This window comes from Carcharhinus amblyrhynchos, chromosome 9, assembly GCF_965287045.1.
Source record: "Carcharhinus amblyrhynchos chromosome 9, sCarAmb.v2.hapA, whole genome shotgun sequence".
Lineage (NCBI taxonomy): Eukaryota > Metazoa > Chordata > Chondrichthyes > Carcharhiniformes > Carcharhinidae > Carcharhinus > Carcharhinus amblyrhynchos.
Genome location: NC_137332.1, coordinates 67,016,571 through 67,088,659, shown reverse-complemented (window position 1 = coordinate 67,088,659; position 72,089 = coordinate 67,016,571). Strand labels below are relative to the sequence as shown.

At 43.2% G+C, this 72,089-nt stretch overlaps 1 protein-coding gene across 1 annotated transcript; it reads left to right on the top strand.

Annotated features, from left to right (window-relative positions):
- Nucleotides 1-13,602: 13,602 nt before the first annotated feature.
- Nucleotides 13,603-47,813, top strand: LOC145348576 (regulator of G-protein signaling 21-like). Its single transcript, XM_080196765.1, has 4 exons — nt 13,603-13,843; nt 34,185-34,295; nt 34,799-34,965; nt 47,628-47,813. Exons 1-4 carry the CDS (start codon nt 13,603-13,605, stop codon nt 47,811-47,813), a joined length of 705 nt encoding a protein of 234 aa, XP_080052891.1.
- Nucleotides 47,814-72,089: the final 24,276 nt, after the last annotated feature.

Genomic DNA, 72,089 nt, shown 5'->3' with positions numbered 1-72,089 from the left:
AATAAATTAGGAGACATTTGGATGCAATTTATATTCATTTAATTTAAAGAGCAACTTGTATTTTTGGTACATCTTAATTGTTCCAAAGCCTTTATAAGCAAAATGTTTTATTGCAGGTGTAATCCTACTGGCAAATGTAATAAGTAACTTGTACACAGAAAGCAATAAGTTAAGGAGTGACCCGATAATCTACTTCCAGGTAGATGGGAATGTTGATAAGATACCATGTTCTCTGCTGGGGGACCTCTTGCTTGAGTAGGCAATCTAATATCACATTTGAAAAACAGTGCCTCTGACAGTGCAGCATTTCTTTAGCACCGCAACGGTGCATCAACCTGGGGAATGGAATTGGCCTTGGATGGAAGGATAATGGGGGCATTTGGGAATTCAGCAGCTTTTTTTTTTACAGCCTATCTGCTTTTCTTTCCACTGTGGGATGCTGTTAATTCACTATTTGCCCACTTCGTCCTAATTCACCGGTCCCAACCCAACCACACACACACACACACACACACACACACACACACATCCCTTAGGAATGTGAGTTTCTGATGAGATTGAAGCTTTGGCAGACTCGAAAGGACACATGCAGTGAACCTAACACAGTACTATACAAGGTGAAACTCACTTGTTGTGAGATGCAGTAGATTACCAACGCTCAAGAGGGCGATGGAGAATTTCTTGTTTCACTTGTCATAGAATCATAGAATCCCGATACTGTAGAAAATGCCATCGGCCCATCTAGTCTACACTGACTCTCTGATAGATTATCATAGCCAGACCCTTTCCCCCATCCTGTCCCCGTAATCCCATACATTTATCAATCCATCTAACCTACAAATCTTGGGATACAAAGGGGCAATTTAGCATAGCCAAGCCACCTAACCTGTACATCTTTAGACTGTGGGACAAAATTGGAGCACCCAGAGGAAACTCACGCAGGCACAGGGAGAACGTGCAAACTCCACACAGACAGTCACCAAAAGCCGGAATTGAACCCAGGTCCCCAGAGCTGTGAGGCAGCAGTGCTAATAACTGTGCTGCAATGTTGATCCAGAATTAATTCTGACGCTGTTCTAAAAATGGTTGCATTTCATGTGAGATGGAATCTGTTTTCTCCTGAGTTCTGCTGAGGTTGAAGGTACCAACATGTTAGGGAAATGTGTAACTATTACAAACAAAGGGAACAAAGAACAAAGAAAATTACAGCACAGGAATAGGCCCTTCGGCCCTCCAAGCCTGCACTGACCGTGCTGCCTTAACCAAAACCCCATACGCTTCCGAGGACCATATCCTTCCATTCCCATTCCATTCGTGTGCTTGTCAAGACGCCCCTTAAAAGTCACTACCGTATCCGCTTCCACTACTTCCCCTGGCAACGGGTTCCAGGCATCCACCACTCTCTGTTTAAAAAAATCTGCCTCGTACATCTTCTTTAAAACTTGCCCCTTCGCACCTTATACCTATGTCCCCTAGTAATTGACTCTTCCAACCTGGGAAAAAGCTTCTGACTATCCACTCTGTCCATAATAATCTTTCATAATCTTGTAGACTTCCATCAGGTTTCCCCTCAACCTCCGTCACTCCAGTGAGAACAAACCAAGTTTCTCCAACCTCTCCTCATAGCTAATGCCCTCCATACAAGGTGACATCCTGGTAAATCTTTTCTGTACCCTCTCCAAAGCCTCCACATCATTCTGGTAGTGTGGCGACCAGAATTGAACCAATATTCCAAGTGCGGCCTCACTAAGGTTCTATAAAGCGTCAACATGACTTGCCAATTTTTAAACTCAATACCCCGGCTGATGAAGGCAAGCAAGCCGTATGCCTTCTTGACTATCTTCATTGCCACTTTCAGTGACCTGTATATCTGTACACCCAGATCCCTTTGCCTAGCAATACTCCTAAGGGTTCTGCCATTTATTGTATATTTCCTATCTGTATTAGACCTTCCAAAATGCACTACCTCACATTTGTCCAGATTAAATTCCATCTGCCATTTCTCCGCCCAAGTCTCCAACTGATCTATATCCTGCTGTATCCTCTAATGTTCCTCATTGCGATCTGCAAATCCACCAAACTTTCTGTCATCCGCAAACTTACTGATCAATCCAGTTATATTTTCCTCCAAATCATTTACATATATATTACAAACAGCAAAGCTCCCAGCACTGATCCCTGAGGAACACCACTTGTCACAGCCCTCCATTCAGAAACACACCCTTCCACTGCTACCCTCTGTTTTCTTTGACTGAGCCAGTTTTGTATCGAACTTGCCAGCTCACCTCTGATCCCACGCAACTTCACCTTCTGCATCAGTCTGCCATGAGGGACCTTGTCAAAGGTCTTACTGAAGTCCATACAGACAACATCCACTACTCTACTCTCATCAATCATCTTCGTCACTTCCTCGAAAAACTCGATCAAGCTCATGAGACACGACCTCCCCTTCACAAAACCACACATAGATTCCTTTCCTTGTCCTTGAGTGGGCCAACCCTCTCCCTGGCTATTCTCTCGCTCTTTATATATGTGTAAGAAGCTTGGAATTTTCCCTAATCCTGCTGGCCAATGCTTTCTCATGACCCCTTTTAGCTCTGCTTACTCGTTGCTTAAGTTTCTTTCTACTTTCCTTATATTCCACACTTGCTTCGTGTGTTCCCAGCCTCCTAGCTTTGACTGATGCTTTCTTTGTCTCTTTGACTAGGCTCACAATACCTCTCGTTATCCAAGGTTCCCAAAACTTGCCACACTTATCCTTCATCCTTACAGAGATGTGCCAGTCCTGAATCCCTATCAACTTACACTTGAAAGTTTCCCTTCGCAAACATGCGAAGTAGGAGAAGTAGGCCATTCGGCCCATTGAGCCTGCTCCACCATTCAGTTTAGATGATGGCTGATCTTTTTGTGTTACAGATTCCCCATTCTCATCTACCCACAATAACCTCTGTTTAACTTGCCGAACAAGCATCTATCTACCTCCGCCTTAAAAATATTCAGTGACCACTTCCTAAGGCAAAGAGTTCCAAAGTCGCACAACCCTCTGAGAGAGAACAAATTCTCGTCATCTCTGTCAGCCAAAAGAGACATGCGATTCTGTTGACATTGCTATATCAGCAGTCTAATCTGCAGAGCTGCTCACCCACAGAGTTGACTAAACTATGACGACAAATAAACACCACAGATGTATAAGAGGAACCAAAATGTGAAATCCACACTTCACAGATGCAAAAGTATGTCAGGATATGTCAATTACTCGCTATGTTTGTCTCAGTGTAGGGAAGGTGCAAATGTATTTTGGCGGAACCCAGTGAAGTTACTTTCAATAGAAGAATCAATTCTTAAAGATGCAATTTGAATATTGACAGCAAATATTATTGTTGTCCAATCATTGATGTAACAGCACAGTGGCTGTAACAGTGATGTAACAGTGGCTGTATTCTTTCATGGTGTTCTGGGTTCATATGTTCCATAGGACGAGAAGGTTGGTGAAACACAGCAATGGCTACTGCCATTTATTTTGCACTGATCCAAACTGCCTCTTTAGAGACCCCTTAAACCGATGAGCTAAAAGGAGTAATTCTTCGACTGAGTGTTACACGGATGCCGGTTAAACACTCTGACGGTTTGGTATGGTGGGGTAAGGGGAGGGCCAATTTGCCTCCTTGACATCCAAAGCCTTCCCACTTTTTATGATGGGCCTATCAATGGGCACTGCTTGCCTGGAAGCAAGCCTAGGGCCCCAATTTGCCTACCTATCAATGTGAAAATTGAAGGTCTTACCCTGGTTATAAGACACCACGTTGAAATTTTCAGGTGCAAAAACTCACCAAAGCTCCTTCAACAACATCACTGAAACCCGTGATCTACACCAGCTGGAAAGACAAGGCAGCAAATGCATCAGAACACCACCATCTGCATGTTCCATCACACCCCCACCCACGTATCCTGCACCCAGCCCCATCCTCTCCCCCAACACCTCACTGTGAGATCCTGATCCTAGCTGTGAAAACACTGCATGGCAGGACAATGACCTTATATATTCCCTCCTCTTCCATCAGTGTCAGCATGTCAAAGAACCAGTTATACAACAGGTTGTAAAATTGACTGATGTTTGCCTACCTGAAGGCAGATTGACAAGAGGTGGCCTAAATAATGGAGAAAATATTCTAAAATGCAACGGAAAATACATACTGCTTATTTAATAACAAATATGTAGGAAGCAGTTACAAATGTTACTTATGTAAGCAATGGAACCACTGTTTAGCCTCACTGGAATATGGACATTGCAATCATACCCTTGGTTTTTGAATAAGGTAAACTCCATTTTGACATGGCGAAGGAAAAATAAACAAAAACCAAAAACTGGAAATGTAGAATGATAACATGAAGAAGGAGCAGCATCTAGGCCAAGGGAAAGTATTTGCATTTCTGCCATCCATCAGACGTAGAGACTAAAATAAGTACAGGTTGGGCAGTAAGGTTGGGCAGAATGGAGAAGAAAAGAAGGAAAGGAAAGAATCGATAGATGTCGACGAAACTTCAATGTTGGCATTTTCAAAAGACAAATGGCAACGACATAAAAGGAAAAAAAGTTGCAAATGCTGAAAACATGTAATAAAAACAGAAACTGTTGGAAACATATTTAATGGCAGCTATTCTGTGACAGTTCTTTTATTGGAAAATTATATTTAATACAATTTAGAGCAGTCAATGGAGCATTACCTGTTTCTTAGTGTAAACAATGAGCAAACTAACCTATTATTTAACATATGAATAGAAGGATAGAATCCTACAGAGCAGAATGAGACCATTCAGTCCATTGTGGCTATGCCAGCTCTTTGAAGCATTATCTGATTAAATCCACTCCCGGTTTTCCCCCCACCCCTGATATTCTTGAAAATGTTCCCTTTACAGGCAATTATTTAATTCCCTCTTGACAGTTTTTGTTAAATCTGCTTCTACCTTTTAGGCAGCCTTTTCCAGGTCATAGCAACTCGTTATGCAGAAACAAAATTCTCCTCCTCTCTCTACCACTCCCCTGTCGGTTCTTTCACCAATTATCTTTCAATGTTCAGTTCAGCTTACCTCCCAGTTATAGCCCATCTTACATTCTGAAGAGGTACAAATTCTGGGAATGAAGTAAGTTCCAGTTGGGACTGCACATTTTCCATAACCGGCTTTGATGCTCATTCGAATACATTGAACCCTCAAACTGGAAAAGGAAAAATTGTGCATTAATGTTCTCCTGACTAATGAATGGTCTTGGGAGTTGTACTGTGTGCTTAACCTACAAGGAGTGGATAAAATAAGTAGCACTCCATCTCTCAAAATTACCATTTCTTACCTTGATGAGCATAAAATTCATAAAATGGCTTAATAATTGAAAGAATATTCTTTGGTCCAGGCTAGACTCACAGGCTACAATTTTACCCATTAATGGGATCTTCCAGTATCTCAATGAACTTTTGAATGGTGAGCTGTATTTTCCAACCCTGCCCCATCCCTACTGCGAAAAGGCTGGAAAACTCTACCACAGAGAATGACGAATTAGTGTAACAGAGGTTGATGGTACCGTTGGACCCCTACCCTGTGTGAGTCAGCACCTCAGAAAAGGCTGGATAGAAGAATTATAATTCAATTTCATCCCTCCTCTCAGCTGTACTTTGTCAATTAAGTATTTACCAGGGGGCCATCTACATACAAAACTATCTGGTTGTCATACACATGATGGAAAAATATCACATTTCTGTCCCAAAATAACTTGACTCATTCTTCAGGTTGTGCAAACATTGTACAAAACTTGCAAAACTTGTTCCCAATTCCATTTGAGGAAATATTCTGATGAGAAAATTTTATTTAAAATTACAAAGAATCCTCAACATAGGAACAAATTGATTTGACCTGTTCCAAACGTCGTTTATACTGCACTTGGGCTCCGTCCTGCCTCATCTATCGACATAACCCTCCATTCCCATCTTGCTCATAAATTTATCTGGCTTCCCCCTCAATGTGTCTATACCATCTACCTCGAGTCCATATCTGATTTTTTGGTAATTGTCTTATATTGATAACATCTGGTTGTGCTTTGCCCCACTGTGTTGATCTGTGAATACTCTTAACAGATCCTTCCATACTGTTAAAGTCTCCTATTAGGTGACAAACTAGGCATTTGTAAATCGAAGTATTGATTGTTCAGTGGAAGGATCTTAAGGCTGTCATTTAACATTTCACTTCTTCTAGAAAGCTTCAAATATGCACAGTTGCAAATATAGCCATTGTTAAGGACAAGGTCAGAAACTCCAATGTATTTTATGAAGTTAGCCTAGACCCCAACTTTTGAATTTGGTTTTGGTATTTTTTCAAATTCATTCATGGGATATGGGTGTCGCTGGCTGGGCCGGGATAATTGCTCAGCCCTAACTGCCTTTGAACTGAATAGATTATTAAGCCATTTCAGAGGGCTTTTATGAGTCAACCACATTGCTGTGGATCTGGAGTTACATGTAGGCCAGACTGTGTAAGGGTGCAGATTTCCCTCCTTATAGGGACATTAGTGAACCAGATGGGTTTTCTGACAATCAGCAATGTTTTCATGTTCATCATTAAATTGTTAATTCCAGCTTTTTATTGAATACAAATTCCACTATCTGCCATGGTGGGATTCAAACACAGGTCGTCAGAGTATTACCCTGGGTCTCTTGATTACTAATCAAGTGACAATGCCACTACATCACCACAGCCGCAAGTAGGGTGAGCATAAGATGTTACACTCCAGGTATGATTCAAGTGACCCACTAGGTAACTTTTATTAAAACAAACTTTATTTAAGAACGATTATAATATAACAAAAAGAAATAACATTACTTTTACCAATTAAAATACTTAGACATGGCAAAATATAATCTTTAACAGCTAGCTACCTCTGTTGTTCCAATTGAAAGCAATCTCTCATAGACATAAATCCCTTTTGTCGAATCAGTTAGCACAGAAACCAAAGATGCTTACATGATGCTAGATTTCCAGCTTTTTAACACTTCTGGAAGGAGACCCAGACAGCAGTTTTCAGAGAAGGATAAATCCTCAAATCAGCAACACTTCAGGGAAGTAAACCTAGTTTCTGGAAGCTCCCAATCTCCACAATTCAGAGAGGGGAAAAGTGAGGCTGTGCTTTCTAAAAGCAGCTTTAAAAAAAAACATGGAATATGGACATCACTGGCCAGTCAGCATTTATTGCCCATCCCTAGTTGTCCAAGGGCAGTTGAGAATCTGAATATTCTGAATTGCTGAATATTCTTTGTGTAAGCCTAGCTCCACCCCATCACATGGCCATACCTGTCAATCATCCTATTCAAGCCCCACTCTTCAAAATCCCAGGGAAAAACCAAGAACAGCAGAGTAGCATAAGTGTAGATTAAGCAATTATGCTGCTGCAGCAACAATAAAGGAAACCAGTTGTAACAGAATGGTTCTGAGTGCATTGAAGCACTACAACAGATCCTGAACAAGAATATGACTCAAATATATTTCTTAAAGGTACAGTGTCATCACACCATGCATGGGATTCTTCCATACAAGCTTGCTGCTTTCTGAGTGCTGACCTAGATTGTGCATTGACTGAGGGCTACATGCTTCATTCTGCAAATGAAGTCACCAATGCACTGTTGAGTATTTCATATTCATTCTGCAGACAAAGTCAATCACCAATGCACTGTTGATCTTTTTCTCTTTCAAACAGCTTACTCTACAATGAATGCAGTTACTGTCATTAAAATACAACACATACTTATGTCTTGGCAGCTCATTTACAATCTTAGTCTGGCACTTGTGAAGGAAATGGTCATGGTACACTGTTTCTGGTACTTATAGATTCATGGAGTCCTTACAGTGCAGAAGAAGGTAATTTGGTCCATTTAAACCAGAGGCCGCATTCTCTTGTGAGTTTGATTCTTCTTCATACACCAAGTTGCACATGAGGCTGGCTTTTCCTGGAACAGGCCACCAGCTTGTTGTCAGAGGCTAAAACTTGAGGGGACACCACAAGCATGACTGACTAGGAGACTCTCACTGGGGGAAGAATTTACAGGTTGTTGAGCTGGATATCAGATCCTGGGGTGGCACTAGAATTCAGAGCTTCTGGCTTAGAGATAGGGAAACTACCCACTGCACAACACAACCTCCCTGCACAGAAGCATAGAATCCCCAAAGTGCAGAAGAGGACATTCTGTCCATCGAGTCTGTGCTGAGTCTCCAACATTGCACCTTGCCCAGACCCTCTCCCCCATCCTGCACACTTACCATGGCCAATCCACCTAATCTACACATCCCTGGACACCAAGGGGCAATGTAGCACGTCCAATCCACCTAACCCGCACACCTTTGGACTGTGGGAGGAAACAGGGGCACCCGGAAGAAACCCACACAGACATGGGGAGAATGTGCAAACAGGCAGACACCCAAGGCTGGAATGGAACCTGGAGTTTATTGCATGAATCACCAAAAGTTGGTTTGCAGTTGCAGCAGGTAATTAAGAAAGCACATGTGAGGCAGCAGTGCTACCCACTCTACCACCATGCCACCTTTGATTCATTTACTTAATATTCCCTTTTTAAATTCAGTCATATAATTTTTAATCTCAACTTCTGGCACCATATCCATCTGATCCACCTCTGCAGTAAATATCAAAGCAAAACGATGATTTAATATTTCTGCTGAAAAGTTACCAATGTGGATGAGCTATTTCTGCCTGCCCATCCCATAATGGACCATTTCCATCACAACACCTTTACAATTTGTAAAATTTGTATTTTCTTATTTCATGGAATTGCTGCAGTGATATTACAGCATCACCGTTATAACATAACCCAGAGGAGCTGTCGAGTGAAGGAGAAGGGCTTTGGGAACATTCGCAACTCTGCAGTTATGTCACTTTGATGTGTCAGATGAAGCAACTGTGGTATTGCCTCACTCAGTTCTCTCACAATCTTTCCTAATTCAAGCACCTTAGCCTGCTGCATTTGCCACTGTATTATTGACAACAAACTTTGAGTGATCGACCATGAATCAATTGCTACTAAAGTTTAAAGTACAAGTTAATATTTCAACTTAAGAAAAGGTGTTTAAAACTAAACTCATGTGAAATGAACCTTAGGAGCAATACAGCTTAGTCAGGCAAACACATAGACAACCTAAGAGGAAGTGCGTGCCTGTCTTTGTGGAAATGAGAATCTGTGGGATGGGAGTTGAAATGCTGGTAAATTCTCAACTAGGCCAGGAGTCAGAAAAGTCAGATCTGTTCTGGTTTTAGGGAAGAAAATAGTTTTTACCACTCAGAATGCACTTCCAGCTGCTGACAGAAAGAGTTTTGAGGTCTTCAGGCTAACCCATTTCCCTGCCACAGAAATAAAGGCCAGCTCATCCACATTGGTAACTTTTCAAATCTGCAGTCTCATCCACTTCCTCCTAGACTGTGCCTTTACCCACTCTTCAAGATTATGCTTGGGTAAACCTTAGGTTCAGGTTTAACCAATCCCAAGCTTGGTTAAGATGCGTGGTAGAGCAAAGTGTGCAGAGGACGCTAAAAGTCTGCAAAGGAATATGGATAGTCTAAGTGAGTGGGCGAGGGTCTGGCAGATGGAGTATAAATGTTGGTAAATGTGAGGTCACCCATTTTACTAGAAATATCAGCAAAATGGACTATTAATTAAATGGTAAAAAATTACAGCATGCAGAGGGACCTAAATGCCCTTGTGCATGAATCACAAAAAGCTGATTTGCAGGTTCAGCAGATAATTAAGAAGCACATGGAATTTTGTCCTTCTTTGCTAGATGGATAGAGCTTAAAAACAGTGAGATTATGTTGCAGCTGTAAAAGGTGCTGGTGAGGCCACACCTGGAGTACTGTGTACAGTTTTGGTCTCCTTACTTGAGAAAGGACGTACTGGCACTGGAGGGGGTGCAGAGGAGATCCATTAGATTGGTTCTGGAGTTGAGAGGGTTGGCTTATGAGGACAGACTGAGAAGACTGCAGCTATATTCATTGGAAATCAGAAGGATAAGGGGAGATCTTATAGAAACATATAAGATTATGAAGGCAATAGATAAGATAAAAGCAGGGAAATTGTTTCCACTGGAAGGTGAAACTAGAACTAGGGGGCATGGCCTCAAAATAAGGGGGAGCAGATTTAAGACTGAGTTGCGGAGGAACTTCTTCACACCAAGGATTGTGAACCTGTGGAATTCCCTGTCCAGTGAAGCAGTTGAGGCTACCTCATTGAATGTGTTTAAGGCAAGGATAGATACATTTTTGAACAGTAAAGGAATTAAGGGTTACGGTGAACAAATGGGTAAGTGGAGCTGAGTCCATGAAAAGATCAGCCATGATCTTATTAAATGGCGGGGCAGGCTCGAGGGGCCAGATGGCCTACTACTGCTCCTTGTTCTTATGTTCATCCCACAGATCTGCAGCCTTAGAAAATGTTACAGCCAGAAAATCTTTGGGCGAGATTTTATGGCCTCTAAAACTGTAAAATCCCGCCCAAGGTCAACAGACCTTCCCATTTTCCACTCCTTGCCCACTCCAAATCCCATGGTGGGCAGGATGGCAAAATCCTGGCCATTAAGTTTCTCAGCTGGCAATGATACCAAGGTAAGTTGCCACATGACAGCCATGAGACTCCCCACAGGAAGGGAAGAAATGTCACAATGTACAGGGCATTTGTACTCCAAAACTAGGCCAATAGCAGCTTTGTCTACAACCTAGAATTAGATTGTAACCTTCCTACCATCTTGACAGAGGAAGTGCTGGTGGCAGAAGAAGGTCTTAAGGAAAGGTATCAAATTCATTTTTGCTGTTAACTCAATAGACTTTTCTAATTGGGAAAAAATGTAAACAAACTATCTTTCTTATCCATATTAAACAAACGATATGCATCATCTCACAAATACTACAACATGAATACTGTACAGCAATTTTGGTCATTTTTATTCTTGGGATATGGACAAGGCCAGTTCCATTCGAGTTATCCTGGAAGGTGACTCTGGCTTTCTTCTTGAAATGAGTAGCTGGATTCATATATATACTATACATACATGTATATATATATAGATATATATTTGTATGTATATATTTTTTGTATATATATATATAAAAAACATATATCTCCTTTCATTTCAAATTCTACTGTGACGTCATTTTCTCTGTAACCTCTTCCAATTCTATAGCTCTCTGATATCTCTATGTTGCTCCAATTCTGGTTTCTAGAGCATCCCTGAATTGTCGCATGTCTTAACCTCTGGGTTTCCCTCCCTGAACCTCTCTGCCTTTCTACCTCTCTTTCCTCCTTAAAGATGAGAAAGACAAGAGGGAGAAAGATCCTTGGAGTCCTCAAAGCCAACTGTGCAGAAGCTGGAAGAGAAATCAATGCAGGTGATTTCCTGGCTACTGGTTCGACTTTTCCAATAAGCCAACAGCTTTGTGATCACTTTATTTGGCAGCAGTGATTTATTTCTAGATTGTTAAACTGAATTTAAACATTCAAACTTCAATTGTGGAATTTAAACACACATTTTCAGGAGCATATATGAGTATAAATACCACACTACCACACCTCCACGTGTACCTGAGATGTGACTCAACCCATCAACAGTGAAACATGCAGCAATGTGCTTGGACACTGCTTCAGGCAAACTGAAGTGGGTGTTTCTACTATTTCAGAACACAGCCAACACAATGGATGTATCTAAATTGAGCATGCAGCATTGTCGTGTGAAGAAAGAAGTGTTTGTACTCTCAGAACCTAAAATAGACCTGAAAGCAGCTGGCTGCCATAAGGAGGGTGTGTCTTTGAGAACCCTGATTCACCCTAAAGCTAAAGTTTCAAAAAAAAACTTTCTCTAATTCCCCTTCCTGTTTCAAGTAAATGAACTAATTTGTGGAGAAACTCATTTGCCCTCATTGTTCCAAAGGTCAATTTGAATCTAAAAAAGGCCAAAGGTCAATTTGGGAAAATTTGGACAAGGCCCAAAAACAGGCCCAGGGTTAACCCATGCATTGTTTGTTATTAAGCAAATAAACTTTTGCTGCCTGCTGAACAATAGGCGTGAGAAGCCCACTGCTAAAGTGGCTACATATCCCCCAGAATTCAAGCTGGTCTGCACTATTTAAATCCAGCCTACGCCTCTTTGAAGAAAGATGTATATTGTCATGAATGTGTCAGCAAGTCCAAAGCATTTCAAAAGGTATTGTGCAAGATGTGAATCCCAATAACAAGATAAGCAATTGTAGACAGACCAGAAGAATACATCATCCTGCAAATCGGAAATACACTGGGGTAGATGATGGCAGCATTCAGAGATAATATACAAATGCTAATGTTAAAACTGTAAGTAGTCTCACAACACCAGATTAAAGTCCATCAAGTTTATTTGAAATCACGAGTTTTCAGAGTGCTGCTCCATCACCTCTTACTGTGCCCACTCCACTTCAATGCGGGCATCTCCACATCAATATTAATAATAACAGAAGACGAGAGATCAGACAGCCAAAAATTCAGTTGGCAGCCATGACACTGTCAAAATCCCAGGAGTTAAAATGGCTCTGAGCACACACACATGAGGAATCAATGGCGTGGCACTCAGCTGCTGCTTCACCCTCTGTCTATTCCATTCCCGTCGGCAGGCAAGGTGTAAAGGGGGCCTTTTGTCACCAAGTTATCTTGAAACACAAGTACCAGTTACTCTGCTGTTCCTTACACAGGTAAAAGACAACTTGTCTGCTAACTCAGTGGAATCCAGTCAGGCATTCAAAAGAATATTCAGGCCAAGTTATTGAGTGTACTTAAGACAGAGATAGGTTCTTGATTGGTAAGGGGATCAAAGGTTACAGGGAAAAGGCAGCATAATGGGGTTGAGAAACATATCAGCCATGATCAAATGGTGAAGCAGACTCGATGGACCAAATGGCCTAATTCTGCTCTTATATCTTATGGTCATATGGTCTATCTTCAAAGGGGAACAATTATATAATTGGCAAGTGTTTCAGGGAAGAAGGGAAGCACTGTCCATTTCGCAGCCTGTGTTAGTTGGCAGACTAGAAGCAAGCATGCAGAGTACTTTGGTGGAGACAGTTGAAAGCCATATCCTCACTGAACCAAGAAGAGACATTCCCCAGAAAAAAACTACTCAATTATATAGAGTGTAGTAACTATAATCTGGCCTTTCCTTATAGATCTATTGGATTGGATGTTGTTTGGGCAAAGGGAATCCCTGAAAGGGTCTGGATACTGCAGATGTACTTTGGATCAGAAGGGTAATTCCAACTTAAACTGTGTGGGTGTGTTTAATAATCTTGTACATAACAGTCTTAGATTATTTTGGTCCAGTTTCTGTATTGTAATAAATGATCTTTAATAAGTCTTATACAATGACTGAGCTGGTTATTGTTTTCAATGGGTATCACACTTGGCCCTTGCACTGTTCCTAGACAAATCTATACACCGCCACAAGCCAGTGTTTCCAATTTGGGACATCCTCACACTTAACATCAGCCGGGTTCATGACAATGTGGGCTGCAGAAGATGCTGTGATTAGCTGGAGAAGAACATGTCGATCTCGAAGAAGAATCAATACAATGCAACAGGACAGAGAGCAGCCCCCAGAGCTCTCTGGCTGTGGAGGCCTCAACAAGAGGTGAACAGAAGGGATGAGACCAGGAGGTCAAACAGACTGAAACTGAGACGGCAATGGGATCAGATAACTTTGCTGCCAATGCCAGAGGCCTGGTACACTCCTGGTTGCAGTGAAGCACAAATCAAGTTCAATGACCCCTCCACAAGTGGTCAAGGTCAGTCAATGCACCTTCGAATCCAGATCCTCCAAAATTAATCATTAGGCTGACATACTTCTCAATTCACCGCCCTCCTCCTTCTCTCACCTAAGAACAATCTCTACCACAACTTATATGTCACTATCGTCTCCAGAAGGCATTTGATAAGGTCACTTCTAAGAGACTGCTAGCTCAAATTGAAGTTCAAGGAATTGAAAGCAAATTATTGACCTGGTTAAGAAATTGACTGAGTGGCAGGAAACAGGGAATAATGAGCATGAATTCTAATTGGCAGGAAGTGATGAATTGTGGTCTCACAAGTGTTGGAGCTTTAAATATTCATTGTATTTCATTAACAACTTAAATGATGCAATGGAAAGTCATGCACCTAAATTAGTGAATAAAACCAAGCAGCATTGTAAACAGTATAGACAAAGGCATAAATTATAAAATGATTTCAATAGTTTAAGTGAATGCGTAAACAGTGGCAAGTAGATTTCAGTGCAGGCAAATGTAAGGTCATCGACTTTGAACGTAAAAAAGATAGAACAAGGTATTTTCTAAATAATAGAAAGCTTGCGGGTGAAAGTGACAAAAATGAAACAATGGAAACTGAAATAAAAACTGCCAAAAATACTCAGCAGATCTGACAGCATCCATAGAAAGAGAAAGCGAGTTAACAGGTGGGACTTTCTGGTGCTGCCAGTGAAGCTCTCGTGGGAGGGGGCCTCTAGAATTGACCATGCACACAGCCTCGAGCGGGGGAGGGATGAGGTCCACATGGGGTGTAGGGACATTCACAGTGCTGGGTTCAGGGAGGAGGACAGGAATATCCATAACAATCACTATGGGTTCCAGGGACACTGAGGGAGACTGGAGAATGACCAGATAGAGCTTTCCCTACACATTGTGAGGGTTCAGGATGATCTGAGGGATGTGAACAGTGATGGGGGAAGTAGGAATGCAGCACCACCATGTTGAGATCCTGAATCAATGACACAGTTTAAAATGAAACTAGAAAGAAAACCACACCATTAGGATGTGTGGGGCAGTGTGGGAGGAGTCCTTGACTGGATTCTGGGACCCTTTCAGGGGGCAACCTTACACTTGTTAAAATTTCAACACAGAGCTGAGAAAACCCATGAAGAATTAATTAAAAAGTTAGAGTTGGAACCAGTAACTTATTTTTACGCAATACCACACTAAGCATTGGGCCCACGTTATAGTTTCTTTCACTTAACCAGCAGAGAAATGTGAGAAGGGAAGACACAGGCAACCATTAAGGAGGCACAGCGGCTGGGTATCTGCAAGAAGCTCTCTCAAACCCTGCAAACTGCATTGCCCATTCAACATGGGTCACAGGGCACAAAGCAACACATCAATCATCCTGTTTAGAGATGAATGTGAGACAGTGCCACGCATAGCTGTGTTGTCAAGAGATGTGGTGACTCATACCTGCCACATTATGTACGAGGAGCGGAATGCCACCCTCGGCCAGTGCCCCTGTCATCACTGCTACACTCAATTTCTATTTAAGTGACTCATTCCAGCGATCCACAGCGGACCAATGCAGCATTTCCCAGACTCAACATATAAATGCGTAAAGGAGGTGATGGATTTCCTCCACAGTAAGACTCATAATTAAATAGATTTCACAGTGGATGAAGCTAGCCAGGCTGCTAGATTTCTAAGGTTTGCAGCGATCTTAGGCTTCCCTAGAATGCAGGGTGTAATTGATTGCATGCATGTCATTTTAAGAGCCCTCTGGCAGCAGCCCTTGATCTTTATTATCAAGAGAACATTCCACTCCATGAATGTTCAGCTACTCTGCAATCATCAGAAGTAGATCGGTGGCACGGTGGCCACAAAGCTCAAAGCTCCAGGGACCAAGGTTCGAATCCCAGCTCGGACCACTGTCTGTGTGGAGTCTGCATGTTCTCCCTGTGTCTGCGTGGGTTTCGTCCAGGTGCTCCAGTTTCCTTCCAGAGTCTGAAAGACATGCTGGTTAGATGCATTGGCCATGCTAAATCCTCTCTCTGTGTAGCTGAACTGGCACGGGAGTATGGCGTCTAAGGGATTTTCACAGTAACTTCATTGCAGTATTAACATAAACCTACTTGCAACACTAATAAATAAAACTTAAACTTAAAACTTATGCATGTACCCTGTGAGATCCATGGTTTGTCCACCCTAACATTCCCAGGTGCCACAGTTACCTGAAGGGCTGCCGCACTTACAAGGTTGGCTGCTGGGTGACAAGGAGTACCCACTGAAGAGACAGCTCATGACACCTATGTGCCCTAGATACAATGCTGTGCACTCTGTGACAACATCCATCATTTCACAAACCATTAGCATACTGAAGATGTGCTTCTGTTATTTGGACAGTTCAGGTTGAGCCTTGCAGTACTCTCCAGAGGCTGTCCCATATCATGGTGGTGTGTTGCATTCTGCACAACACGATACTTTAAAGGGGAGATCACTTGCCACAGGCAGACGTAAAGGAGGTTAAAATTTCCTCGGATGAGGAGGGCTTGGAAGGGCAAGGATTTGATAAGGGTGAGGGTGCTCCTCTTCCAATGTGAGGATTCCATCACAGCAGCACAAACGAATAGCCACAATGTTCCAGCAGGAGTAGGGTCCAGGCAAGGGGTCCGAGTGCATTTTTCTCATCTGGTAATCAGAAAGGCCCTTCCAAGCAATGGCAACACCAGCAAAATCAGCATTCAGCCTTGGACTTGTAACCCTCAGCGATCACAAACCCCTCATTCTTGGAAAGGTCAGCAGCCAAAGTTCCATATCGTCAGTGTGAGAGGTGATGCACACCTTGCATCAACTGCACAGTCTGCAGTCATTGCCACATGAAGGACGTATAAGATGATGAATGGGATGGATAGGATAGAGGTGGAGATACTCTTCCCGCTCAGAAAGGATAGTAGGACTAAGGGGCACAGCCTCAAGATAAAGGGGGGGCAGTTTAGAACGGAGTTGAGGAGGAACTTCTTCACTCAAAGGGTGGTGAATCTCTGGAATTCTCTGCCCGTTGAAGTGGTGGAGGCTACCTCGCTAAATATTTTTAAGACGCGGGTTGATAGGTTTTTGATAGGCAAGGGGATTAAGGGTTATGGGGAGAGGGTGGGAATGTGGAACTGAGCCACGACAGATCAGCCATGATCTTATTGAATGGCGGGGCAGGCTCGAAGGGCTAGATGGCCTACTCCTGCTCCTATTTCTTATGTTCTTATGTTCTTATGAAACACTTTGAATGGCCACAGAAGCTGACCCATTGCTGTAAAAACCACAAAGGCTCCATTTCTTTTCGTGCTCATAACACAGTTCAGCATTGAAGGTACAGCATTAGATTTAACACTCCAAGAGACATGAGCACACGTCAGTTTATGGCGTGTTTCAAAGCTTAAATGATTGAATCACAACATTGCAGTCACTTTCAGGATAAGGCTTGACATTTGTAAGGGAAAGTACCAAACGTGAGTCTGCTTAACATCACATAAACATGAGGCTTGCAAGGGAAGCAATCTACTTGGGCCATACTTACACTTACAATAAGAGATCACATAGAATCACATGAAGAGGCATTCACATGATGAGAGTATTATTGTGAACTCAAAATATATTTACCAAAGTGCATGATATGCACAGTGAGTGAAAACTCATGCCTCATTGTGCTCTTAATATTTCTTATTTTTTTCTTACCCCGCCACTATGTCTGGGTGCTTTCCTGACATCCACAGCAGAGATAGAAGCAGCCTGCTCACTGTCATGCCATGTTGTCTACAATGATCTTGGCAGGCATCATCTGGAGGGTCAAGTTTTGGAGGGTCCCACCCTGCTTTGGTTCTCCTGCCATGGGGCAGGTGTACCCTTCTTGGTCTGCGAAGTTGGAACTGTCGGGGTCACAGGCAGATGGGCTAGGATCAGCTGGACACTTTTGAGTAGAGGTAGATGCAGGGAGGATGTTCCCAATGGCGGGTGTGTCCAGAACCAAGGGTCACAGTCTGAGGACTCAGGGTAGACCATTTAGGATGGAGGTGAGGAAACATTTCTTCACCCAAAGAGTGGCGAGCCTGTGGAGTTCATTACCACAGGTAGTAGTTGATGCCAAAACGTTGAATGTATTCAAGAGGCAGCTGGATATAGCACTTGGGGCAAATGGAATCAAAAGTTATGGGGAGAAAGCAGGATTAGGCTATTGAGTTGGACAATCAGCCATGATTGTAATGAATGCTCGAAGAGCCAAATGGCCTCCTCCTGCTCCTATCTTCTATGTTTCTATGAGCCTCTTGTTGACACTGAGGTGTTCAGCAGACAGTCATCCTCCCTTTATGAGCCCAAGATGCCTGCCTGACTCCTTGAGGAGCAAGGGAACTTAAAGGAAGGTGCCACAACCCTTCTTGCCAAGCCAAGGGCCAAGCACAAATCTGGCAGAACCTGCTGGACCAAGGTTGCCAAGGCATCATTTCCAAGGTGAATGTGAGACACTTGCATGTCAGAGACACGGCATCAGACAGATTGTAGATGGACTCCCCTATCCTTCGCTCTAATCTATTGACTGTCTCACATGAAACTACCCGATTTTCTGCCACCTATTTATGTATCTCCAGTATGCGCAAGATGGCTGTTTCTGGAGGCACATCATCAGGCTCAAACTCAGCCGGCGCTTGTTCTCCTGCAGTTCCCCAAATGCCAGATTCCTGGGCTGCCACTGCCTCCAACTGCTGTGAGGAAGTGTCTGTGAGGTATTCCCCGGAATGTGCCTCTGAATCTAACCTAGATCTAGCACTCACCAAGGTCTGTCTGTCTGTCTGGATGGTGGAGTGCGCAGGTGAACACAGTGATGGACAAATTGCAACCTCGACTGAGCTCGGCAGGAGCTGATGGGCTGCTTGGAGCTCTCCCTGGACCTGCTTGTTTGTGCCCTTAAAAGAGAGAAGATAGATTAACTTCAAGAGCAGGCAGAATAAAAGATTGCATGTCATTCACTGCAAATGTCAGGAAGTGATCCACTCATGGAAGGAAAACTCATTTGTACTGGGCTGCTGGGAGAGGTTGGACTCACCTTCACCACAGGAGCAATCCCTGCCCTCTCCTCCAACGCAGCAGCATCCTCCTCGAGGGGAATGAGCTCCTGAATCATCATAGAGTTCCACAGTGCAGAAGAAGATCATTCAGCCCATCAAGTTTGCACTGAGCACAATCCTACCCAGGCCCTATCCCCATAGCCCCTGCATTTACTTTAACTAGTCCCTCCGACACTAAGTGGCAATTTAGCATGGTCAATGCTAACCCACACATCTTTGGATGTGAGAGGAAACCGGAGCACCCGGAGAAAACACACGCACACACGGGAAGAATGCATCTAACCCGCACAGACAGTGACCCAAGCCGGGAATCGAACCCGGGTCCCTGAGACAGCAATGCTAACCACTGTGCCACCGTGTTGCCCTGTGTGTTGGCTGTCCCAGCTCTAGTCTGGAATCTCACCCTCTTGATGCGGGTAAGTGAATGTGATGAGAAGGGATGGAGAAGAGGTTGGGAAGCATGCATTCCTGCCATGTGTGCTGAACCCTCCCCAAGGAGGGCTGAGGATGGAGTTTGTGCAGAATGATAGATGAGATGCTGGTGATGTTAAGGAGTAGATGAGACAATCAGTGCTGATGAATTGTCCATTAGGACTATGTGATCTCCCTGAACAGTGTAACCCTTTGAGTGCATGATATCAATCTGAGAGTATGGCTTTAGAGTGAGAAGGTTAACTTATCCTGGCAGAGTAAATTAGATTATTCATCTTCTTCCTACACTGCAGGACATTCATTTTTAAGATCCTGGTAGCAGAGAACTCTGCTGCGAGCCCCTCTCCCAGTCCAGCGAGGTGAGGTTGGTTGACCTCATGGTTCTATCACTTGAGAAGAGAACATCATGACATTTGCAAATGGCTTTGAGGTGAGCACCCACCCCCCCCCACCGCACCCTCCCCTCCACCACTCCCCCCTCACCAAGGAGTCTTGGCTGAATCTGGAGGCACATGGCTTCTTTCTCCCAGGAGGCCATCTCAGGAAATGTGAACCACCCAGTTGAGTTGCAGAAAGTTAATATGTGCATTGAGGTGATATTTAAATATGGCGCCAATCCTGTAGGGTAACGCGGGGAGGGAGAATCAGTGCCTGTACCACCATGCCATTTGGTGAGGAGCTCGCCAATGCATAGTTCATGAAATTCTGATTGGGCGTGAGAACCCACCCTGCCACCCAGCAGGAAACCTGGTGCTTATCCTGCCCAACAGTGCATCTAATCCCCAGAACAGAAAATTTGAGTCCACATCCCAGGCCACTAGCCTTTCATCCAAACAAAAGCCATTAACCAGAAACAGTAATTCGTGTTTCTCTTTCGCACAGATGCTGCCAGAGCTACTGGGTATTTCCAGCATTTTCTGTTTTATTTCAGAGGTCCAAGGACACTTGCAGATATTGGTATATAAACTATTAAAATGCCAAGAATAGGTACAAGAACAACAACTTTCACTTACTTAAAGTCTTCAAGCCCAATCAAATGGTCTAAAGCAGTTCACAGAAACAATGCAAAGCAAAATTTGCCATTGATCCACATAAGGGGGGGTGTTTTCTCTTTTTAGGGGGAATGGTTGATAGGGTGGAGTTCTGTGTGGGGGGGTGGGGATATTGGGAGTGGGGCGCAGGGAGAGGAGGTTCCATGGGCTGTTCCTTTTTTTCTTTTAAATCTTTAAAAACTGGGACTCCCTTCAAAGGCCTTAGTTGCTGGTGATTCATTTGGAACCCACATCACCAGCATGACCTTGTGGACCTGCCCCTTCACCTTTGTTTCAAAGTGGCAAATAACCTGTTGGGAAAATCCGTCAGCACAGCCAATGGATGGGGGGGGGGGGGGTGTTGGGGAGCGGCGGGGTAATGGGCAGCTGGCTTTTTCCCATCTGAACTAACACTTAATTTTTAAAAATTGGAAAATTCCGCCCAAGGTGATTTCAGGACAGATGACCATACGCTTAGATAACTTTTCAAGGTATGTCTTAAAAGAAGGAAGAGAGATAGAGGAGATGGAGAGGTATGGGGAGGGGATTCCAGAGTTTAGTGCAAAGGCAGCTGAAGATACAACTGCCAAAGATGGAGTGATTAAAATCAGACACAATCAAGATGCCAGAATTAGAGGAACACAGATATCTTGGAGGTTTATGGGCTGGGGGAGATTACAAAGACAGAGAACGATAAGGTCATGGAGGGTTTTGAAAACAAGCATGAGAATACTAAAACGCTTCACCAGGAACCAATGTGGGTCAGTGAGCTCAGGAATGTTGAGTAAACAGGACTAGGGGGGAGGAAGGACACACAGGCAACAGAGTTTTTGATTACTTGACATTTATGGAGGGTAAAACGTTGGAGGCTCGCCAGGCATGTGCTGAATGAATCAAGTTTAGTGACGACAAAGACATGGAGGAGGCTTTCAGTAACAGATGATCTGGAATGAGGCAGAGTCTGGTGATGAAATGGGGATGGAAATAGAAGTCTTAATGATGACATAGATATATAATCAAATGCTCATCTTGGGGTCAAATATGATACAAAAGTTGCCAACTGGCTGGCCCTGCCTCAGAATGCTGCCATGGAGAGATGTCGTCAGTAAATGAGCGATCATGGCTGTAATTTTTTGACCTCACCAAATGAGTCACCAGCAACTTAGGCTTTTGGAGGGAGTCCCAATTTTTAAAGAATTAAAATTAAAAAAGGAACAATCCATGGAACCTCCCCTCCCTACCGACCATTTCCATCCCACTCCCCCTACAGAACTCCACCCCTCCATCACCTTCTGGGATTCTCCTGTCCTGGTCACCATGAATGGAGATTCAGCTGAGTGCCTAATTCTCTATTCTCGCTGGCAGCGATAGCAGGGATGTGTGAGACCAGAGAATTCCAGCCAATGGCTTTGCTCTTTCGAATAATTATTTAGAGAATATTTCCACTCATCTACTACTCGATGTCTGACAAACAGCCTAACCATTTAACAATAGCGAAAGAGTTGGGAGAGGTGTTGGTGATGTAAAGTTGGGTGTCATTAGCATATATGTATAAAATAAAATATTAAAATATATTATGAAATTAATGCTATCCTGACGGATGTTGTCAAGGGACAGCATGTAGATGCAAATTAGGAGGAGCCCAAGGTCACTGCCTCAGCAAGCAATGAACAGATCCTAGGGGATAACAGAGGTAACTGTGTGGGGACAGGAAGAGAAGCCATTGCAAGTGATTCTATGGCTATGATTAGATAGATAAGAATGGAGCCAGGCAAATACAATCCCACCCAGCAGTGGAGAGGCTTTGGAAGAAGATGTTGTAGTTAACTGTGTCATAAGCTGCAACCAGTTCAAAAAAGATGAAGAGTGATAATTTACCTTTCTCACAGTGATTTAGGATGTCATTTATGACTTTGATAAGTAGAGGAGGCATTTTGATAGCAAACTGGCACCTGTAGCACCCAAACTATAGGTGCTAATGTTCGATGTTAACCTTTGAAAAGTATTGAAATCTTACACCATCTCATAACTGGAATCAATGCTGTTTCATTGTTTGGGTAACAGGAAATTTTTTAAAGTCAATTAAGGCAGGTTGTAGAGTCAACATGATCAACATTTAGAAAACCTTCTCTTGCCTTGTACCCAATCTATTTGGAAGCTGTTCTGTTCTTATCTGGGATGAATCTGATACGGTTAGAATGTTTATCTCTACCTTCTCGAAGAGTGAGTGCCAAACAACAATACTTTTTCGTGACATCACTAATGTATGTGAGGCGGAAGCCAAACTTAGCCATTAGGATAGGAGAGGTTTGGCAGGTGTGGGAAGGATGGGGGTCTCTGCCTCTTTATTATGACACTGTTACAGATTTATTCTGTGACTTCCAATTTGTGCCATGCCTCCACCCATGGTCGATGTGTGTTCAGTTGAAACTACTTACTGCATTTCCTTCATAAGCAATTTGTGAAATGACAATGTTCATCATCTGTTGTAAGGCTAACAGTTTGTTTCCTCTCCATCTTGCACTCCTTGGCACAGAATGCTCTTTGTCTAACAAGTTATCTGCTGCTTTACAGAATCTGATTGCTATAAAGCATCTTTATAGCTTGCTTGCACAAACCAATTATGTGGCAAGTTCCTACAAAATTGTGTAACAGGCAGCATTATATGTTCAATCAATCCAGATTCTGATTTTTCCAGAAATCTGGTAATATACCCAGATATTTGGTGGCATCGACGCTCTTTCACATTGAGTTCATAGATCAGTAGTGGGCAACCTACAACGCACACGCAGCCCACCTGGGTTCTGAATGCAGCCCACAAGACATTTTGTTGGCCGTTGCCATGCACAGGGTTGCCACTTTCTGCTAATTTCTTTAATGAAGTTTTTATCCCCCGAGGTGCATGCTGATTACATTCAAGATTAACTGTGAGAGCTGTGCATTCCCTTGCACCCAAAACTTAAGTATTTCTTTTGCTTTTACCATTTGAAGTTGATGACAGTTCTATTAATGTATAAATAATGAAGCATTTTCTGTAACTCCTTATGAAATATTCAACATATATTTAGTGTTATTTTATTTTTGATGTCACAAGTAGGCTTACATTAACAATGCATTGAATTTACTGTGAAAATGCCCTAGTTGCCACACTCTGGCGTGTACTTGGGTACATTGAGGGAGAATTTAGCATGGCAAATCAACCAGCCAGCATGTCTTTTTGACCGTGGGATGAAACCGGACCACCTGGAGGAAACCCACATGGGGAGAATGTGCAGAATCTGCACAAACAGTGACTCAAGCCAAGAATCAAATCCAAGTCTCTGGTTAATCATTGTGCCATCATGCCGCCAAGCCTGGTTTCAATCTTGCAATGAAGGAGGGCCACTCATGTGGCCCACTCACTAGCCTCAGTGGCCCATCACTGTTAGAGGGCAATGAGTTCAGCACTGCATCTTGTTCCACTGTTAATTTAATGAGTGCAGTCATAATCACACCAATTCACTGATTTGAGTTGCAAATGCACACGACCAAGATGATGCAGGTCTTTTAATACAAATGGAAACATTATTTTCATATGTAATTCTCAAGCCAAAAAATCAAAACTTTTCCTGGCGCACTGAACCATATTTCCTTCGAGCTGAATTGATTGAGAATGCCACTAAACATTTGAATTCTGCTTACTGGAAAGCTGCTTATTTTCATAATATACACAGCAGTGTTTCCAAATTAACCTGAACTCTTCGTTAGTTTGCAAAGGGCATGAACCTTGAATCCAAATAGTGCACTTCCTTTCTGAGATATCATGCACAAAGATGCCATTTCATTGGATGCTTGATTACTTTCCAGCGTAGTTTTTTTTTAAATCAGCAGCTTATCCAATCCATACCTACCAAATTCCTCCTATCCCAATGACTAGGTTTGGCTTCCACCTCGCATAGGTCAATGATGTCATGGAAACGCACTGTTATTTGGCACTTGGATGGAAGGGTTAAAATGGAGAGGCGTCACTCTTTGTGAAGGGACACATAAACATCCTAGCTGCATCAGAATCATCCCAGGTGAGAACAGAACAGCTTGCAAATAGGTTGGGTCCAAGGCAAGAGAAGATTTTGTAAGTGTTGACCATGTTGATTCCGCAATCTGCTTTAATTGGCTTTTAAAAGTTTCCTATTGCCTGAACAATGAAACATCATTGATTCTAGTTAAGAGACGGTGTAAGATTTTGTGAATGTCAATGCTTTTCAAAGATTAACATGTATAATGTGATGTTTTACATGCAGAGATTGAAAGTATCTGGACCTCTATGGATTTTGCAAAATGCTTAAAGTATCATCCAGATTTGTATGATCCTTAAATCAATGCTTTAAACCTTGGGATCTCCGCGATTCTTGTTTCCACCAAATGCCTCAGGGTTAGAAGAGGGATTTTCCATAATATGTAACTTGATCTTAATCTGCAGAACTCCTTTTACTTTTTCCATTTGCTTCATGTGTGCATAATATAAGCTACATCCCAACACCATCAGAGTTTCAAAGGAGTACAACTTAGAAAACTTTTTACTGATTTTTACCTTTATTTCTCTGTGTCCAGCCTTATTTTTTACCATAACCACTTACCCTGGCTAGAATTCTGCGGTGTTAGTCATTCTCAGTTACTTTGTGTAAATGGACATTTGTCGCATGGCGCAGAGAGTGAGGGTGGCCACTCTGCAAATTTTCCAGCCCCACCCATGATGATGCCTGCCGTTGGCAAGACCGGAATGTCCCAGTCTAAGTGTTGGCAGTCTGTGCCACCCATGTTACTTAGAGCTGAGCCTAATTACTCAATTGTTGGCCTCACAAATACTCCCATCAGTGTCAAAGTCATATTGATAACATTGTTAAGGTTTAATGGCACTTACATTGTTAAACATGTGATGTGTATTTATACACCTATAAATAGGATAGCTGGGGTGGCATTGTGGCACAGTGGTTAGCACTGCTGCCTCACAGCGCCAGGGACCCGGGTTCAATTCTCGGCTTGGGTAACTGTCTGCATGGAGACTGCATGTTCTCCCCATGTCTGCATGGATTTCTTCCAGTGCTCTGCTTTCCTCCCACAGTCCAAAAGACGTATTGGTTAGGTGCATTGGCCATGCTAAATTCTCCCTCAGTGTACCCGAACAGGCGCCGGAGCATGGAGACTAGGGGGTTTTCACAGTACTTTCATTGCAATGTTAATATAAGCCTACTTGTGACACTAATAAATAAAATGTTAAATGGGATAACTGGGGCACTGGGCAAAGGATGGGAGTCGTGCTGACTGTGAAAAAGGTCAAAAAATGCTCTCACTAGCAAATAAAGCAGTTGTGCTTTAGTTTTAATTTCAGCAACTGGCATGGATCTGATTATCAATAACCTTGGTGGATTTCTCTCCTCCCTAACCCAAGCGCATTAAAACAAACGGCATCATCCCAGATGCTGCCCCTGTTCACAGTCAACTCAAATCAGGATTCAAACTTGGGATCTTCCAAGTCAATGTGGCTCAGTGGTAAAGCAGAATGTAACTGACTTGCTGAAGCATGGGCAAGTTCTCTGGAACTTTCTCTAGTTGCACGTTAGTTAGTATCCAATTCAATAAAGTCTAAGATTTAAAGCTGATAGGCAGCATGGCAGCACTGCTGCCTCACAGTGCCAGGGACCCACATTCAATTCTGGCCTTGGGTGATTGTGCAAACTTCACACAGACATTCTCCACGTGTCTGCGCAGGTTTCCTCAGGGTGCTCCAGTTTCCTCCTGCAGTCCAAGATATGCAGCTTTGGTGGATTGGCCATGCTAAACTGCACCTTAGTGTGACAGGGACTAGCAGGGTAAATAAGTGGAGTTATGGGGTTAGGGCCTGGTTGGGATTGTGATCAGTGCAGACTCGAGCCGAATGGTCTCTGCACTGTAGAAATTCTATGATTCTGTGAAGCACTTGGATTTCAGGACTTAGTTTCTTGAAAAGTCAACAACAAAGACAAAATGGAAGGTAACTTTGAAAGAAAAACAAATACCTGTAAAGCAGTCGCTCAGTAGCAGCAGTGTGTACTAGCTACAATATGCAATGCAACCATTCACCAAAAATCCTTAGACAGCACCTTCCAAACCCATGACCACTTCCATCTAGAAGGATAAGGGCAGCAGATATATGGGAATACCACCACCTGCAAGTTCCTCTCCAAGCCACTCACCATCCTGACTTGGAAATATATTGCCATTCCTTCACAGTTCCAGGGTCAAAATCTTGGAATTCCCTCCATAATGGCTTTGTGCATCAACCCGCAGAACATAGACTACAGCAATTCAAGAAGGCAGCTCACCACCATCTTCTCAAGGGCAACTAGGAATGAGCAATAAATGCTGGCCAGCTAGCGATGCCCATGTCCCACAAATGAACGAAAAAAAAGGCAAAATTTAATCCAGAATATTTTAGAAATTGTGGATTTTTAAATTGTTTCATTAGGTCATCTGTTGCCTTGGGCTTAAATGAACTGCCTGTCCCTATTCTTATGCAGACGTTATTCAATTCTGCATTGTAATCTCAGTATTAGTGTTATTCCTCGGAATTCCAAGAATATAATTTTAAATGAGAGTCCTTTATATAGAGGTTGACATTAAGTCAAGTCATCAAGATTTGTAAAATAATTTTGATGATGGATGATACAAATGCGTTCTGACTAAGCTAGAATCAACTAAAACCACAGTCACTTATTGAATACATTTTGGAGCATGTGAAACAAAATAACACAACCACAGGCCAATCAATTAACTAATATAGAGGCAAAATGATTCAGATAATGGAAATCTGAAATAGTAACACAACATGGTAGAAATGCAGAGCAGGCCAGGTAGCATTTCATAGAATCAAAGAATCCCAGTAGTGCAGAAGGAGGCCCATCGAGTCTGCACCAACCACTATCCCATCCAGGCTCTATTCCTGTAACCCCCACGTATTTACCATGTTAATTCCCTGGCACTAGGGTCAATCGAGCATGGCCAATCAACTTAACCCACACATCTTTGGATTGTGGGAGGAAATCGGAGCACCCGGAGGAAATCCACACAGACGCGGAGAGAACGTGCAAATTCCACACAGACAGTGACCGGAGGCCTGAATCGAACCCAGCTCCCTGGCACTGTGAGGCAGCAGTGCTAACCGATGGTGTCACCATGCCATCCCAAGATAGAAACAGAGTTAACAGGTGGAAATTCTCCTGCCAGTGAGATTTTCTGGTCCTACTGAGGTAGATGGAATTTTGACTAGTTCGCCACATATTCTGGCCTTGACCCCCTGCCTTGACAGGACCATAAAACTCTACTCCCACTTCAGGTCAACGATCTTTCATCAGCGATCTAACATACTCAGACCACTCTGCAAGACCAGAGATGTTAAGAGCCGGATTTTCCTTGCTGCTTGAGGCATGTTTCATGGTGGCAGAGATGGCCGGGGGTAGAATTTTCTGCTCCTTCTGCTTTGCCATTGTTCCCACATATCACCACCCTGGAGCACGCAGCAGGGATTCGCCATTAGCAGGACCGGAACATTCCGTCGGTGGGAACATAGTCAGGTTTTTACTTCTGATCTGAAAGAAAGTGATTTCTTTCAAAGCAAAAATGAGAACAAATTTGATCACTATATCCTGCATCTGTTTCCAAAGCATTGCTTCCCACGACAAATCTGTTTGCACTTGTGGTGGGTGTCGAGGAAATGTTATATTAGTTATTAGCGGTTTGTATTTATATATTGAATATTTGAATATCGCACTGGGAGGAATTCTCCCATCCCACCCACCATGGGAAACATAGCAGACAGGGAGTGGACCACACAAAGCTCTATAGACCTCGGGCGGGATGCTCCAGTTTTGGGGCGAGCGCAGCCAGAGAATCCCACCCATTATTTTTCATTATAGAAGCTGACATGAGATTTGGAAGTGTAAATGGATATAGTACCTCTTAATAATTTGATTCTGACTCTAATACCCAAGCCTGGAGATAACACAATGGGCCCGATTTTACCATCGCATTGCGCCCTTTTTCGGGTGCGAAAGTTGGTAGAGTTGGGCATGAGATGAGTAATATGATCTGTACCTGCCTCTGCGCCGGTTCCCTCTTTACCAAGGCTCGAAAATGGCTGTGACTGGGACTGCATCCAAAATAATCGCGACGGCCATTTGCATTCATTTAAATTGACTCAATGGGCTGCACATCCAACCTTACTGGCACTTCCCCCTGTACCACCATGTTTGCCCATCCAGAGTTGGCGCAAAACAGATGCACTCCACAAAAGTCCAATTTGGGCATTCCAGTCAGAGAGGAGGTAAGTGCTGAGCGTCCGCCCTCTGATGATCAATCTCTGCTTGAGATCAATGTGGGGCTGGGGGGCAGGGGGAGTGGGTGGAGAGGAGATTGAGAGTCTGACGGCTGTCTACTTGAGATCAATGGGGGGAAGAGAGGGTCCGCTGCCACTCTGCCTGAGATCAGTGGGGGAAGGGATCCACAATCGGTCTGGGTGGCAGAAGGGGTAAGGGGGATAAGCGGGTCAGTAATATTGTGGAGGAGGGCCAATGTCTGTGGAGGCCAGGGGGAGGCATTATCCAGCCCAGGAGCGATGTGACAGGGGAGCCGCATTCTACCATTTTCTACCATTCAACTTTTGTTTTCTGCACGTGCTCAGTTGGAGGCGCCAATTGGAGTTGGGGAATTTTGGGTGCGTTAAGTCTGTCCACAGGCACGTACAGCGCAATTCAGAATGGCTGATATTTTTGAAGGCTGAGTGTGTATGGGGGTGCCTGAAAACAGGTCTGAAATTCGAATCTGAAACACCCCCAGTTTCAAGTCAGCCCAGCACTTAGAATCAAAATAGTAAATCAAGGCCCAATGAGTGCATTGGGCCATTTCTTGTTGTCAAAATAGTTCTCACCCTTATGAGTAAATAGTACAGCAATCTGAGTATTGTTTGTAGTGAATTTCAGCTTTAGCTCAGTTGGTAGCAGTTTTGTCTCTGCGTTGTAAGGTGCTGGATTCAAGACCCAGGTAAAAATCAAGGTTGACATTCCAGTGCAGTACTGAATGAGTTTTTTGCACAGTTGGAAATGCCAGCTTTCAGACAAGGCCTATCTGTATGCATAGAACATAGAACACTACAGCACAAACAGGCCCTTCGGCCCACAAGTTGCACCAATCACATCTATGCCTACCAAGCCATAAAACTATCTGTAACTCCCAATCCCATTAGATCCCATATACTCATCCAGAAGTTTTTTAAAAGACCCCAGCGAGTTCGCCTCTACCACCACCGATGGCAGCCGATTCCACTCACTCACCACCCTCTGAGTGAAAAACGTACCCCTAACATCTCCTCTGTACTTGCTTCCCAGCACCTTAAACCTGTGTCCTCTCATAGCCACCATTTCAGCCTTGGGGAATAGCCTCTGAGAATCCACCCTATCTATTCCTCTCAACATTTTATAAACCTCTACCAGGCCGCTTCTCAACCTTCGTCTCTCCAAGGAGAAGAGACCTAGCTCCCTCAACCTATCTTCATAAGGCATGCCTCCCAATCCAGGCAACATCATTGTAAATCTCCTCTACACTCTCTCAATAGCTTCCACATCCTTCCTGTAGTGAGGTGACCAGAACTGCACACGGTACTCCAAGTGGGGTCTGACAAGGGTCTTATAAAGTTGCAGCATTACCTCCCATAGGTTAATGTAAAAGATCCCATGACACACAAAGAAGAACAAAGAAAAGTACAGCAAGGAACAGGCTTTTCAGCCCTCCAAGCCCATGCTGATGATGATGCCCTAAATAAACTACAAAAAAAAAACCTTCTGCCCTTACTCTGAACATATCCCTCTATTCATGTACCACCCAGATGTCTCTTAACTATTGCTAATGTGCCTGCTTCCCAACCTCCTCTGGCAGCACATTCCAGGCACCCACCCCTCCCTATTCATCTCCCTTAAACTATCCCCCTCTCACTTTGAACCTATGCCCCCTTGTAATGGGTAATTCCATCCTGGGAAAAAAAATTTTGATTATTCACCCTGTCTATGCCCCTCATAATTTTGTAGACAATGTTTAAGAAGAACAGGGAAGTGCCCTCATCCATATTTATCCCTCAATCTATATCAGTAATGGGCAATATGCAGGCCAGGAGTCACATGTGGCCTACCTGGGTTCTGATGCAGCTCACAAGACACTTTTGACTGTTCCCCATGTGCAGTGTTGCCATATTCTACTGATTTCCATCCACATTGTCTTTTTCCCACCTGTATGACTAAAGTGATACTCATGTAAAACAAGGACAAGTGAAGTGAGGAGCACACTAATTGCACCCAACATTGGCTGTGAGAGCCATACATTCAAGGTGTAAATATTTCTTTTGTTTTTACCACTTGAAGTTGATAATAGTTCCATTAATATATAAATTATTAAGAACTTTCCATAACTCACTATGAAATATTAGGCATGCATTAAATATATTTAATCTTATTTATGGATTCATAGTTAGTGAACCAGCCCAATTTCAATCCTGCGACCCATTGAGGAGGAGAGCCACTCATGCTACCCACTCATTAGCCTAGATTGCCTATCACTGATCTATATTGTAAAAACAGATTAGCTGACTATTACCACACTGCTATTTGTGGGAGTTTGCTATGTGTAAACTGCTTGCTGCATTTCCCTCATTGAAAAAATTACCTTCCTAATCAAATGTTGCACCTGCATGCTAACATTTTGTGATTCCTGTACAAGGACACCCAGCTCCTTCTGAACTTCAGAGTTCTGCAATCTCTCTCCATTTAAAAATTATGCTAATTTTCTATTTTTCCTCGCAAGCTGGACACATTCACATTTTGCTAATATTATATTCCATCTGCCAAATTATTGCCCACTCAATTAGCTATCTCTGTTTCTTTGCATATGTCATTGATTTTCATGATCTGTTCTCATACCTATCTTTGTGTCATCAGCAAACCTAGCAATCATATATTTAGTCTCTTCATACAGGACATTGATATAAGTTGTAATTAACTGAAGCCCCAGCACTGATTCCTGCGACACTGCAATAGTCACATCTTGCCAACCCAGAAATGACCCATATTTGCCTACTCTCTGTTTAAGGCCCTCTCTGCTGCCATGCTTAGACATCTCGCCAAAAGACTGGTGCCCACATGGTTCAGGTGAAAACCTTCCCAATGGCAGAGCTCCCACTTTCCCAGTCCTGGTGACAGTGTCCCATAAATTGAAACCCATTTCTCTCACACCATTTTCAGAGCTATGCATTGAACTCTATGATCTTATTTACTCTGCATCAATTTGTCTGTGGCTCAGAACCTTGAAGGATCTGCTTTTTAATTCAGCCCCTAGCCGCTTTTACTCACTCAGCAGAATCTTGTTCCTAGTTCTATCTATGTCCTTTGTGTGAGAAGAGCATTAGCCTATCATTAATCAAAATTCAATAGCAGTCGTAACTATAGCGAATTAGACCTCTAACATAGCTTTTACTTTCATTCCTCTGTTGTCAAATATTGTACTTTCAGCTGCCTAGGTTTTAAGTGCCTAAGTTCCTTCCTGAAACCTCTCCCCCACACCTTTGAACTGCCATTTTGACCAAGTTTTTGGTTGTCTATCTTAGTGAGAGGGATTCTCACCCCAAGGCCAGAAAACCCCATCCAATGTCTGTGTCCTGCCCATTATGATTCCCATGGCAGGCGGGACAGGGAAGTTCCATGCAATGGGATGAATTTTACCGTCATGACTATCAGGTGAATCAGAGCGGGCAAGGGGCAGACCATGGAAAAGTCCATTGACCTCCAGCAGGATTTTCCAGTTTCGCAGCGTGTGAGGCCGGACAATTCCGTCCAATATCTCAATTGGTGGCACAATGTCAAATTTTGTTTGAGGATGTTCCAGTGAAGTGCCTTTGGATGTTTGCTCCATTAAAGGTGCTGTATGAATGCAATGTCTTGTTGTAAAAAGCACTACATAATTGCAGCCATGTGTTGCGCACATGGCAAGATACTGGCCTGCTTCAGTAAAATAAAATGTCCTTAATGTGAAAACACCCATCAGCATTTTGAAGTGTGGAGCTTCCATGAGATAATAGCTGATCTGATTCTGGCCTTAACACAAATTTCCTGATCCTCCCACCACACACACCACCCCCGCCATAAACCTAGACCCCCTTGTAGTTCAAACATTTGCCTTATCCAGGCTTGAATATATTTAATGACCCAGTTTCCACTGATTTGTGGGATAGGGAATTCCTAAGATTCATGATCCTCTGAGAGAAAAAATTCTTCCTCGTCTAACCTGAAATGGGAGGTCCCTAATTCTGAACGATGCCATCTTGATTTGGATACTGGAAATATCCTCTCACTGTTTACCCTGTCAACCCCCTTTGAACCTTATCAGTAAGATCAAATCTCATTCCTTAAAACTCCAGTGATCGTAGGTCCAGCCTGCTCAAGCTTTCCTCATCAGGCAGCACTTGCACGTGAGGAATCAACCTTCTCTAAATTGTCTCCAATGCAAGTATATCCCTCTCTAAATAACAAAGCCAAACCTGTATACAATAATTTAGGTGTGGTACAATTATAACAAGACTTCACTACTTTTATGCTCCATTCCCAATTAAGGGTAACATTTCGTTTTCCTTCCCAATTGCTTGTTAGATCTGCCTGCTAACTTGCTGAGATTCATATACAAGGGCACCCAGGTTGCACTGCACTGCAGCATTACGTCATCTCTCTTCATTTAAATAACATTCGACTTTTCTATCCTTCCCACCTTATACTCCATCTGCCAAATTTTGGCCCATTCATTTAACCTCTCCATGTCCCTTTGTAGATTCGTTGTGTCCTCCTTACAACTCACTTTTTTGTACCATCAGCAAATTTGTCTACAATACACTCTGTCTCTTTATCCAGGTCGTTAATATCGTTTCTAAACAGTGAAGTCTCCTTCAATGGTCCATGTGACAGTCCACTAGTTTCAGGTCAACTGAAGCAGTTTGGGAACATTAGGCTGAATGGTCTGTTTCTGTGAATTGTACCTTCATGCAATCATTTATTATTTACATTAAAAAAACGTTTAAAATCTGGTCTTGTGAAACTGGACGGTCATCGCTACATAGAAACTGTGAAACATGTCTGCTTCCTTCAGGCACATTTTGAAAACAGATAGGCCAAAATCTTCCCTCCTCCTTCATTTTCCAGTGACGGTGACAGTGAATGAAGTTTTGTCTGGGACGCCAGAGTTTCCCTTGTCGCTCACAACAGGCGGACAAGACCGGAGAATTCAGCCCCTTTCCAGTCCCACCCACTGCGAGAATCATCGCAGGCAGGATGGAGAATTTGATGGACCGGTAAAATGTCTGTCGACATCTGGTGGCAATTTCCACCAGGACCCAAAGATTCTGTCCCGAATGTGGCACTTCGATTCTTAAAAGCTGATTTGTTATTTAATTTGACAATTGTCGAATTAAGGGTTTGAAAACTAAATGAATTGAACTTTTACACCAGCAGAAACCTATCACTTCAGGAATCAGAGGAAAGTCAAGATGCCAGTAAAGTGAGTTAATAGTCATTTTCTTTTTAAAATGAGTCATTCATTTTCACAAAAATACAGCATGAACAATCAATGACCTTATTGTTCTACAGAATGCAATACAATATAAATGATATAACCTGAATATATCAGTAATCTGTTACCAGTGAGAGAGATCCACTGATCACAATCCCGTCACTTCATGTTGTATTTACTCCAAAGGAAATGCTGGCGAGCTGACAATGCTTAGGAATTGTTCTTGTTTCCATAGACCAACACCTGAAGAGGCAATGCTATGGTCTGAGTCTATTGATAAGCTGCTGTCTCAGAAAGGTAAAGCCACATTTTACTGTACAGTGCAGTTGTGGTGAACATGTTTTATTCTCTATACCTTGTTCTCTTATGTCGGTCATTGAAAGACATTTTCTTGACGTATGTGGGGATAATCTTCTACTACCTCTTCCATTGACTATTCCACCCGAAACTGAAAACCTGAAATCTAAAGCGGAAAAGATTCACCTTCCCCATGGACGCTGCCAGACCTGCCGTATCATAGAATCATAAACTAGAAGGATAGCATCCCTACAGGAGGCCATTAGGCCCATCAAACCTGCACCAATAACAATCCCACCCAGGCCTTACCCTGTAACCCCATGTATTTACACTGCTAATCTCCTAACATGGTCAATCAACCTAATCTGCATGTATTTGGATTGTCGGAGGAAACCGGAGCACCCAGAGGAAACTTCCAGCATTTTGTGTTTTCCCATTCTCGGTTTTGTAAGAGCCAGCCCATGTTTTCAAAGGTCTGTTCAATGTCCATTCCTCTTTCTCAGCTGGCCTCGCTGCTTTCAGAAACTTCCTCCGGAATGAATTCAGTGAAGAGAACATTGACTTCTGGCTGGCCTGTGAGGACTACAAGAAAATCAAAACTCCTACAAAACTAGCTTCCGAGGCCAAGAAGATTTATTCTCAATTTATTAAAGTTGAGGCCCCCAAAGAAGTATGGAATTTTTGTTGTTATTATTTTAAGATTAATTTGAGTTTATGGTTACACCTATCATTGAAATGAAACCTGGGAGAACTTTCCCAAAATGTTTTGAAATCTCAATTTTCATATTCAAACATATCCATGGCCTTGCTCATCCTATTGATACAATAATCCATGATAAACATAACTGTCATTTGAAAAACTATCGGCCAGTCATTGAGTGTATTTAAAACAGAGATAGACAGATTCTTGATTGGTGAGGGTTATGGGGAGAAGGTAGGAGAATGGGGTTGAGAAGCTTATCAGCCATGATTGAATGATGGAGCAGATGCGATGGGCTGAACAGCCTAATTCCACTCCTATATCTAATGGTCTTATGGTCAAATAAACGAGTGATTTTTTTTTAAACACAAATCATATATAAATAAGATAAAAGCAAAATACTGGAGATGTTGGAATCTGAAACAAAAGCAGAAAATGCAGGAAAATCTCAACAGGCCTGACAGCATCAGAGAGAGAATAGAGCCAACATTTTGAGTCTGAATCACCCTTCATCAGAACTGAGAGTAAAGAGAATCAGCAGAGATTTATGCTATGAAGATGGACTATAGTTGGACAAAGGGGATGTAAACAAGGATGAAGAAAGCTAAGAAAGGTACTAGAAGTATCCATTAAGTGATCAGAATGTGTGAATGGCAGAACAAAGGTAGGGATGGTTAAGGAACTGCCTGACTAATTTATAGCTAATTACTTCAGTTCTCTGATGAAGTAGAATTGTAAGTTCCCTATAGTGCAGAAAGAAGCCATTTGGCTCACTGAGCCTGCACCAACAATAGTCCCACCCAAGCCCCATTCTTGTAACCTCAGGAATTTACCGTGCTGAATCTCTGACACTAAGGGGCAATTTAGCATGGCTAATCCAGCTAACCTGAGGAAACCAGAGCATGTGGAGAAAACCCATGCAGACATGGGGGGAACATGCAAACTCCACACAGACAGCCAACCAAGGCCGGAATTGAACCGGTCCCTGGCACTGTGAGGCAGCAATGCTGACCACTGTGCCATCATGCTGTCCAGTAGCAGTAGAGTTGTTGACGGTAAACAGGTTGATGTGTATCTGAACTTTCGATAAGTGTTTGAGAAAATGTCACATAATAGACTTGCTAGTAAGATTCAGTTCCATGGAATTAAAGGGACAGTGGTAAGCACAGATCCAAAATTGACTGAAGAATAAAAAGCAAAAAGGGGCAATAATCATTTGTTTTTTCAGACTGGAGGGAAGTATAATAGTGTTGTTACTCAAGGGTCAGTATTAGATCTACTACACTTTTTGCTTTTCAGAACAAGAGACACTGGCTGGAATTCTCCAGCTGTTCATCCCAGCGGGATTCTCTGGTCCTGCCTGCGGTGCACCCTCTGTCGCAGGTTTCCTGGTGGAATGGGGTGGCTTTAATGGGACATCCCAGTGACAGTAGCAGGACCAGAGGACAACACCACCAGTGAACGCTACAGTGTCTCCCACTCCTGAGAAAAACACTGAGGGGAGGCCAGAAAACCTCACCCACAAATTTGAAGTAAAATTCATCAACTCTTGTGATGTTGCAATAAAACTCTGAAATCTCGGGATTTTGCTCAGGCATTCAAAAAAACATCTTTCCTAGGCTGCTACATCCTTCTCCTCTCCTAGATGGATCATATGCCAAGGCTCCTTGGGCAACACTTTCCAAACCTACAAATGGTAACAAGAACAAGGGCAGCAGACACATGGGAACACAACCACTTGGAAGTTCCCCTCCAAGTCACACACTATCTTGGCTTGGAACCATATTGCTGTTCCTTCACTGTCGCTGGGTCAAAAACCTGAAATTCCTTCCCTGACAACACTGTGGGTGTACCTACACCATATGGCCTGCATCAGTTCAAGAAGTTAGCTCATTACTACTATGTTGAGGGCAATTAGGGATGGGCTATAAACGCTGGCCTAGCCAGTGAAGCCCACATCCCGGAAATGAGTTTTTAAAATTACAGACAGAATCCCAGATTGTCAGTTAGGCTGGTTTTCAGGTGCAGACTTCAAGTACACACTGGGTGTATCAGGCTGAGCCGGTGTCAGAGCAGAGTAATGTTGTTACTGATGGCTGGAATGCTGTGACCAGGAGGAGGAATGTGGCCCAAGTGAGGGAAGAATGCAAACAGCCTTTTGTACACTATGGGCTTATTTTAATGGCCAGGGTGGAAAGGCATGGGCAGCCCCACTGCCTGGACCATTTCTACAGGACACAGTGCAATTCAATGCATGTCAGGCAATTAACTGTTTGACAAACAATAACACCAAAGGCTGGGATGAAAGAGTCATTAAACAAATTAAACATTCAGAAGACTTTGGTGTAAACAAAACTGACAACTTTAATGAAGTTTACTGCATGTGAGAAACTTCAGTAAATCAATTTTTATTGCCCTCCCTAAAAAGCCCAGAGCGATCGAATGTAAACTCCATTGCACTATTAATGTGATGAGTCACATTAATATGATCCTTCTTTGAGAACGATGAATAGGGCCAAGATAAAGCCAGACATTTCAGCTCTACAATGTGGTTTTGTAGAAGGTAGAAGAATGAGAAATGCTATTTTTATTGTACGCATGCTGTCAGAAAGAGCCTTAGAGATTAAAAAGATGAATCCTAATGTTTATTGATTTCATTGAGGCATTTGATGAAGTGAAACATGAAGAATTGATGAACCTGTTATAGTCTCTTGATCTCAAAGATCTTAGCGATAACAAATCTATATTGGAGAAGAAAACAGCAGCAGTAAAAGTTGAGATTGATCTATGTGATTTTATAAAGATTAGAAGAAGTGTCAGATAGAGGAGTGTTTTCTTCTCAGATTTATACAATTTATATAGTGAAAATATTCTTCGAGAAGTTGAAGAACTTCCCAGATTGTTTGATGGAGTTGCAACTTTAATAGTATAATATACGACAATTACACCATTGGCAACTCTGAAGATTTTTGGATGGGATAGTGAGTAAGTGAGAAGAAAGGGCTGAGCTTCAACTGTATTAAAATTAACTGTCTTGTCGAGTCCAAAAGGAAAACCGTATAAAAAAGTAAAATCACAATGAAGAATGAGATCTAAAACAAGGAGACAGATTTTATTCCCCAGGAAGCAAATTACAGCAGACATGAAGTGTAATCTAGAATTAAGATCGTGGATTGGAATAACCAAAGGTGCCTTTTAAAAAATGAAAAAGATTATTATCAACTTAAAATTAGCAGGAAAACAAAGCTAAGAGTCCTGGAATGCTACGTCACAACAATTTTGACACACAGAAGTGAGTGTTAGCTGTTCCGTGGAACTCTGCAGAGAAGAATTGACGTTGTTAAAGTTAAGGTGTTTGAGGTGAATAGTGAAGGTATTTTGGATAAGATATCTTGTTCCAGACACTCACTACACAGAGGGTGGTCAGCGTCTGGAACAAGCTGCCAGAGGTAGTCGTAGAGATGGGTACAATTTTGTCTTTTAAAAAGCATTTAGATAGTTACATGGGTATGATGGATATAGAGGGGTATGGGCCAAATGTGGGCAATTGGAGTTAGTTTAGGGGTTTTAAAAGAAGTGCGGCATGGACAAGTTGGGCTGAAGGGCCTATTTCCATGCTGTAAACTCTATGACTCTAAGTCACACTACTAATGAAGGGGTGTGAGTAAAATCTGAGGCCTGAAAAACTCTGCTGACTGAGATCACGAAGAGACAGTTGGAATTTCATGAGTGTGTAGTGAAAAGAAATCATGATTTGGAAAGTCTGATGCCAATTGGAAAGATCAATGATAAAAGAGATCATGGTAAATAACGAATGATCTTTCCAAAAAGTCTCACAAAATGGGGGATGAAATTAACACCAACAAAAATAATCCACATCTCCAGAGTGAGATTAACATAGAGGTCTATGATTGCCAATGCCCTCTTATAGCATGGCACCTGAAAAGAGAGAGAGAAATGCCAGAGGTTGAACCCATCTAAGGATGGAGATCATGCCTCCGAGAACTATCAATCAATCAGAGGGCTGGGAACTCTTCGGTCCCAGCAGTGCCACTGAGACTGGTGGCCATTGCTGGGACTGCAACCAACCTGGACCAGCCACAGTGGAGAAGCTCCAGGGTGAAAGAGTCAGGCTCACTGAGGCTAATCAGGCAAGCTGGAGGGTGGCGTGGTGGATGATAGTTGTGAAGGACATGTGGTTGTTTCAGCGGTGCACAGCTTTGTCACTGAGGTGGCTCTTCATGAGTCACAGAGTGCCAGATCAAGATGGAACTTCCAAACCCACAAATTTTTACTAGGCCTCAACCCATGTGTTGTAGTGCCCTCCCTTCCCCCTGCTGCTGGCAGAATGCTGAAGAGCCTCAATTGGCCTCCTTGACCTTCCACAGCCCTGAGTAAATTGCAGGTATTTGGGAAGGTGACAAACATTCCATCTCTCAAGTTCCCTCTTGATTCTACGGCTCACAAACACATTCTCTTAGCGAGAGGCAGGAACTGCAAGGTCAAAGGCAGGGGCTGCAGCAGAGTGTCACCTGCCTTCTGACCCACTCTCCCACAGAGTACATCACACTATTGTCCCTCAGTCCTCTCATATACATGACCAGGAACAAAGGGAAGTTCTCATTCTAACAGGTGCAGGTTAGGACCAAGAAGTCCAGGATTGAGAATGACCAGAATACAGCCACAGGCAATCAGTCAGCTTTTTGTCCTCAACAACATAGAGATGTGATTAAAAACTTTAATCATCTAAGACCTCTAAACACTGGAAGAATTTTTGGGTTCTATTTAAATCTATCAAGTTTAATTGATTTTAATTGATTTGCAGCCTGCAGGTGTAATTGCTTGCTGCTGAGTTCAGAGCTAGCTATCGGTATATTGGCATGAAAAAGGTAGGTGCACAAGAAAGAATTAAATGAACAAAGGATATTAGGCTCAAATAGCCTGCTATTTAGAATGCACAATGGAAGTTTTAATAGCCATTTCCATTGTCCCTTTATATGCACACAATCCACCTGATAACCAACAAGTTGTAATCAGTGTTAGTTGTAACATCCATACATGCATCAATTAGGCTGTTAACTGTTGCTGAATGTAGTCTTTAAGGTTTCATCATATGATACCTCATCTCCAATTCCCAACCAGTAAAGAGCCAATTTATTTTAGTTTTCTTGATATTTTCCATGGAAGATGGAAACAGAGTGGCAATATCACTAGACTAGTATTCTAGATTAATGCTCTGGTGCCCTGATTTCAAATCCCATCATGGATTTGACAGCTGGCAAAATATGAATTAACATAAAGTTAGTCTTGTGACTAATGGTGACTGTGAAACATCCCATGTTATAAAAACCCATCTGGTTCATTAATGTCCTAAAAGGTAGGAAACCTGCCATTCTTTCCTGCTCATATCTGGCCTACATGTAACTCCAGACCCTCAGCAATGCTGTTGACTCTCAACTGCCCTAGCAAGCTATACAATTTAAAGGTAATTCTGGTCTCACTTCCCATTTTTTTTAATTTAATAAACAAATAAAACAGGAGCTGGAATTTTCCATCATCGTGAAAGACTGGGAAATTCCAACTTGGGAGTATGCAAGATCACACGACAGCTCAGTGGTTAGCATTGCTGTCTCACAACGCCAGGGACCTGGGTTCGATTTTGGCCGCAGATGAGTTGTCTGTGGAGTTTTCACATTCTCCCCATGTCTGCGTGTGTTTCCTCTGGGTGCTCTGGCTTCCTCCCACACTCCAAAAATGTGTAGGTTAGATGGATTAGCGGTGTGAATACATGGGGTTATAGGGATTTGGGTCTGGGTAACTCTTTCAAAGAGTTAGTGCAAACTCTGAATGGCCTCTTTCTGCACTGTACGGATTCTATGATATAATCTGTTCATAACAACAATGGAGACAGTGCTACAGAAGTCAGAGGGCCTCTTAGTGGGGCATGCTGCATTGCCAGGTGCTTTCTATTGTCAATATGTTGCTGGGAAGGGCATTCTCATTGATTTTCCCCCACATGCACCAGGAACCTTAGAGTTGGTGTTGCGATAATAACACTCAGCCCTACTGCCTCATTTGGCATGGAGTGTTACTGCAAGAAGCTGATTTTGCTATTGACACAAGTTTTTGACAGGTACGGGGACAGTTATGGCAGTGTGACAGGGAGATGGATCAGAGAAGGGCAAATCTGTGCCAGATTGGAACCAGACTCCTTCATGTTCCATGACATGACAGAAGGCAATGTGGTAGCTTTTGCATCAAGTGTGGATCCTCATCAGATTTCTCTTGTATACTGCCCCATCAAGTTCCTCACCTGATTCCCCTTGAATCAGGCTTGTCTGCAACCTCACCCTCTGGTGAGCTGGCACACAAGCTATTCTTTCCCCTAACTGATGTGCAGCACATTTTTGCCCAGTGACTCCCCTTGTGCAAATCCAGCCTTTAGGTTGCATGGAGTGCCGGTATCTGAACTTTTGTCTGTGTGGATCAGGTGGAGTGCTGGAGCCTTCAAAAGTGCCATGATGCTGCCCTCTTTCCTCCCCTTGGGCTTGCTGTGGATTGGCAGACATCCTGGGCACCTAAAAGCAGCAAGTTAGAAAGAGGAAGGTCAGACATGAGGAAAAGAGGTGGAAAGCAACAGAGACTATGAACATGCCATTTGCAGCTTGTTTGTCATTCTGGATGAGGGTGAGGCAGGTGAGGGTGGGCTGGGAGTTGGGAAGGGGCACAAGGCAGGAGCATACCTTCATTCTCAATGTTTCCAAAGCTATCCCATGATGCCAAGTGCCATGGACTCTGTCACAAGCTCAAGATATGGCAAACATCCTCCCTGTGGGCCTTAGGAGAGACAAACATCACTGACCTTATTTTAAGCTTTCCAATTTATTGATATTTAAATTAGGATTCACTGGAACCAATATGGTGGGCCTGTTGTGTTTAATGGGAGTTTAAGATGAAATATAACATACCGGATATACAGCATATGATTATGATAGGCAGTGACTATCATTCCAGATCAGACAGAGCTGCTGGCACGTATAAACAATTCTTTCATTCTTCTTCTTTCACTTATTTTCTTGGTGCCTCAAGTTTTCATGACTAATGAAGACATGAATCTAACATTAAGAATTTCTGCTCATCACCACCTACATTGAGGTCTCCCAAAGACCATTATACTTGATGGGTTATTAACAGGGTCTGGTTGCCCTATAAAGATTTAGTTTATTTGAAATATCCACTAAAAGTCCTTTATCAAAACCACAAGGTAAAATGCCACCACTAATGTCATTCACCTGCCATTACCTTCTTGAGCCTTTGCACGGTCCTCCTGCCCTTGATCAATCACACGTTTCGTCTTTGCTTATTTCTTCATCCACCCCAGAAACATTCCCTTCTAGCTGACAAGCTATCTCTACGGCATTTCCTTTTTTGTATCTGTCCTAATGTCATTTATTTATTCCCAAAGTTGTTCAGGAGGTTTGTGTATGAGCTGTTTATAACGGTTACCCAGTTTAAGATCCAATTCCTTAATAGACTATTGAACTATTCTATTCTATGTGCACATACTAACTCACATATTTCAGCATACATTTTAATAAAACAATGCTAAATAAAATTCCTAAAACAGCAAACAGTTGTTTCTTTTAAGTATCCCTGCTAAGAACTACAGAGGATCAGAGGGACATTGGGGTGTATGTCCATTGATCCCTGAAGGCAGCAGGACACATAGATAAGGTGCTTAAGAAAGCGTATGGGATTCTTGCCTTTATTAGTCAAGAATATAGAACATAAAAGCAGGGAGGTTATGATAGAGCTGTATAAAACAATGGTTAGGCCACAACCAGAGTACTGTGTGCAGTTCTGGTCGCCACACTATAGGAAGGATCTGATTGCACAAGAAAGAATGCAGAGATGTTCACCAGGATGTTGCCTGGGAGCATTTCAGCTATGAAGTAAGGTTTGTTAGGCTGGGCTATTCTCCTTAGAGCAAAGAAGACTGAGCGGGGACATGATTGAGGTCCGAAATTATGAGGGACATAAATATTGTGGATAGGAGAAAACTTTTCCCCTCAGTAGAAGGGTCAGTAACTAGGGGGCATAGATTTAAGGTAAGGAGTGGTGGGAGATTTAGAAGGGATTTGAGGAAAAGCATTTTTACCCAGAGGGTGGTGGGAATCTGCAAATCACTACCTGAAGAGGTGGTAGAGGTGGGGAGCCTCATAACGTTTAAGAAGCATTTTGATGAGCTTTTGAAATGCCATAGTGTACGAGGCTATGGACCAAATGCTGGGAAGTAGAATTAGAATAGATAGGTGCTTGATGACCAGCGCAGACATGATGGGCCAAAGGGCTCTTTCTGTGGTGTAACACTCTATAATTATCATCACTCATCACCCAAGAATATTCATTTCACTGGCTTTGTTATTAGACAAGCAACAGTTTCCAGGAAAACAAAACTCCAACACTGACCTATTCCTATACCTATTTCACAGACTGCTAAATATATATTTATTCCAAGCAAATTTCTAATGTTTAGCATCAATTCTACTCCACTCCCTTCTATCAAATGTCATCTTGTCCTGCAAGAGAGAAGGCGGAATGATAGAGGATTGGTTGTCAAATAGGAGGCAGAGAGTGGGGGTCAACGGGTGCTATTCGGATTGGCGGATGGTGACTAGTGGAGTGCCCCAGGGGTCGGTGCTGGGGCCTCAGCTTTTTACCATTTATATAGATGATCTGGAGGAGGGAACCGAGTGTAGGGTGTCGAAATTTGCTGATGACACCAAGATTGGGGGAACGGCAAATTGTGCGGAGGGTGTGGAGAGTCTGCAGAAGGATCTAGATAGGCTGGGCGAATGGGCCAGGAAATGGCAAATGGAATTTAATGTTGGCAAATGTGAGGTGGTCCACTTTGGTAGGAATAATGGTAGGAAGGACTATTACTTACTGCAGCAGGCGACGGTGCAGAGGGACCTCGGGGTCCTTGTGCATGAGTCGCAAAAACCCAGCCTGCAGGTGCAGCAGGTGGTCAGGAAGGCGAATGGGATGCTGGCCTTCATCACGAGGGGGATTGAATATAAAAGTAGGGAGGTCTTGCTGCAGCTGTATAGGGCATTGGTGAGGCCGCAGCTGGAGTACTGTGTGCAGTTTTGGGCGCCACACCTGCGCAAAGATATTTTGGCCTTGGAGGGAGTGCAGAGGAGGTTTACTAGGCTGATACCGGAGTTGAGGGGGTTGAGCTATGAGGAGAGGCTGAATAAACTAGGCTTGTACTCGTTAGAGTTTAGAAGAATGAGGGGAGATCTCATTGAGACGTATAAGATGATGAATGGGATGGATAGGATAGAGGTGGAGAGACTCTTCCCGCTCAAAAAAGACAGTAGGACTAGGGGGCACAGCCTCAGGATAAAGGGGGGGCGGTTTAGAACGGAGTTGAGGAAGAACTTCTTCACTCAAAGGGTGGTGAATCTCTGGAATTCTCTGCCCGTTGAAGTGGTGGAGGCTGCCTCGCTAAATATTTTTAAGACGCGGGTTGATGGGTTTTTGATAAGCGAGGGGGTTAAGGGTTATGGGGAGAGGGCGGGAAAGTGGAACTGAGCCACGACAGATCAGCCATGATCTTATTGAATGGCGGGGCAGGCTCGAAGGGCTAGATGGCCTACTCCTGCTCCTATTTCTTATGTTCTTATGTTCTTATATTGTTTGAATGATGTGCCTGTTATAGCTGAATGGTTGCAGATATATGAAAGTAGTAGGAGTTGGGTGCAACTTATGCTTCATTGGAGTGTGCGCCAAGTTGAACTGGAGTATCTGGATGTTAGGCGAGAGACCTGAGTGCGAGAGACTGGTACGGATGAGTGATGTGGTGTGCTGCACTGAGCAGCATGAGAGAATGTTAGAGCAATGGGTGACTTGGTGGCATAGTGGTTAGCACTGCAGCCTCATAGCGCTAGGGACCCAGGTTCAGTGCTGGCCTTGGGTGACTATCTGTATGGGGTCTGCACGTTCTCCCTGTGCCTGCATGGGGGGAGAGGGGGGATCTAATAGAGGTATATAAGATTATGAAGGGTATAGATAGAGTAAACAGCGGTAAGCTATTTCCTATGATAGAGACATGTAGGACAAGAGGCCATGGACTTAAGGTGAGGGGGGAGAGGTACAACACAGATATTAGAGGGAGGTTTTTCACACAGAGGGTAGTGGGGGTATGGAATGCTCTGCCAAGTAAGGTGGTGGAGGCAAATACGCTAGAGTCATTTAAGAGTAACTTCGACAGGCACATGAGTGGGTTGGAGATGGGTGGATATAGGAGGTTGTTTTAAATAAGGGTAATTAGCATTGGGGCATCCCTGGTAAGGTAAATGGATATGGTACAATAATAATGTTTTTTTTTCCTCTTCGTTCACAGGTTTTAAGTCGGTCCGCCTTGTGTCCAACGAGGGGCATACACGCGATGGGTCGTACTGGGGCTGCTCTTGGTTGTTTGAGATTGGCCTAGTGCTTCATGTCGTTAGTGTGTGCCTAAACTGGACCAGATACTGGGCAAGACGACAGCTCAGTGACTATCGCTGATTGCTGTGCAGACACATGGATTTGGGCCGATGTCTGTGGGAGTTTGCGCATTCTCCCCGTGCTTGCATGGGTTTTCTCTGGGTGCTCTGGTTTCCTCCCATACCCCAAAGATGTGCTGTTAGGCTGATTGGCAGGAATAAATTGTCCCTAAATCAGATTCCCTCAATCTGGATGGCCATAAAACATTAGACAAGGGTCGTGGGTGGAGAGGTGGACTGGTGGCGCTGGCTCGTTGGGCCAAAGGGCCTGTTTCCCGGGCTGTTTTTGTTCTTTGTTCTTTGATTTCCTCCGGGAGCTCCGGTTTCCTTCCACAGTCCAAAAGACACGCTAGTTAGGTGCATTGGCCATGCTAAATTCTCCCTCAGTGTATCTGAACAGGCACCGGAGTGTGGCAACAAGGGGATTTTCACAGAAGCTTCATTGCAGCACTAAAGTAAGCCTACTTGTGACAATAATATTTAAACTTAAACTTAAACCTACACAGTGATGTAAGAAGGCACATTATCCAGACCTAGGGTCAGCGTTGAGCAGAGGTGAGTTATGATCTATGTGGAACTAGCTCCCAGCCAGTACATTTTACTGTACTTGTTTCAAAGCAGTTAAAAGTTTTGAAACTAAAAATGTTATGTCACTGCCATTCTTGAAAGAACAACAAGATTTAAAACTATAACTGCAAAAAAGATTAAATGACCATGAATCAAAAATACGACTTACCAGATCAATCTAGACTTCTCCAAGGTTCAAACTCAATGGGAACTGTGGCATCCCTGAGAAGCAACCCTGAGAAACATTATTGAGTACATCAGATTTGAGTAAAAAAAACAGAAGAACCAGCAATACCACAGCCTACCACTCCTCCAGTAGAAAAGCAAACGAGACATGGAAGAGTTATAAGGCTTCTAGACCACCTATAGCTGTAAATTTGAGGATGTGAATTCAAGGGGGAGATGGAAGAATATTATAATAGTGCGAATATTGTAATAGCATTAATGCGGAAACAACAATGTAAACTCATGAGACTGATAACAACGTATGACATGAAGTAATCTAGTATAACTCCATATGCAATGGATGAAGATTTGGGATGAAATGTAGTGTAAGATCTGTCACATACAGGGTAACTGAAGAATGGAGTACCATACCATTCACATGGTGTCTATAAGAAGGCTCATGGCGCTGGCACAGTCAGTGTGGTGTTGAGACAGAAAGGGTAGGACATAAGCATGGAGATAGTTCCTAACCTGTACCCCTTATTGTACATGGATAAATAGCCCATTTCTTAATAAAGACTTATGGTTAACCTACCAAAGATGAGACAGACTTCTTTCAGAGACAACACTCTGTAGGCAACATCCTCCTCGCAGCCACCTGCTTCGAATTTCTCCTGAGGGTCCTCCTGCAAGGTTTCCTGAGTACCTGTAGAACCTACTCCTGTCTATCTTCATCATTGGAATGCTCTCTGTTTGGTGTTCCATCTTCCTTCCTTAGAATTAAGCAGTAAAATGCAGCGACAGCCTATTGTAAATTGGTGCAACTTAAGAGGGACAGACTGTCTTTAAGAACATTCGCTGACTGAGCTCTCAGGCAGCCAGCAGTATTGGCATTTCTTGGATTAGTGCTACAACCATGTAAATGAGGTGGCAAATTTGTATGCCACCTATCTCCAGAATTACTGCCACTGAATTATCCAATGCCTATGACGCAAGTAGATTATGAATCATGAGCACCTACCAGATCTAGTCTAATTTCTTGCTATGCCACCTATGGTTTATCCTCCCGGGTCACTCACAACTGTGTCCTGGAATATAATCTGTAATTCCTAGAGATTCCAAGGCAATCGCTGTTAATTAGCTCAAATTCCAACCGCCATTGCTCAGAGCAATGAAGTTTAGGATTAAAACCTTCTTGCTTTGTTTAGCTCAGAGCCACACAGCATGCACATTTACCTATGAAGTTGCATACACATTTAAAAGATACTTGCAGGAATCTAATCAGCAGGTACAGCAAGGAAATGTCACCCACGGATATTCATTTTCACACCTTCACTTTCTTTCTCACAGATCAACATTGATTTTGCCACACGAGAACATATTAACAAAAGCATCGGTGAGCCAACTCCCTCCAGCTTTGACGTGGCGCAGAAGCTAATCTACAGCCTGATGGCAAAAGACTGTTATCCCAGATTCCTGAGATCCAGCCTCTACCTGGAATTGGTAAACAAGGCGGACAACAGTCAGTCGAAATGAAGCCATTCTATTCCTGGCATTATGGAGAATGAGCAATGGGGAGTCAGTGCAGAAATTGTCGTTAGTTGCCAGCTGGATTTAAGACTGTCTGGATTGCTCAGGCCAGCCTGAAATAATTAATGACAAAAGTGATTAATGAAATGTTACCACATGTTTAAACTGCTCAAATTCTGAAGAAGAATACATTGTTTCTTATTGTCAGAAGACTTGAATGTCCCTGTGTTAACATTCTCCAGGACTCACCTCAACACTGTACTGTAGAATGTTAAACCTTGTTGTTACTAATGCTGTGGGCCTCCCAGTGAAGTTGTCCTTATTTGGCATCTAACTGCGAGCTCCACTGTTGAAAATAATAGACCTTTAGCCAGAAACAGTAAGCAATAGGCTTTGACATAATTCTAAAAGAGCCTTGTCAGAATGACCCTTGTAAACAGAGGCATTACTCATTATAGATGGCACTTTTCTCCATTTTTGATATAAGGGCCTTTTTACTTTCTGCATTTACTTGTATAAAACATTTGACAAAAAGAGAACATATAAACACAGAACTGGATTAAAAACATCCACTCCAAATTTGACAGCAATGCACTTTAAGTGACTTAGGAGAGCAGAGCAATTCTTTTAATTGTCTTTACATTTGATAAGGAAGACTATTAAAGAAGTTTTTACAAACTCTGTAATAGCATACGACTGTCATTGGCTAATCAAGCCATTTATTAGGGTCACCAGCTATTATTTTGCTATGATCAACTGCTGTTGTGATTTCCAATCTTATCTCCTTCTAATAGCTACTTTTGAAATGTTTTATAGTTTTAACAACAGAGTAAAATCATGCTGAAATTCAGATTGTTGTACTGTGTTTTAGTTTTAACCTAAGTAGTACTTGATTTTGTTCTAGGGGTCTGTGATTGGTAATGGCTGTTTGAACTGTGTTCAATAAATTGAATTGCGATTTGATAGTTTATTCAGGGTACTTGACAGGTAAGATGTTGAAGTTAAAATCTTCTGGACGCCTTGTTGTCAAAGCCGGGATGATTTTCTGTCTGCCTCGGATTATGACCATACATTTGTCACCCAAAGGTGGCACAGTGGCTAGCACTGCAGCCTCACAGTGCCAAGAACTCAATTTTGGCCTCGGGTCACTGTCTGTATGGAGTCTGTACATTCTTCCCATACCTGCGTGGGTTTCCTCAGGGTACTCCGGTTTCCTCCCACAGTCCAAAGATGTGTAGGTTAACTTGATTAGCCACTATGCCTCTGCCTCCTTTGTTTTCAGGTGAAACTAAGACAGAAACAGTAAAATGGAATTTTTTATGGAAACTGCGAGATTATGAGGGTGAGTTTAGCATCTACAATATAGTTAGTGAACACATTATTGCATTCATATGGAATACCTGCAGTGTGCTACTTTAACTCATTAAAAAAAATGTATTAAAATACTGTGCACAATTTTTCATATGATGTTGGTAATGCATTTGGCATGAATATTGCCAGCTTGAATTTCGTTCCATCATTCTTAATCCCACTGTCAGTGGTTGCTTATAATGTATAATAATTTGTGGCTCATATTTAAAATAAAGTTTGTTTTTGCAATTTAGTTATTGTTAATGAGTGTGATTTATTTTTAACAATAGAAATCAGAGATGAAAGGAAGTAGACTATGTAACTTGGAAAGCGTAGAAGAGAAGGTATACCAGAAGGTGACACTCTAATGTCAGGACACTAGCAGGGTAAATATGTGGGGTTATGGGGATAGGGCCTGGATGGGATTGTGGTCAGTACAGACTCAATGGGCCAAGTATCATCCTTCTGCACTGTAGGAATTCTATGATTCTATGAAAGTTAAAGTTGGTTCTAATACTGTGGCAGAAGCTGTGAGATGTTATATACCAACAGGCCATACATTCCTGTTATTCTCTATTACATTTCGCCTCACTGAGCACACTCGGAAATGCCGCTCTTCAATCATCTTCTGATTTACCTTCTCTTCTACTCTTTCCAAGTTACATGGTCTATTTCCTTTCATTTCTTATTTCTGGCTATTAAAAATAAGCCACATTCATTAACAATAACTAAATTACAAAAACAAATTTTATTTTAAATACAAGCTATGAATTATTATACATTATAAGCAACCACTGACAGTGGGATTAAGAATGATGGAGCGAAATTCAAGCTGGCAATATTCATGCCAAATGCACTACCAACATCATACGAAAAATTGTGCACAGTATTTTAATACATCTGTTTATATGTGTTAAAGTAGTACACTGCAGCTAGTCCATATGAACACAATAATGTGTTCACTAAATATATCATAGATGCTAAACTCACCCTCCTAACCTTACAGCTTCCAGAAAAAAATTGCGGTTTACTGTTTCCATCTCGGTATTGTAACTGGATTAGTAATCCAGTGACCTGGGCTCAAATCCCACCACAGCAGGTACGAAATTCGAATTCAATAAAAATCTGGAATTACAATTCTAATGGTGACCAAAAAACCATTGTCAACTGTTGTACAAACCCATCTGGTTCACTAATGTCCTTTAGGAGAAACAAAATCTGCTGTCCTTATCCGGGTTGGTCCACATGTGGTTGACTCTTAAATGGCCTAGGGATGATCAACAAATGCTGGCCTTGCCAGTGACACTCACATCTTGTCAAAGATCTGAATTGCACTAATTGCTGGTAGCTTTCAATTTTCTAAATCTTTCTGTTGGTGCATGGAAATTCCATCAGCTCCAAGTTCCCAACTGGGATACATGTCACCATTTCTGTGAGATAATCCCGCAACTTTTACCCAACAGCATTGTAGGAATATCCCAGTCATGTGAGCTGCAGTGGTTCAAGGGAAAGGCTAACTTCTCAGAAGCATTTAGACATGGGCAATATGCCTCATCCATGCTGGGAACGCCCACATGCTGAGAATGTTTTACTTTTAAATTGACCCCTGTTTCAAAAGTCTTAAAAGGGCAAAAGATACAATCAGGAACACTTGATATGTCAGAAAGAAGCACTCCTTGCACAATTTAAACGCAGGTGTTATTTTCAGCATGTTAACACGAGCTGTACAGAGAGGAACTTGGTTAGATTTCTATACGTCAGTAGTAGTAATAGGAATTTCTACCTGATAGGAGCTAATATTACACTGATCTTATGATTATTAATATTCAGCTGTGGGTAATATGGGAAGTACTGGTAATATACCTCAGCATGAATCAAGTTTGCCTACTCGCAAGTGAGGTTCCTTTTGAGCCATAGCACGGTGGCACAGTGGTTAGCACTGCTGCTTCACAATGTCAGGAACCTGGATTTGATTCTAGGCTTGCGTCACTGTCTGTGCAGAGTCTGCATGTTCTCCCTGTGTCTGTGTGGAGTTCCTCCGAGTGCCCTGGTTTCCTCCCATAGTCTGAAAGATGTGCTGGTTAGGTGCATTGGCCATGCTAAATTCCCCCTCAGTGTAACCAAACAGGTACTGTCTGGAAACTGGTCAAGCAAAGCACAACAGATGGAAAACAAGGCACTGCTGAGCAAGTAACATCCTCATTCAATGTCACACTCAAAGCCACCAGCTCAGACAGTGACATTGAGAGAAGAGCTTCGAGGCAGAATACACACACAATAAGACACGCATCATGAACACCCTGGAGTCGGGGACAGGGGAACAAGGAAGGCAGATTATCAGTTCCCCTTAGGGGAGTTCTGCTGCATAAGACTCACACACTTTGTTTGGACAGGCTACAGAATGAGGCTGATGTGTGTGCATAATGAAATACTTGGCATTGTCAGGCTTGTCAAAGAGCCTCTAGAAAATGTCAAGGAGCATGGAGGAGTCTGGAACTGACCTTGTACAGACCATGGAAACCCACCCTTTCCAAAATGAAGCTGGTGGCTAACTCTATTAGCATACTTGTGGACCTAAATATGATGTAGCATCTGATAGTTGAAATAAGGCCATGAGATATAGGAGCAGAATTAGGTCATTCGGCCCATCAGGTCTGCTCTGCTGTTCAATCATGGCTCCATGGAGAACTCCATTCTCCATTCTTTATTCTGTAACCTTTGATCCCTTTACCAGTCAAGAACCTATCTATCTCTGTCTTCAATGCACTCCTTGACCTGGCCTCCACAGCTTTCTGTGGCGATGAATTCCATAGACTCACCACCCTCTGGCTTAAGAAATTCCTCCTCATCTCAGTTCTAAAGGGTTGTCTCTTTACACTAAGGCTGTGCCTTCAGATCCTAGTCTTTCCTACTAATGGAAACATCTTTCCCACATCCATTCTATCCAGGCCCTTTAGTATTCTGTAAGTTTCAATGGGATCCCCCCTCAGCCTTCTAAACCCCATTGAGTTCAGACCCAGAGTCCTCAAACGCTCCTCAGACGTCAGGCTTTTCATTCCCGGGATCATTCTCGTGAACCTTCTCTGGAACCTCTCCAAGATCAGCATATCATTTCTTAGATATGGAGCCCAAAATCACTCACAAGATTTCAGATGTAGTCTCATAGAACTTTGTAAAACTCAGCAGCACATCCCTGTTTTTGAACTCTAGTCCTCTCAAAATGAATGGTCACATTGCATTTCCCTTCCAAACTATCAACTCAACCTGCAAGTCAAATCAAGAGTCCTAAACTAAGATTCCCAACTCCATTTGCACTTCTGATTTCTGAATTTTCTCCTCATTTAGAAAATAGTCTATGCCTCTATTCCTCCTACCAAAGTACATACTTCATATTTTCCCACATTGTATTCCATCTGCCATTTCTTTGCCCACTCTCCTAACCCACCCAAGTCCTTCTGCAGCCTCCCCACTTCCTCAATACTACTTGTCCCTCGACCTATCTTTGTATCATCTACAAACTTAGCCACAATGTCTTCAGTTCCTTCATCTAGATCATTGATGTATAAAGTGAAAGTTTGTGGTCCCATCACTGACCCCTGCGGAACTCCACTAGTCACCGGCTGCCATTCTAAAAAAGACCCTTTTATCGCCACTCTCTGCCTCCTGCCAGTCAGCCAATCTTCCATCCATGCTGGTACCTTGTCTCTAGCACCATGGGCTCTTATCTTACTCAACAGCCTCCTATGCAGCACCTTGTCCAACTCCTTCTAGAGCTCCAAGTAATAACATCCACTGGCTTTCCTTTGTCTAACCTGATCATTACGTCCTCAAAGAATTCTAACAGATTTTTCAGGTATGGCATTCCCTTGATGAAACCATGCTGACTTCATGACATGGTGGCACAGTAGTTAGAACTGCTGCCTCATAGCGCCAGGGACCTGTGTCCAATTCCCAGCTTGGGTCACTGGCTGTGTGGAGTTAGCATGTTCTCGCCGTGTCTGTGTGGGTTTCCTCCAGTGCTCTGATTTCCTTCCACAGTCCAAAGATGTGAGGGTTGGGTTGATTAGTCATGCTAAATTGTTGTTTAGTGCTGGGGGGATTAGCAGGATAAATACAGAGGTTTACAGGGATAGGAGCTGGGTGGGATTGTTGTCGGTGCAGGCTCAATGGGTCAATGACCTCCTTCTGCACTATAAGGATTCTATGATTCACTCTATTTTACCATGCACTTCCAAGTATTTCAAAATCTCATCCAAAATAATGGACTCTAAAATCTTAACAACAACTGAGAGCAGGCTAACTGGCCTGAAATTTCCTGTCTTTTGCCTCCCTTCCTTCTTAATCAGGGGTGGGGGATTATATTAGCAATTTTCCATTCCTCTAGAACACTCTCTGACTCCAGTGTTTCCTGAAAGATCACCACCAATGCCTCCACCATCTCTTCAGCTATCTCCTTCAGAACTTTGAAGTGTAGTCCATAGGTTCCAGGTGATTTATCCACCTTCAGACTTTGAGTAATGGGTAAGAGAGGAAATTACAAAGGAAATTGGATGAGTTTCCGATCTAAGGAAGAAGCATATAGATTGGCCAAGAAAAAAATAAGTCTGAGGATTGGGAGCAGTTTAGAATTCAGCAAAGAAGAATCAAGGGATTGATTGAGAAGGGGAAAATACAGTACAAAAGTAAGCTTGCAGGGAACATAAAGACTGACACTAAGAATTTCTACAGATAAGTGAAGACAAATGTAGGTCCCCTACAGACAGAAACAGGGGAATGTATAATAGGGGACAAAGAAATGGCTGATCAACTGAATACCTACTTTGGATGTGTCTTCACAAAATAGGACATAAATCAAATGCCAGAAATGTTGGAGAATGCAAGATTTAGTGAGAAGGAAGAATTGAGCAAAATCAATATTAGTAGAGAAATGGTGCTGGGAAAATTGATGATATGCAAGGCGGTTAAATCCCCAGGGCTTGATCATCTACATCCCACAGTACTTAAGGAAGTGGCTCAAGAAATAGTGGATGCATTAGTGGTCATCTTCCAGAATTCTATAGACTCCGGAACAATCCCTGCGTATTGGAGGGTAGTTAATGTCACTTCAATATTCAAAAAGGGAGGTAGATAGAAAACAGGAAATTATAGACCAGTAAGCTTAACATCAGTAGTGAGGAAAATTCTTGAATTCATTATTAAGGACTTTATAGCAGAGCATTTAGAAAGCAGAGGCGGGATCAGACAGAGACAGCAAGGATTTATGAAGGGGAAATCATGCTTGACAAATCTATTGGAATTCTTTGAAGTTGTAACTAGTAGAGTTGACTAGGGGGAACCAATCGATGGGGCATACATGGACTTTCAAAAAGCGTTTGACGAAGTCCTGCACAAGAGATTATCGTGCAAGATTAAAGTGCATGGAATTGGGGTAAATATATTGAGATAGATAGAAAACTGGTTGGCAGAGAGGAAACAAAGAGTAGGAATTAATGGGTGCTTTTCAAATTGGCAAGCAGTAACCAGCGGGTGTCATAGGGATCGGTGATGGGACCCCAGCCATTAACAATACATAATAATGATTTGGATGCGGGAACAAAATGTAACATCTCAAAGTTTGCAGATGATAACAAGTTGGGTGGGAGATTAAACTGTGACGAGGATGCAGAGATCCTTCAGCATGATCTGAACAGGTTGGGTGAGTGGGCTAATCAGTGGCAGATGCAGTATAATTTGGATAAGTGTGAGGTTATTCACTTTGGAAGCAAAAACAAGAAGGTAGATTACTACCTGAATTGCTGTAAATTGGGAGAGGGATTGTGCAGAGGGACTTGGGTGTCCTTGTGCACGAGTTGCTGAAGGTAAGCATGCAGGTGCAGCATGCAAATGTTGGCCTTCATTGCAAGAGGTCTTGAGTACAGGAACACGGATGTGTTGTTATAGAGGTCATAGAGTCATAGAGGTTTACAGCATGAAAACAGGTCCTTCAGCCCAACTTGTCCATGCTACCCTTTTTTTAAACCCCTCAGCTAATCCCAATTGCCCACATTTGGGCCATATCCCCCTAAGCCCATCGTACACATCTAACTATCTAAATGCTTTTTAAAAGATAAAATTGTACCCACCTCTGCTACTACCTCTGCACCTTGTTCCAGAACTCACCACTCTCTGCGTGAAAAAAGTGCCCCTCTGGACACTTTTGTATCTCTCCCCTCTCACCTTAAACCTACGTCCTCTAGTTTTAGACTCCCCTACCTTTGGGAAAAGATATTGACTATCTACCTTGTCTATGCCCCTCATTATTTTACAGACCTCTGTAAGGTCACTCCTCAGCCTCCTATGCTCCAGAGAAAAAAGTCCCAGTCTATTCAGCCTCTCCTTATAACTCAATCCATCAAGTCCCAGTAGATTCCTAATAAATCTTTTCTGCACTCTTCAAAGTGTAATAATATCCTTCCTATAATAGGGTGATCAGAATTACACACAGTATTCCCAGTGTGACCATACCGATGTCTTGTACAACTTCAACAAGACACCCCAACTCCTGTATTCATTGTTCTGACCAATAAAACCAAGCATGCCAAATGCCTTCTTCAACACTCTGTCCACATGTGACTCCACTTTCAAGGAGCTATGAACATGTATCCTTCGATCTCTTTGTTCTGTAACTCTCCCCAACACCCTACCATTAACTGAGTAAGTCCTGCCCTGGTTCAACCTACCAAAATGCATCACCTCGCATTTATCTAAATTAAACTCCTTTTGCCATTCATCAGCCCACTGGCTGAATTGATCAAGATCCCGTTGCAATTAGGGATAACTTTCTTCAGTGTCTACTATGCCACCAATCTTGGTGTCATCTGCAAACTGACTAACCATGCCCACTATATTCACAAATAGCAATGGACCCAGCACTGATCCCTGCCACACACTGCTGGTCACAGGCCTCCAGTTTGAAAAACAACTCTCTACAACCACCCTCTGTATCCATTTTAGATACCTCACCCTGGATCTCTTGAGATTTAACTTTATGCAACAACTACCATGTGGAACCTTGTCAAAGGTCTTGCTAAAGTCCATGTCGACAACTTCAACTGCATTGCCCTCATCTTCCTTCTTGGTTTCCCCTTCAAAAAACTCAATTAAATTCGTGAGGCATGATTTTCCACTCGCAAAGCCATGCTGACTGTCCCTAATCCATCTTTGCATCTCTAAATGCCTCTAAATGCCTTAGGTCCTATCTCTCAAAATACCTTCAAACAATTTAGCACCACAGATGTGAGGCTCACTGGCCTGTAGTTCCCAGGCTTCTCCCTGCAACAAAGGCACAACATTTGTCACTCTCCAATCTTCAGGCACCTCACCCGTGACTATCGATGATTCAATTATCTCGGCTAGGGGGCCCGTAATTTCCTCCCTAGCCTCCCACAACGTCCTGGGATATAATTCATCAGGTCCCAGGGATTTATCTACCTTGATGCGCTTTAAGACTTCCAGCATCACCTTCTCTGTAATTCTTTGTTGCAATTATACAGGGCCTTGGTGAGGCCACACCAAGAGTATTGTGTGCAGTTTTGGTCAAAATATTAATTTTGTGTCATCTTTTCATTTTTGTATTATGTCCATTGCCTGAGGGACTGTAAGGGGCAGAACCTGCTGGACTCCAGGGTGGGGGTTGGGATGAGTGTGGTTGAGGTGTACCTGCAGGCTGGAAAACTGATGGCAACCCCACGTTGGCCATTTTTGGGAGGCGTGATGGTATTTAATCCCAATCAGACATCCCACTGCTGGCCATCAGGCTTCCCAAATCTTGTGAAGTGAACTTCATCCCAGAAATACTAGTGCAGGCCAGCTATCCCACCTCCAAGAGCTGTCAAATCATCAGAGACTTCCAGTACTGACTGCACCACAGGGAGTAGTGGCCACTGCTGGTACTGCAGCTTGTTGTACATCTGGCCTTGTTGTCGGAGCCCCAGCAACAATTCTGGGGAGTGGATTTCTTTGGGGCCAGGCAAGATCTTGCGGAGAGGGAAACAGTAGAGAGGGTTGATTTAAAAGGCAGAGCATGGTCTTACACCAGATCCTTCCATTTCCACCAGCAAGTGCCTCTGTCCGACACACAGGGTGGGATTTTACGGCATCAATCGTCCCAAGGCCAGAAAACCCCATCCAAGATCTACATGCATGGTCCATGTCCTGCCCACTATGATGCCTGTGACGGGAGAGACAGGAAAATTCTGCCCAGGCTGTCCAGGGTGTAGGCCTACGCACTAGGATATTCCATAAGTGATCACTCGAAGGCTTTCATGGGCCTGCGGGTGGAAGGCCTGTTTGCCAGCCTTCTCACCCTTGACTAAATCAAAGGGAGGTGAGAAATTGCTGGGATTGCCACAAGCACCTTTCCGCTGAAACATTCCCCCCTCCCCCCATCTACTCTCCAAATTCACCCAAGGTGTGGAAGTTTTGGTGAATAAAGTATTTGTTATATGCTCACTTGTGTCACAGTTGGATGAGTTGTTCACGGGCAACCTAAGCAGAATGGGGCAGTCTGGGTTACAATCTCCCTTCCTCTTCCTCCATCTCCACCTCCTCATGTTCTTGCTCTCAGCTGGTCACTGTCTAGCTGGTGGCATGCAGCTGATCTCCCCGGGTCTTGCCACTCATTCTGTTGAACACAACAGGGTTCCTCCACAGTGGTCCAGGCCACTGAAGGATTGTCCAAATTGGAGGGAGGCAGGAAAGGAGCACTTTCCAATACTAACAGCCTGCTTGATCGCAGTTTGTATGACAGATTGGCTTTCATTGTAAATAAGATGCACACATGTGCACAGGTAGCACACCAGAGTCATCAGCCATGTAATGAGCAGATATTCTTGCCATCCAATAGACACCCAGTATGGCACAAACACAGATAGCACAATGCATACCACAGGATCAAGAAGGTATGTTGCCAGGATGATTGGCATTGATTCTCTGTAAATGATCACAAAGCAGCTGGACACTGAGATAGTGGGATCCCCATTGGCTGTGGTATAAAACACCATTGATATGTGACAGTGGCAAAGCAATGTGTGTCAATTTAATTGCATCCATTACCATAGGGAATCCTGCAACCTCTATCAAAAATTTTACATTATCTCACTTTGTGTAAAGATTAATTTCTTTCAATATGGTATGTGGCACACTAGATGCCTGACAACAATTACAGGTTAGATTTACAACATGCATTTCATCTCAAATACCCTCTGGTCCATACAGTCCAAGGTGTTTGATTTGGGTTCCAGCCCTATAATACACCCTGACAGGAAGACCAACTTGGAGCAGTTTTGGTGTATCCCTCCGCTGGTAGACCTGGACTATTCTTTTATCGTTCGTGCGATGTCGGGCCATTTCTTTACTGCTGATCGTTTGAACTGAGGGCAACTAAGAGTTGATCACATTTATATAGATCTGGAATCACATGTAGGCCAAACCAGGTTAGGATGACAGATTTCCTCCCTTAAAGGATATCAGTGAAACAGATGGGGTTTTTAATATGACAAGCAACAATGGTTTCATGGTCATCGCTTTTAATTCCATATTTTTGGCATGGTAGCATTCAAACTCGGGTGCCTATTACCCTGGTTCCTTGGATTATTGATTACTAGTCCAATGACAATAACATTACATCACTGTCTGCTCTTTGAATGAGCTACACTCAGTTGTGGGCAGTTCCCCTCATGCACTCAATCCACCTACAGATCTTTGATAAGAGAGTGAAAGATATTCAACTTTCATGGACTGCGGAGATTCTGTGACCTCCTTTAAAGCACAGCAAACAGCAAACTGTGAGGTGTTGCAAGTATCTCCAGGTCCAGCCAGGAAAGAGTCAGGCATCAAGGAAAGTCAATACCAGGGTCAGCTTCCCAATCACTGGCAAAGTGGTTTTTATTTTAGTCTGTACTGGGGTTTCAGTGAGGATATCCCTTATGAAGCACAGATGGCACCGATAATGCTCCTCACAAAGATTCAGTGGGAGAAATACTCCCCGAAGTTCCTTCCTCTTCTTCATCCCTCTTGACCTGCTGTGCATGCTCTCTTCACTCTGCATCCTGTATTCCCAGAGAAATGCTGACCAATGCACTCACATCAGCACATTTGTGGAGAAGGATAGAAATCAGAGCAAAGTCCTTCAGCATCTATCATTCCACTTCCTGCAGCCTTTTGAAACTTGGATGAAGTGTTGAAGGACAAAGCATTTGGACAATAAGAACAAAAGTCAGAAGAAATCAATCAGAAACTAACCCGAAAATAGTTGTTGATCTGTTTAAAAAAGCATTGCTGTGGGAGAGGAGGCGGGAGGGAGGGGGGTGGTGTTGTTCCTTCTTGCTATTGAAAGTGTGTTCAGCCACGTGTAATTAAGAAACAGCATTAACTTGAGTGTTGAACTCCAAAATGGCAGAACTCATGCCAAATCATGTTGACTGACTCACATTATCTGCCTACTCTGCAAACCTTCCCCGGGTGTTCATGGTCCACGTGCTAAATCCCTCAGTGGCATGGCACCCGGCACAATTCATTCTCAGAATACAAGTGCATTCATTTTGGACCTCTAAGGGTTATTGTGACTTCAGAAAATGGCCACCGTGGAGATAAATTTTGTATCCAATATCGTCTCAAGAGTAATTCAGCACATTTTCATAAACAGATGTTGATGACAAATTCCTCACGTGTACGAGAATGTAAAAATCGTGAGCGCCTGTTAACAATTTCTGTGAGCAACAAACTTTATTTATGACAACAATGTAAATTAGCTTGCAGGCATAAATGTATTCTGTCTGAGATTGTGGGAGAGTTTGAGAAAGGAAGATGAGATACTTCCACTTATTTTGGCTGCATCATCAGTAATGTTCCCTCTTTAGCAATTTTGATTCAATTTAACTTCTCGACTTCTGCTGACCTCTACAAAACCAATAGTTTTGAAACACATCAGTTGTCGTTGCTTCCACAATATTTTTCTGCGTCTTACTTACTTATAAGTGTTGCGTTGACAACAATAGGGAAACCAAGTGTTAGAAAATAATGTATTTCATTCAATTCCTACATTACAGCAGTAACTACACTTCAGGATAGTAGTTCGTTGGCGGTAAAGTACTTTTGAAACAGCTAGCTTAGTGAAACGTCACAGTGGCACAGTGGTTAGCACTCTGCCTTACAATACCAGGGACCTGGGTTCAATTCCCAACTTCAGTCACTATCTGTGCAGAGTTTGCACATTCTCCCTGTGTCTGCATGGATTTGCTCTGGTTTACTCCTACAGTCCAAAGAGGTGCAGGTTAGGTTGGTTGACCATGCTAGATTGACCCTAGTGTCAGGGGGATTAGCAGGGTGAATACGTGGGAATGGGGCCTGGGTGGGATTGTGGTTGCTGGTGGGTCGAGTGGCCTCTTCTGCAGTGTAGGGATTCTATGTTTCTAGTAATTAGCAAGTCTTTATTTTATAATAGTCTTAGGCTTTAAATCTCTTGCATTGCTTCATGTTAATTAGATACCGCACCCCCCCCCACCACTGCATTAGCATGACATTCCTCAAACTAATCATTATTAGCACCTCTGACTCAGTTTTATGTTATAAACTCAAGCTTGCATTAAATTAGTCTTATCAAACACAAGTCACTTGAAGGCCCTTGGCATCGATCGAAGGACAGTGGATATGTGTTCCATACATTAGACTCAGGTCAGCACAACTTCCTGAGTTGTGAGGGTGGTCGTCTAATTGGTACACGGGCACTTTATTCCTTTGGGGAGGGAAACAGGGTTAACGTTTCTTCGAAGAAAAGTCATATTCATCTCAAAAAATTAACTCTGTTTCTCATTCACAAAAGACGAGGCCAGGTCGGCTGAGCTTTTCGAGCATTTTCTTTTAGTATTTCAGTTTTCCAGCATTCGCCATATTTTGCCTTTATCTTTGCTCCTTTTTTAATGTTTTATCTTGTTTTTCCAGTTCTTCAATAATGGGCCACTGCTGTACATAATCTTAGAGAATGCCCTTGCCACGTTTTAATCTAATTTCAGATTGCTGAGTGGAATTAGATTTATGGAAGCCTACATTTCCTCAGAATAGTACAGGAAAGAAATGATTAGAAGACAGCAAATGTACTTTGATTTTTATCATTGCCATTCAGCTGAATTGAATCGTTCATCTAAATCAGCATATTATCATTTTTTGCACAGTTGGAACATTGTGCTTGTCCACACACAGCTACATGCCGCCAATGCCTTTTACTGGTCCAGAGGCCCAAGAAATGGATTTCAAAACTAAAGGGAAGAAAAACTCCGACAACGGTTGTCCAGAAGGCTAGGTTAAATTGTCACGTTCATTCTCTTGCTGATATTAATGCTATCCTGTAATCCTAATATTAATGGAGCTCTGTAATCCTGATGCTCATAGAATTAATTGACATGGGATGTTTTAACATTTTCTTTCAAGGCATAACCCGAAGCATAATATGAACATTGCAAACCCAATCAAAGTGAGATTTTATTAATGATTAAAAATTGTTTGGGAAAAGGAAATATCAATGAGTTTCAGTCTGTGAAGAAACAGAAACTCTACAAAGGGTTGTGAGCGAAGCCCAGTCCATCATTCAAACCAGCCTCCCAGCCATTCACTCCGTCTACACGTTCCACCACCTTGGAAACGAACCAGCATAATCAAGGACCCCACACATTCCGGATATTCTCTCTTCCAACTTCTTCCATTGGGAAAAAGGTACAAAAAGCTGAGGGCATGTACCAGCCGGCTCAAGATCAGCTTCTTTCCAGCTGCCATCAAACTTTTGAATGGACCTACCTTCTATGAAGTTGATGTAGAAGTTGATTCTGCACCCTAACTATGACTGTAACACTACATTCTGCACCCTCTCCTTTCCTTTTCCCCTTTGTACTCAATGAACAGTATGCTTTTTCTGTATTGTGCGCAAGAAATAATACTTTTCGTTGTATATTAATACACGTGACAATAATAAATCAAATCAAAGACTGAGAAGGTACCTTTACATGATTAATGTGTTCAGTTCTCCTTTGAAGAATATAGCCATCTGTCTCACTTAACTCAAGTATTATTTGAACGCTTATATTTATATAATGCCTTTATTGTAATAAAATGCCTTAATAAGTTAAAGTTTATTTATTAGTCACAAGAAAGGTTTACATTAACATTGCAATGAAGTTACTGTGAAATTCTCCCAGGTGCCACATAGCGGTGCCTGTTTGGGCCAGTGCACCTAACCAGCATGTCTTTCAGGCTTTGGGGTGAAGCTGGAGCACCCAGAGGAAATCCTCGCAGACACGGGGAGAATGTGCAAACTCCAAACAGACAGTGACCCAAGCTGTGAATTGAACCGTAGTCCCTGGCACGGTGAGGCAGCAGTGCTAACCACTGTGCCACGGTGACAGCCATTTCCTATTTTCTGTTAATGAGCTTCACAGAAGCATTAGCAAACAATTTTTGACACTGAGAAGATATTAGGGCAGGTGACCAAAAGGTTTGTTCGAAGAGATAAGTTTTAAGGAGTGTCTTAATGGAGGAAAGCAAGGTGGAGCAGTTTCCAGGGTTCCCGGGTTTAGGGGCCCTCACAGCTAGCTGAAGGCATGGCCACCAGTGGTGGAATGATTACATTTGGTAAGAACCAAGAGGTCACAAATATCTTAGAGAGTTGTAGAGCTCAAGGAAATTATGGACATGTGAAGATAGAAACCATGTCGCAATTTGAAAACAAGAATGAGAATTTTAACATTGCGGGTAGCTGAACTGGGATTTGGCGCAGGTTATGTGACTGGAGGCAGAGTTTTGGATGACCTCAGGTTTCCGGCAAGTAGAATGAAGGAAAAGTTCTATTCTGACCTTGATGAAGAAAAATAATCATCCTTCTGGGGCACTTCAAAGCTAGGGCTGGCTGTGATTCAGATGTGCGAAGTGGAATCATTGGGAAAACAAAGTAGGCAAAACCAATGCAACTTATGTACTCCTGCTGAGAAAGTGTACTCAGCATGGCCAACGTGTACTCAATGTGTATTCAGCATGGTCACAATTTGTACCCAGCATGTCCATGTATACTCAGCATGCTCACAACATGTACTCAGTATTGACACAATGTGTACTCAACACGGCCACAGTCTGAACTCACCATGGCCACAACATGTATTCAACATCGACACAATGTGTATTCAGCATGGCCTTGTTATAACAAATGCCCTCTTCCACCAGAAAACAAATACAGAACCACATGAAGCATTCTTGATCAAAGCACTGGCACCTCCTGACAATGATTGCGTCGTCGTTCAGGTTAACGATCTGAGCAATATCGGCAGGAGACTGGTGCCTGCTGGGAGGGATCATAGACTTATCCAATCAGTGATGAACATCCATCTCGCACTAAGACATTGCAAGGCTCACAAGTCTGAAAGGGAGAAGACCAGTGAAAAGAGCCCAACTGAAGAGAAGGATTCCAAGGGCAGCTCACAATCAATCAGGAAAATCTTCACCCATCAACTCAATCCCAGAAGAGTGGGACCCAATAGAATCAGCTGTACTACACTCCTGTGTCCAGAGCATTGGGTTCAAGCATCACTGGCACCAGGAATGGTTTGATAAAAACAATGCTCTCCTAGAACAAGAATGGGCAGCCTTTCATTGCCTGGCTGAACAACCAGAGTTCACAAGTGAAGAATGCAGCATTCCGACAGCTCAAGGCTGACATCCAAAGGGAGATCCTGAAGACAGAGGGCATGTGGTCAGGAGAGAAGTCTGACAAGCTGATCCAGTAGAGGGATCAAGAGAGAAGTGATGGTGAGGCAGAATTGGGTATCGTAAGTGTACATGTGGAAAGTGGTGCTGTGTTTTTGGATCTTGTCACTGTGGGGCAGCAAGTGGATGAAAAATATATCATCAACATGTATTTTACATAATTTACATAGAGAAACCAGCTTTGGCAGGGGACATCCTGACCAGTTCCCTGATTGGAAATGACGTATCTACCTATAATTTCACATATAACAGGTATGGATTACATGGTGCAGTGCTAATAAGATATTGCCGTTTGCAAGTCCAACTTTAGCACAGCATTTTGGGCCAAATTGCTAATTAGCGTAATTCCGAATCTGCTTGGAGGTTTAACACTCAAACACAGATGCATGGAGCAATGTGTGTTTGCTTCTTACGCTGGACACACAGAGGCAAGTTTCAGGCTGGCTCTGGGGATAAGTGAGAGGAAGCACAGATTCTCAGACATGGTACTGGAAGTCCAAAGGGAGAAAAACACCATATGCCCATAGTGGGCAGGTATTCCCCTTCCTGTCTCCCTCTTTCCTGCCACTGCCTTGCCTAACCTCATGCCACCCCTCATTTTAGCTCCAGACCAAAAGTGGCAAAAAATCCAATGAGTAAGCACTTTGCCTCCTTGTCACTCTTATGGTGTGCCCAGTAAGGTTGAGCACTCACTCATTTTAGGTGAAATCCTCAGAACATTTCTGAGATCAATGTTGGTCAAGTGATGGTGATGCCACGACAAACTGCTCCAGAAAACCCCCTGCTGTGTTTCAGAAAGTCCCCTTCAAGTCTCAGCAATAAGTGGAGAGAAAAAGGTGAATTACTTTCAGGTTGCACTCAAAATCTCCTGCAAAGATGAGTTTCACCCCATCCAACCGGTCCCTGTTTTAGAGGCCAGTGCCCAACCTATCACTATGAGCGGGGCCTCCAAAAGGCCGGGCAGCCTCGATACTGAGAGTAAGCAGGAAATTAAAGCAGTAAGTGACTCCTTAATTGTCCTTCCAGCAGCTGTGCGTAGAGCAAGCTTCAACTCCTTTAGCAAAAATAGTGCCTTGTGCTAAATGTGAGCAGAAACATATATGACCCCATCTTGACCTGTCCGAGATGTTTTTGTGTCAAAAGTATGCTGTTCTGCCAAAAGGGTTAGCACTGCTGCTTCACAGCGTCAGGGACCCGTGTTCGATTCCCAGCTTGGGCCACTGAGTGTGTGGAGTTTGTACAGTCTTCCAGTGCCTGTGTGGGTTTCCTCCAGGTGTTCCGGTTCCCTCCCACAGTTCAAAGATGTGTGGGTTAGGTTGATTGGCCATGCTAAATTGACCATAGCGTCAGGGGATTAACAGGATAAATATGTGGGGTTACAGGAATAGGGCCTGGGTGGGATTGTGGTCAGTGCAGACTCAATAGGCCAAATGGCCTCCTTCTCACTGTAGGGATATGTCTTTTCATACCAACCAAATAAACGAACTCATATTAACTTAGGGACAAATTAAAAGGGGCAGCTCCCCAATAGGAAGGGGGATCAGCCCAAACAGAAAAACAAAGTCGAAAGGAAACTTAAAACATTAAATCAAAATGTGATTGTCGGGGTCTATAATACACCCCAGCCCCTGCGGTGCCCAGCAGGCATGGAAGGCGTCAACTGCACCCGTGGACACCGCATGCTCCCTCTCCAGGGACACCTGGCTGCGAATGTAGCCACGGTAGAAGGTCGGACAGTCAGGATGGACGACTGCACTGTAGGGATTCTATGATTCGGTCCGGGAGAAATAATCTCCAAAGAGCCTGAGTTGCACCAATTAAGGTTAAATTACATTGACCACTTGTACTTCCATGTGTTAATTGTATATTATTTGGGTATTTAATTGAACTCAATTGGTGGGTAGTATCTAGGAGTTCACCTGTGATCCTAAATATAGGAGCATCAGAGGTACAAAAGAGGTATATATAGGAACAAGGCTTTTTAATTTGACTTATTAAATTGTCTTTAAAATTTTGGTTATGATTACAAATGGAACACTTAATTGTCCATTGTTTCTTCAAAAGAGAGTTTTATAGGAGCAGATTGAAACCCTTGTTGTTAGATTTGGAGGCACATGTTTGTCATGCATATCTCTGCAAATAATGTCTAAGAAGTGTGCAAAGATTAGGCTTCAGTTCTACCTTTCCGAGTGAAGACTGGATGTGCTTCACTCGGATGGGGGGGGAAGGATGGTTAAGTTGCCCATTGAGTTATCTTGATGTACTCTACATTACTGAGGGCAGCACTGAAAATTGACCTTGACAGAGATAGGGTAGGGACTAGGACTAGGGTTTGAGATGACACACAATGAACTGAGGGAACGTGTTCCTGACTACATGAATGGGCTTTCCTAACTGTAGTGTCAGCATGGGGAGAACCAGGACAGATGATCTGGACCCCTAAAAACTTGAAGTTTCAAATTTTTAGGGGTCCAGATCACCTGTCTTGGTCCCACCAATGCCTCTACTTTCTCAGAAGACTAAGGAAATTTGGCATGTCTGCCATGATTCTCATCAATTTTTGCAGACGCACTGTAGAAAGCATTCTTTCTGGTTGTATCACAGCTTGGTACGGCTCCTGCTCTGCCCAAGACCGCAAGAAACTACAAAGAGTTGTGAATGAAGCCCTGTCCATGGCTCAAACCAGCCTCCCATTCACTGACATTGGGAGCACAGCTGAGCTGTAAAGTTGGACATTTGGAGATCGCAGAGTTACATGTTTGACTCCCACAATTTTAACAGAATGAGGTGCTCTCAGTAGTCAGGTGTTATTTGCTTATTCCTCCAAAGCTCTGGAATAGCAATCTCTTCCTCCTTCAGAATATTGACTTACTACACTCAGCTTGTGTCAGCTAATGATAGCAATTTCTATCATTAAGGATAGCCTTCTATCCTACTTTATTTTAAAACTTTAGTGGGTTACTCCACTGTGGATCTTTATCTCTTTCACCCTAACTTCTCAAATATATTTTTTAAAAAGCCATACCATACCACTGCGCAAGTTTATTGGACAGGATGAGATCAATTAATTAAATGGATTCTTCTCATTGTGGACTGCCTTTTAATTGTTCACAAATCATAGTCTTGGCACACTGTCTAGTTTAGCTTTTTTTTTAATCACTTGACTGTGAGGCCCAGTCACAAGGGAAGAACCACACCAAATGATAAACAATACGATGGTGGTGGCTCATAAGATGAGGAAGGAAGTGAGATTTCGATCCAAGTGGCTGCTCTGAGTCAGAAATACCTCTCAATGTACGGAACAAACTAGGGTGCAGATAAACCATTTTCAAGTGATCTCATTCTGTAAACATAGAACATAGAACATAGAACATAGAACATTACAGCGCAGAACAGGCCCTTCGGCCCACGATGTTGCGCCGACCAGTTACAAAAACAATGACCCACTAGCCTATACCAATCCCTTTTCGTCCATAAACCTATCCAGAGATCTCTTAAACGCCCCCAAACTAGACGCATCTACAACTGCAGCAGGCAGGGCATTCCAATCCCTCACCACCCGCTGGGTAAAGAACCTACCCCTGACATCCGTCCTGTAGCTACCCCCCCTTAATTTAAAGTCATGCCCCCTCGTGCTAGCTTTGTGTCTCTACCCATGTGCCTTGCAAGTACAAGGGGCAATGTATTCACCAGTGGGAAGGGGCACTTGTGTATGGCTTGACCTTTTTCCATTAAACTAATGCACAAGTCTGTTTTTATTTAAGTGCATGAAGTGCCCCTCTCCCACTGGTGCCCCCGAAAGAGCCCACCCCAGTGAGTAAAGTTTGTGACGGTTGTGGGAGGAGTGGGGGCAGCGGGGGGGGCAGGGGGAGGCGGCGGGGGGGTAGGGGGAGGTGGCGGGGGGGCAGGGCAGGGGCGGGGCAGGGGGACAGGGGGTGTGGGGCTGGGGGGAATTAGTATCGCATTCCACTGTGCTTCCCACCCCAGCATTTTCACAAGCCTGAATTCAGCCATGGGATGGCTTCCCGCGTGGCTTCAGGGTCATTGGGAAACATGCACCATTACTAACCACTGGCACGACCATGGCCTGCATGGAAAGTTCCTAACCAGCCAGGGAAACAGAGAAACATTGGAGTTCACATCCACACATCGCTGAAGTTGGACCAATATGAAAGGTGATCAAAGAGGCCAAGGCATTGAATATAATTTTGAATTGCCGAGCAAAAACTGAAATATAAGTTCCGCACATATGAGGACGGCCTCAACTGGGATCTTAGGTTCGTGTCCCACAACATGTAACCCTCACCATTTGGCCTGGGCTTGCAAAATCCACTAACTGTCCTGGCTTAAGACAATTCACATCTCTTTAACCTGTGATTATCCCTCTCTCTACTCGCACTGTCTGTACCTGTAAAGACTTGATTACCTGAAAAGATCTGCATTACAACCATTATCTTTCAATTGTGTCTCTGTCTATATATGTCATGTTTGTGGATCCACCTCTCCACTCACATGAGAAGGAGCAGCGCTCCGGAAGCTCATGATTCCAAATAAACCTGTCAGACTTTAACCTGGTGTTGTGGACTTCTTATTAAATATAAGAGCAGAAAGGTTATTGCTGGAACTGTGTAAAATACCAGTTGGTACACAGCTGGATTTCTACATACAGTTCTGGTCATCAAGCTGTGGAAAAACAAGGTTGCATCAGAGAGGGTCCAGAGGAGATTTATTAGGATTTCTATTCGTTCGTGGGATGTGTGCATCACTGGCTGGGTCAGCATTTGTTGCCTATCCCTGAGAACATTTACGAGTCAACCACAGTGCTGTGGGTCTGGAGTCACATGTAGGTCAGAGCAGGTAAGGACGGCTGATTTTCCTTCCCGAAAGGACATTAGTGAACCAAGTGGGTTTTTGTGACAATTGACAACGGTTTCATGGTCAACATTAGACTTTTAATTCCAGATTTTTTATTGAATTTAAATTTTGCCATGAGTTGTGGTGGGATTTGAACCCAAGTCCCCAGACCAGTACTCTGAGTCTCTGGATAACTAATCCAGAGATCTCCCCAGTTGTTGACTGGAGTGGAAAATTTTAGTTTTGAGGAAAAGTTGGACAGGCAAGGAATGTTTATGTTAGGAGGCTGAGGGGGGACTGAATAGAGGTTTATGGAACTATGAGTGTCAAGCTAGAATGAGGGGTCCATAGCCAGTTGGCATTGATTTAGGGACAGACATATGAGGTTTGGAGGAAATTTGCAGGAATTCAGGACAGTGGGGTTATGGAACTCAATCTCTGAAATGGTGTTAGAGGCAGAAACTTTCATAACTTTTGAAAAGCACTTAGATATACACATGAAATGTTTTAACGTATTAAACTATGAACGAAGATCTAGAAAGTGGATTAGGGTGGAGGATTATCTGTTGGCCAGTATGGCACGGTGGGTCAAATGGCCTTTTTCCCTACTGTAAATGACTGTGATTCAATGGAAAGTGATGGTAACAAGGATCCTTGCTGAGAAGGCCCCAGTCAGTGACAATGAAGATATTTTGGGCTCTAGGCTTCACACCTCTCAACCAATGGCAGACTTGTCAACCTCAGACCCACACCAGTCAACAACCCCCAAAATTCCACCCAGCCACCCCCATCGATACTAATCCATACTCACCTTACTGAGGATTATTTCATTTCCTATCACCCCATCACAACAACACCTACCACAACTAATCTCGACTTCCGCCCACATGCTGACTGCTTGACTGTATCCACCCTCCTGAATCACCAGGGCAATGACTCATTGGTGAATCTCCCTCTCCCATATCACCCACACGGAAGTCGATTGATAGCTTGACACACTTGAATGATAACCGAAACTGCATGAAGTGTGAACGTAAAAAGTATGGGAAACCTCAAGCAACAGTGACAATTTATTTACTGGTTTACTGGAGAAAAGTGATCACATTTAAAACCAATTGAAAAAGGAAGCGTAATGATAAAATTGATCTGTAAAGCAATGAGGCACACACTAATAATTTCAATTTGACAACGAAACTGGGGCAGAATATATAGCAAGACTGGGATTCTCCTCTTTAGACCAGAAAAGGACAAGGGGAGATTAGGAGGATGAGTTCCCAATTACAAAGATTTTGACAGAGCAATTAAGGAGCAATTGTTCCTAATGGCAGGAGAGCTGCTAACCAAAGGACACAAAGAGAACATACTTTCACAGAACAAGTTTTTCTCTGGAATTCAGGGTGTTGGCAGCACATTCAATAGTAACTTTCAAAAGGAAATTAGGTGGCACAGTGGTTAGCACTGCTGCCTCAGTGTCAAGGACCTGGGTTCGATTCATGGCTTGGGTCACTATCTGTATAGAGTTTGTACGTTCTCCCAGTGTCTGCCTGGGTTTCCTCCAGGTGCTCTGGTTTCCTCCCACTGTCCGAAAGATGTGCTGGTTAGGTGGATTGGCCATGCTAAATTGTTCCTTATTGTCAGGGGGACTGGCTAGGGTAAATGCATAGGGTTATGGGTGGGATTGTGGTCAGTGCAGATTCAATGGGCCAAATGGCCTCCTTCTGCACTATAGGATCTATGGTCTATCATCTATAAATATTTGGAAAGGAAACTGTTGCTAGGCTGTGAAGGAAAAGTAGGGAAATGGGAGTGAATGAAGGATGGAATTCAATTCAGGCCTCCAGAGCAGTATTGGGGCTGTGGGAGAATCGGGCGAGTGTAGCTCTGTCCAATTCCCGGTGTTGGAATAACACCAGATCTTGTTATCAGTGGGGTGCCAGAGCCATTTGACACCAATTATTCCCAAGCCCACCAGAAGTTTTTAGCGGCTCCAGGATTTAATAGGATTCACACGTGGCTCGCCAATTCAGCCCAGCAGGCCAGCAGCATTGGAAAGTGGGAGGGATCCCTTAGTGACAGGTAGTCAGTGCCCAATGTGAGGGACTCAGCACCAGGAAGAGGGGGTGCCACTGAAAACTACCTCTGACCCCTCTACACCCTTCCATCCTGCGACCCTCGTTCTGCTGGCACCAGAGATCCGTGGAGATCCTCTGGGTCGACCTCAAAGCATGACCAGCAGCCACTGGTTCAGGCGCTGCTTCCACCAATGGAGAGCTGCCAGCCCCTGGTCAGCAATTCCTGGGAGGGGGATTTCCACTTTCCTGGGTCATCGATCCCATGCGAGACCCGACAATGGCCAGGTAAGTTGCCCACTAGATAATTGTGTCAGGCCTCCCCGCAGAAGCAGCACTCCCACTGGTTCGCCAACGAGTGGAGGCAACCTCGCCACAGGAGCTAAATCTGTGCTGACAGCTCTTTCAAAGACCTGGCACAACTGTCATAAGCCGAATGACCATCTTCAGCATTGAATGATGTATGTCTAAAGATATAAAAGCACATGCAACAAAATAGCAGCAATGACATGAATGAAACATATTGTGGACAATTTTACTCCATGGAGGGGGAGTTGCTTCCTTTTCTTGGCTGCAGCCCTGACCACTAGGTCACGGTTATTTGAATATATTGGGTACGATCTCAGGGAAATTCAATTAGGATCCAGAAAGCTCCCTTTGAGTGTTGGGGTAGGGGCTGGTACAGTGGTGGATTGAAATCTTGGCTACAATAACACCCCGTTAAGGGACTTGGCATTAAGAAGAGGGGCAGCGTTGAGAACGTGGCCCAATGCTTCTCTGTGGGGCCAGGGTTTCCCTCACGGCCTGCAACAAAGCCTAAAATAAAGTTTTCCAGGCTCTGGGCCCAGGATCCATCATCTCCCTGACAGGGATATGGCTCCATCTTCCAGTCCCCACCCCTTTACAAGTACTGATACAGTAACTCTTTAGCAACTATGCTCGTTCGGGCATTGTTGCGAATCCTGTGAATGTCTTTCCAACTATACGCAGTTGCAAGAAAAACGTATATTTTAACGTTCTTTCACCCGATCTAGCTTTGAAGGAATTTGGAACGTTATCATGACTGCACTCTCGCACCAAGGCTGAAGTCAATGGCAAAAGTGCAAAGGGGCAACATGCAAGTGAAGCATCCATTGAAAGGCTCAAGTTAAAGTGTTGGCGCAGAAGAAACACCTTGGATGTTGCTTTGAGATTCTGAGGAGAACTGTAGAGCATGAGATGCTAT

Excerpts from the sequence above, each read along its gene's own strand:
- LOC145348576 (XM_080196765.1), top strand. The coding sequence starts at position 13,603 with ATGTCGATCTCGAAGAAGAATCAATACAATGCAACAGGACAGAGAGCA. Across the intron at positions 13,844-34,184 it reads CCCCTCCACAAGTGGTCAAG|GAAATGCTGGCGAGCTGACA; the intron begins GTCAGTCAATGC and ends TTTACTCCAAAG. Across the intron at positions 34,296-34,798 it reads TAAGCTGCTGTCTCAGAAAG|CTGGCCTCGCTGCTTTCAGA; the intron begins GTAAAGCCACAT and ends CCTCTTTCTCAG.